The sequence below is a fragment of the Ranitomeya imitator genome, chromosome 3 (assembly GCF_032444005.1).
Source record: "Ranitomeya imitator isolate aRanImi1 chromosome 3, aRanImi1.pri, whole genome shotgun sequence".
Classification (NCBI taxonomy): domain Eukaryota; kingdom Metazoa; phylum Chordata; class Amphibia; order Anura; family Dendrobatidae; genus Ranitomeya; species Ranitomeya imitator.
Genome location: NC_091284.1, coordinates 695,834,710 through 695,906,798, shown reverse-complemented (window position 1 = coordinate 695,906,798; position 72,089 = coordinate 695,834,710). Strand labels below are relative to the sequence as shown.

At 44.4% G+C, this 72,089-nt stretch overlaps 1 protein-coding gene across 1 annotated transcript; it reads right to left on the bottom strand.

Annotated features, from left to right (window-relative positions):
• Positions 1-31,531: 31,531 nt before the first annotated feature.
• On the bottom strand, positions 31,532-54,161 carry LOC138672276 (inhibin beta C chain-like). Its single transcript, XM_069760237.1, has 3 exons — positions 54,093-54,161; positions 53,253-53,606; positions 31,532-32,457 (listed from the first exon to the last, which is right to left on the bottom strand). The coding sequence occupies exons 2-3, from the start codon at positions 53,596-53,598 to the stop codon at positions 31,721-31,723; spliced, it is 1,083 nt and encodes a 360-aa protein (XP_069616338.1). The 5' UTR covers positions 53,599-53,606; positions 54,093-54,161; the 3' UTR covers positions 31,532-31,720.
• Positions 54,162-72,089: the final 17,928 nt, after the last annotated feature.

The following is a 72,089-nucleotide window of genomic DNA, read 5'->3' as shown; positions in this document are numbered from 1 at the left end:
AAGGTGGATGATTGCTATCTAGTGCCCGACTTAGCTATCAGCACGTGACACACAAAACAGCGTCAAATTGCTGTGACCGCCACACAGCTTTCACAGCGCTTTCTGTTGTGAATTTTGCTCTTGGGCTCCCTCCGGTGGTTATGAGTGGTAGTGCTGCTGTCTTTGGATCGCAGCATTTATCAGGTGTGTTCACTTATTGCAATTTGGACATGTTTTGTCTTGTCCAGCTTTGTCTGTGTGTGGATTTTTTTGCAGCCAAGTTGTATCTCTGGAGATGCAGATACAGTGGGGCAAAAAAGTATTTAGTCAGTCAGCAATAGTGCAAGTTCCACCACTTAAAAAGAAGAGAGGCGCCTGTAATTTACATCATAGGTAGACCTCAACTATGGGAGACAAACTGAGAAAAAAAAATCCAGAAAATCACATTGTCTGTTTTTTTAACATTTTATTTGCATATTATGGTGGAAAATAAGTATTTGGTCAGAAACAAAATTTCATCTCAATACTTTGTAATATATCCTTTGTTGGCAATGACAGAGGTCAAACGTTTTCTGTAAGTCTTCACAAGGTTGCCACACACTGTTGTTGGTATGTTGGCCCATTCCTCCATGCAGATCTCCTCTAGAGCAGTGATGTTTTTGGCTTTTCGCTTGGCAACACGGACTTTCAACTCCCTCCAAAGGTTTTCTATAGGGTTGAGATCTGGAGACTGGCTAGGCCACTCCAGGACCTTGAAATGCTTCTTACGAAGCCACTCCTTCGTTGCCCTGGCGATGTGCTTTGGATCATTGTCATGTTGAAAGACCCAGCCACGTTTCATCTTCAATGCCCTTGCTGATGGAAGGAGGTTTGCACTCAAAATCTCACGATACATGGCCCCATTCATTCTTTCATGTACCCGGATCAGTCGTCCTGGCCCCTTTGCAGAGAAACAGCCCCAAAGCATGATGTTTCCACCACCATGCTTTACAGTACGTATGGTGTTTGATGGATGCAACTCAATATTTTTTTTCCTCCAAACACGACAAGTTGTGTTTCTACCAAACAGTTCCAGTTTGGTTTCATCAGACCATAGGACATTCTCCCAAAACTCCTCTGGATCATCCAAATGCTCTCTAGCAAACTTCAGACGGGCCCGGACATGTACTGGCTTAAGCAGTGGGACACGTCTGGCACTGCAGGATCTGAGTCCATGGTGGCGTAGTGTGTTACTTATGGTAGGCCTTGTTACATTGGTCCCAGCTCTCTGCAGTTCATTCACTAGGTCCCCCCGCGTGGTTCTGGGATTTTTGCTCACCGTTCTTGTGATCATTCTGACCCCACGGGGTGGGATTTTGCGTGGAGCCCCAGATCGAGGGAGATTATCAGTGGTCTTTGCTCTCACTGTTGATTTCTTCACTCCAAGCTGGTTGGCTATTGCAGATTCAGTCTTCCCAGCCTGGTGCAGGGCTACAATTTTGTTTCTGGTGTCCTTTGACAGCTCTTTGGTCTTCACCATAATGGAGTTTGGAGTCAGACTGTTTGAGGGTGTGCACAGGTGTCTTTTTATACTGATAACAAGTTTAAACAGGTGCCATTACTACAGGTAATGAGTGGAGGAAAAAGGAGACTCTCAAAGAAGAAGTTACAGGTCTGTGAGAGCCAGAAATCTTGATTGTTTGTTTCTGACCAAATACTTATTTTCCACCATAATATGCAAATAAAATGTTAAAAAAACAGACAATGTGATTTTCTGGATTTTTTTTTCTCAGTTTGTCTCCGATAGTTGAGGTCTACCTATGATGTAAATTACAGACGCCTCTCTTCTTTTTAAGTGGTGGAACTTGCACTATTGCTAACTGACTAAATACTTTTTTGCCCCACTGTATACCCTCCATGTCTTTAGTCAGATGTGGAGATTTGTATTTTCTGTGGTGGATATTTTCTAGTGTTTTAATACTGACCGCATAGTACTCTGTCCTATTCTTTCCTTTTAGCTAGTAAGGCCTCCTTTGCTAAATCCTGATTTCAGTCTGCGTATGTCATTTCCCTCTCCTCTCACAGTCAATATTTGTGGGGGGCTGTCTATCCTTTGGGGATTTTCTCTGAGGCAAGATAGTTTTCCTGTTTCTATCTTTAGGGGAAGTTAGTCCTTAGGCTGTGTCGAGGTGTCTAGGGAGTGTTAGGTACATCCCACGGCTATTTCTAGTTGTGGTGCTAGTTCAGGGTCTGCGGTCAGTACAGGTACCACCTTCTCCAGAGTACGTCACATGCTGCTCCTAGGCCACCAGATCATAACAGCTTTCCTTACCCAAGCCTGGGTGGTTAGTGGTGTCCGCCAGAGCGGCACCACACGCACTCTCGTGCATCTAAATAATTATTATTATTTCATTCACTCTGACACCCCAGTTGCAGTGTCAAGCACAAGAGGTCTAGATAAACGCTAATCCAGAGTCTTGGAATTGAGTTCTGTGACTCCTTGCTTGCACTATTTTGTGCGGTACCGCGGCCCTGTAACACAACAGGGTTCGCTTTTTTCATACAGGGTGAAGTTAACCCGTGTGAATACATTTTGTACCGCCATATAGTCAGTCGTTACTCTGCAGCAGGTTCCATCTCTGCACAGTGGACCCCGGTCTGCGAACGCACCTTGTTCTATCTATCTTATTATTTGGTGCATTCCGCTAGCCCTAACAGAAGGTGCTCTGGTCAGATGAAACCAAAATCGAACTTTTTGGCAACAATGCCAAGCGATATGTTTGGCGCAAAGGCAACACAGCTCATCACCCTGAACACACCATCCCCACTGTCAAACATGGTGGAGGCAGCATCATGGTTTGGGCCTGCTTTTCTTTAGCAGGGACAGGGAAGATGGTTAAAATTGATGGGAAGATGGATTGAGTCAAATACAGGACCATTGTTGAAGAAAACCTGTTGGAGTCTTTAAAAGACCTGAGACTGGGATGGAGATTTGTCTTCCAAAAAGACAATGATCCCAAACATAAAGCAAAATCTACAATGGAATGGTTCACAAATAAACGTATCCAGGTGTTAGAATGGCCAAGTCAAAGTCCAGACCTCAATCCAATCGAGAATCTGTGGAAATAGCTGAAAACTGCTGTTCACAAACGATCTCCATCAAACCTCACTGAGCTCGAGCTGTTTACCAAAGAAGAATGGGCAAGAATTTCAGTCTCTCGATGTACAAAACTGATAGAGACATACCCCAAGTGACTTGCAGCTGTAATCAAAGCAAAAGGTGGTGCAACAAAGTATTAAGTTAAAGGAGCCGAATAATATTGCACGCCCCACTTCTCAGTTTTTGAATTTCCAAAAAAATTTTAAATAACCAATACATTTCATTCAACTTCGCAATTGTGTTCCACTTGTTGTTGATTCTTCACCAAAAATTTACATTTGGTAACTTTATGTTTGAAGCATGATATGTGGTAAAAGGTTGAAAAGTTCCATGGGGCCAAACACTAAGGCACTGTAAATGCGCTATGCTGTAACCTCATTGTGGCACCAGCTCCAGGGCACTGACTTCCAGTGCACAGCCCTGTCATGCTGTAGGCCATAGGTCTATAGCAAACTACAGTGTAAAAATGCAACTATTAGAGTAGGGGAGCCATGGCTCTCCTGTACCACAAGGTTTATCTGTATCTGTGCATAATAATACAGTTAAAGGGAGTCTGTCACCCCCAAAATGCACTTTAAGAGGCTATACAGTTTGTATGGGACTTATACACTTCATTAATACATCCGGAAGTGCAGCAAGCGGCATCAGAAAAAAGAAGACAGGGAGGAGATTGATCACGGGATCACTGCATATGCACCCGGTCAAGCACATTCCAGCAGTATTCAGACAATGAATAAATAAATAAATCCGCGCAGAAAACCATATAGAAAACCCAAAAGCTTTTACTTAGACAAATATGTACAAATATCTACCACACATAAATATTACACTTCCCCTATTTTTTTTACAATAAATGTAAACACAATACACTGTATCTCTATGCGATGGAACCTAAGTAAGAAACAGGCTATTGTACTTATAATCAAGACTACGTATATGTTGCAGTTCAAATGGCCATATGATATATAGTCTGAAGTCTTAGTGGGCCAAACCAGGAGATGCCCCGTCACAATGTAAAAAAGGAGACAATGAGTCTATAGTAGAATATTTAAAATATAGAGAGATCTCTCATCTACAAGTGGAACACAGCGAGCAGAAAAAACCTTTAAGGAAACGAAATCCTTGAGAAAACAAAAAGAACAAAAAGAATGAATCACTGTAACACCGCCCCGGCCGGTGGCGGGTGTTTCGAAGGATAAAAGCAGCAGCGTGGGACAGACGGGTTAACCGGGTCGGAAACCCGCTGTACAAGCCTACTGTTACCTCAGATGGAGCTCATATACTGACGTTATACTGGCGTTATATTGACGAAATCTTCGGTATACCTGCGCTGTAGACAATATTCGATCCTGGGCAGGTGATGTGGTCGCGGCTTACAGGCGTTCACTGCTTCCTCGCGTCTGCGATCTTCGGAGCAGGACCTGCCGTGACGTAAGCAGTCACGTGGAGAGCGGAGTAACTTGGAGACTTGGAGACTGAACGTTCAGTAGGTACGGGTCGCCTCGTAGACCAAAGTCCTACGCGTTTCGGAAAGAACGCTTTCCTTCATCAGGGATGCCCAGTATTCAGACAATGCTTGCTCTGGGAAGCAAGTACTGTCATTCATTTGCCTTTTCATTTGCATATGAATTAAAAGTAGGCACTAGGGTTGAGCGACCTTGACTTTTTTAGGGTCGAGTCGGGTTTTGCGAAACCCGACTATCTCATGGCGAAAAGTCGAGGATCGACCGAAACACGAAACCCAATGCAAAGTCAATGGGAATGTTTTTTTTCTCTCTCTCTCTCTCTCGATAGGCGTCCACGCCCCTAAGACCTATGTCATCACTCTGCCCACGCTCCTTCATTGGCTGAAAAAAAATGGCGCCAAGCGCGTCGTACGAAACGCAACTTTGGCGCGAAAGTCGCGTACCGCATGGCCGACCCCACACAGGGATCGGGTCGGGTTTCATGAAACCCGACTTTGCCAAAAGTCGGCGACTTTTGAAAATGAACGATCCGTTTCGCTCAACCCTAGTAGGCACTGTACCAGGAAGAGATTCAGTGCTAGTATGGTTCCTATGAGAGCTAAGCGCCTCAACACTGTACAGTCCATTTAAAATGATTTGGGCTTGGCCTGATGCCATACTGAGAGGACGCGTTGCTGAGGAGCTCCCGCCGGGCACTGCACAATTGCAGCCAAAGCACCCTGCACCAGCACTTTGCCTACTTACCAAATGCGATCCAGAAAGAACAGGAGCTTTGTGCAGTCGGGGGAGACGTCCGCGCGTCCGGCGATGGCCCTGGACGTCTTCCTTCTCTGGGATCAGAGTGCTGTGGAAGTCCGGATGCCATCTTGCCACGTGGAGGATGTTGGCCGGGAGCATGTGAGCAGTGCTGGAGAGGGGGATGAGCGGCGCGGTGAGGGGCCTACAGCCTAAGGGATCTTCCCCCTTTCCATGAGACATTATTTGCTGCTTATATGATTTTGAAATTAAAGAACAGATCATAAAAAAGGCCAGGTCCATGAAGGAGATTTTGTATCAAGACATCGCCGTCCAATTGTTCCCTGACCTCTCTCGTATTACGCTGCAAAAGAGGAGACTCCTTCTGCCCTTGTTGTCTATTTTTAAGGACCTCAACATCCCCTACAGGTGGGGGTTCCCCTTCACCTTGACTCAGTAGCGTAGCTACCGGGGGGGCAGAGGGTGCGGGTCTGCCTATAGGGGTGCTGCCTTATTACAGGGTCTGCCTATGGGGGTGCTGCCTTATTACAGGGACTGCCTATGGAGGTGCTCCGTTATTACAGGGTCTGACTAAGGGGGCTGCCTTATTACAGGGTCTAACTATAGGGGTGCTGCCTCATTACAGGGTCTGACTATGGGGGTGCTGCCTTATTACAGGGTCTGACTATGGGGTGCTGCCTTATTACAGGGTCTGACTATGGGGGCTGCCCTATTACAGGGTCTGACAATGGGGGTGCTGCATTATTACAGGGTCCACCTATAGGGGTGCTGCCTTATTACAAGGTCTGACTATGGGGGTGCTGCCCTATTACAGGGTCCACCTATAGGGGTGCTGCCTTATTACAGGGTCTGACTATGGGGGTGCTGCCTTATTACAGGGTCTCACTATGGGGTGCTGCCTTATTACAGGGTCTGACTATAGGGGTGCTGCCTCATTACAGGGTCTGACTATGGGGGCTGCCTTATTACAGGGTCTGACTATGGGGGCTGTCTCATTACAGTGTCTGACTATGGGGGCTGAATATTACAGGGTCTGACTATGGGGGTGCTGCCTTATTACAGGGTCTGCCGCCTTATTACAGAGTCTGCCTATAGGGGTGCTGCCTTATTGCAGGGTCTGACTATGGGGGTGCTGCCTTATTACAGGGTCTGCCTATGGGGGTGCTGCCTTATTACACTGTCTGCCTGTGGGGGCTGCCTTATTACAGTGTCTGCCTATGGGGGCTGCCATATGCTAAAGAGTCTGCCTATGGGGAGTGCATTATACTATATTGTGGACTATTTTGTGCATTATGCTACTGTATATGGAGGCTATCTAGGGGGCCATCATACAGTATAGAGATTACAGTGTGACGGTCATTGTACATTGTTGGAGCCATCAAACAGTTTGGGGGCTACTAAGGGGTGAGTATACTGTGTGGGTGGTACTATACAGTGAGGGGCATTATACTGTGTATAAGAGAGCATCATACTGTGTATAGGGGAGCTGTACAGGGGAAGACTCGGGACATTATTAAATGTAAAGTGGGCACTTATTGTTATAGGGCAACTCAGTTTACTGTGGCTATCAAAGGGGCACAAAGGGCATTATTACTTTCTAGGGACAAAATATGGGCACTGTTTTCTAGGGCACTTGCACCTGGCATTACTATATTGTAGAGAGTTGCTTTAGAATTTAGAGAGCACAGAGAACCACACAGCAGGTGCAGTAATAGGGACACATACAGCAGCAGCGGCTCAGTATTGGGGTGTCAGGGGCAGTAATAGGGACACATACGGCAGCAGCGGCTCAGTTTTGGGGTATCAGGTGCAGTAATAGGGACACATACGGCAGCAGCGGCTCAGTGTTGGGGTATCAAGTGCAGTAAAAGGGACACATACGGCAGCAGCGGCTCAGTTTTGGGGTATCAGGTGCAGTAATAGGGACACATACGGCAGCAGCGGCTCAGTATTGGGGTAGTAGGTGCAGTAATAGGGACACATACGGCAGCAGCGGCTCAGTATTGGGGTAGCAGGTGCAGTAATAGAGACACATACGGCAGCAGCGGCTCAGTATTGGGGTATCAGGGGCAGTAATAGGGACACAAACGGCAGCAGCGGCTCAGTATTGGGGTATCAGGGGCAGTAATAGGGACACATACGGCAGCAGCGGCTCAGTGTTGGGGTATCAAGTGCAGTAAAAGGGACACATACGGCAGCAGCGGCTCAGTTTTGGGGTATCAGGTGCAGTAATAGGGACACATATGGCAGCAGCGGCTCAGTATTGGGGTAGTAGGTGCAGTAATAGGGACACATACGGCAGCAGCGGCTCAGTATTGGGGTAGCAGGTGCAGTAATAGGGACACATACGGCAGCAGCGGCTCAGTATTGGGGTAGCAGGTGCAGTAATAGGGACACATACGGCAGCAGCGGCTCAGTATTCGGGTAGCAGGTGCAGTAATAGGGACACATACGGCAGCAGCGGCTCAGTATTGGGGTATCAAGTGCAGTAATAGGGACACATACGGCAGCAGTGGCTCAGTATTGGGGTATCAGGTGCAGTAATAGGGACACATACGGCAGCAGCGGCTCAGTATTGGCGTAGCAGGTGCAATAATAGGGACACATATGGCAGCAGCGTCTCTGTATTGGGGTAGCAGGTGCAGTAATAGGGACACATACGACAGCAGTGGCTCAGTATTGTGGTATCAGCTGCATTAATAGGGACACATACGGCAGCAGCGGCTCAGTATTGGGGTATCAGGGGCAGTAATAGGGACACCTGTGGCAGCAGCGTCTCTGTATTGGGGTATCAGGTGCAGTAATGGGGACACTTACAGCAGCAGCGGCTCAGTATTGGGGTAGCAGGTGCAGTAATAGGGACACATACAGCAGCAGCGGCTCAGTATTGGGGTAGCAGGTGCAGTAATAGGGACACATACGGCAGCAGCGGCTCAGTATTGGGGTAGCAGGGGCAGTAATAGGGACACATATGGCAGCAGCGTCTCTGTATTGGGGTATCAGGTGCAGTAATAGGGACACATACGGCTGCAGCGGCTCAGTATTGGGGTAGCAGGTGCAGTAATAGAGACACATACGGCAGCAGCGGCTCAGTATTGGGGAATCAGGTGCAGTAATAGGGACACATATGGCAGCAGCAGCTCAGTATTGGGGTATCAGGTGCAGTAATAGGTACACATATGGCAGCAGCGCCTCAGTATTGGGGTATCAGGGGCAGTAATAGGGACACATACAGCAGCAGCGGCTCAGTATTGGGGTATCAGGAGCAGTAATAGGGACACATACGGCAGCAGCGGCTCAGTATTGGGGTAGCAGGTGCAGTAAAAAGGACACATACGGCAGCAGCGGCTCAGTATTGGGGTAGCAGGTGCAGTAATAGGGACACACATGGCAGCAGCGGCTCAGTATTGGGGTAGCAGGTGCAGTAATAGGGACACATACGGCAGCAGCGGCTCAGTATTGGGGTATCCGGGGCAATAATAGGAACACATACGGCAGCAGTGGCTCAGGATTGGGGTATCAGGGGCAGTAATAGGGACACATACGGCAGCAGCGGCTCAGTATTGGGGTATCAGGGGCAGAAATAGGGACACATACGGCAGCAGCGGCTCAGTATTGGGGTATCAGGGGCAGAAATAGGGACACATACGGCAGCAGCTGCTCAGTATTGGCGTATCAGGGGCAGTAATAGGGACACATACGGCAGCAGCTGCTCAGTATTGGGATATCAGGGGCAGTAATAGGGACACATACGGCAGCAGCGACTCAGGATTGGGGTATCAGGGGCAGTAATAGGGACACATACGGCAGCAGCGGCTCAGTATTGGCGTATCATGTGCAGTAGTAGGGACACATACGGCTGCAGCTGCTCAGTATTGGGATATCAGGGGCAGTAATAGGGACACATACGGCAGCAGCAGCTCAGTATCAGGGTATCAGGTGCAGTAATAGGGACCCATACGGCAGCAGCGGCTCAGTATTGGGGTATCAGGGGCAGTAATAGAGACACATATGGCAGCAGCGGCTCAGTATTGGGGTATCAGGTGCAGTAATAGGGACACATACAGCAGCAGCGGCTCAGTATTGGGGTATCAGGAGCAGTAATAGGGACACATACGGCAGCAGCGGCTCAGTATTGGGGTATCAGGAGCAGTAATAAGGACACATACGGCAGCAGCGGCTCAGTATTGAGGTATGAGGGGCAGTAATAGAGACACATATGGCAACAGCAGCTCAGTATTAGGGTATCAGGTTCAGTAATAAGGACACATACGGCAGCAGTGGCTCAGTATTGGGGTATCAAGTGCAGTAATAGGGACACATACGGCAGCAGCGGCTCAGTATTGGGGTATCAGGTGCAGTAATAGGGACACATACGGCAGCAGCGGCTCAGTATTGGGGTATCAGCAGGATGAGGAGTTTGTGCAGGTTGGGAATAGATGGTGATGGGGCTGGAATGTGTTAAGTGAAACGTGTCTTTGTTGTATTCTCTGCAGGTGAGTCGCTGCTGGAAGAAGTTGTCATGTTGGTCTGGGCCAGATGGAAAAGACGGGAAAAATGAACTATTCTATCAGAATGAACGTCAGCGGTAAGTCACCATCTTTAACTGTGCAGTGATCTGTTATATGTTCAGTAGGGCTGGTATCTACCACTGACCATATGGTGGTAATATCCATATTGGTCTTTATATAGAGATTATCTTCAGTAACAGCGCGGTCATTTGTTGAGGTTCTCCAGTATTAGGGTGTGTCACCGAGTTGTAATCAACGCTACCTTGTGAAGGGCCCACTCAGAAGCTTCGCCTTCCCTGGACCAAAACCCTAGCTACGACTCTGCCTTGACTGCCCGGAGAGAGAGAGTGTCTGCGACTCTGCGTTCCCTTGCTGATTTGCCTTCTTTTTGTGAGAATCTGGATCTCTGTATCCCCAAGACTCCTGATTGGGACACCCGGACCCGCCAGGAACCCCAGTCTGGACCCAGAAGAGCAAGAAGAGCCGACAGAGAAGCGGTGGTGAGGAGAGGGGAATATCGGGCCTCCACTGACTTTGTGGACAAAACTCTTTTCTTTTTCTGCCCCTCCTTGCATAAAAGGGGAAAGTGGCAGAACATGTGTTCAGATTAGTGATTATGACTATTTAGTTGCATTTGTCGGTGCAGGCTCATATCTGTATTATCCTATAATAGCCATTTCTCATTTTACCACTTTTATAAGGGGGTCGTGTATTTAATGTTTTGTGTCTGGGGGAGATTCGATTGAATTTGCTCTCTCCTTTTGGTAGTTTTTTGGAGGTGGGATACGACTCCCTGACTATTTTTATTGTGGCTGCTGGGGGTTATCAATCTTGTGGGTTTGTTTTCTTTTTTCGACAGGGCCAGCTACAGTTCAGGTTGTTTTCTAGCTCCTGGGAAAAATGATGTTATAGTTTCTTCACTTGCTTGTTTTTTCTTTCTGTGCACGACCATGCACTAGTATAAATCAGTTATTGTGTGTGTGTGTATGCATGCTTGTTCTAGTGAAAGCTCCGAATCATTCCCATCCCTAGTGTTGATGAATGCTCGTGAATGTTGGAGCTGTCTAGCACCAGTTAGTGCCATCGAGCACCAGGCACAATCTATAGCGTCTAACAGCAACGTTAGCCAGTGCGGCACCGTGTGCAACCAGTCCGCTTACCTGTCCCTAGTTAGGGCGGTTAGTGGTGTTTGCCAGAGCGGCGCTGCGTGTACCCAGTGTGCTAAATCTATTTTAAGTTTAGTTTACTCCTGACACCACTGTAGCGGTGTGAAGCGCAAGAGGTCTCGAGGGACTCTGACCCTGAGTCTTGGGGCAGAGTTCTGTGACTCCTTGCTTGCGCTCTCTGTGTGGTATCGCGGCCCTGTGATGCAAAAGAGTTCGCTTCCTTCATACCGGGAGAAGCTAATCCGCGTGTTTCTTCTCTTAATACCGTCATATAGTCCTCCATTACCGAGCAGCAGGTGTCTTCTCTGCACAGTGGGCCCCAGACTACGAGCGCATCTTATATTGTCTCTTATTTATATTTGGTGCGTTCCGCCAGTCCTAACATCTGTTGTTTCTGTCTTCCCCATTCTTTTCTGTTTTTCTCCTTCCCAATCAGTTGTCGTAAAGTACCTGTTCCTGAACATGGTTTTTGGCTCATTCTGGAGGAGAGGAGAGGGCCGGGTTCTGCCTCTTGAGAAAGGTAAATATGGCTCAGGTTTTAACTGATCATTGGCACGAGTTTCATTTCTTTCCCAAAATGGTACGCTTATTATCTTTGAATGTCAAGGGACTTCACTCCCCTAGAAAGAGGGTACTTGCCCTATGGGAGTTGAGATCCCAAAAAGCAGATATTGCCTTTCTTCAGGAAACACATTTTGACAGTATGGGTTCCTTTAGATTCACTTCTGGGTCCTTTCCTGTGTCATACTCTGCATTCTCAAATAATAAGAGAGGAGGAGTAGTGATTTTGATCTCTTCGAGTTGCCTTCTGCAGGAACATAAGGCACATTTAGACCCCGGGGGTAGATACATCATTTTGGAGGCCTCATTAAGAGGTAACCCCATCATCTTGTGCAATCTCTATGCTCCAAATTTGGGACAGATTACATTTTTGAGAAAAGTCCTTTCCCTAATCCAAAAACTTCTACCAGCTGCTTTGTTGATCAGGGGAGACTTTAATGTCCCCTTCACGGAACAATTTGACAGATTCTCTATAAATGGTAAATCTCCTTCACAAAATTTGATCAATTTAGTGAGAGAATTCAGAAAGCTAATCAGGACTATTTCTCTGTTTGACTTATGGAGAATAGACCACTCCAGAAAAAGAACCTTCTGTTTTTACTCTCCCCCCCCCTTCCCCATTGCACCCACTCCAGAATAGATTATTTCTTGCGAATACGTCGGTACGTCGATCCTCAGGATGATGACGAAGGCAGAGATGGGTCACATTACCTGGGCCGATCATGCTTTTGTGATTTTGGATCTTAACTTTTAAGTCTTCCTGTCCGATTTCCAGGAAATGTCACTGGCGGTTGAATGAGTTTCTAATTAAGGACCTGACTATTCAGAGGACCCTGTAGAACAATCTCTCTGACTTTTTCCATCTGAATGAGGGTTCAGTTTCTTCCCCGGCAGTATTGTGGGAAACTCATAAGGCTGTCATGAAGGGGTACTGCATAAAGGAAGGTTCTAGTTTAAAAAGAAATGTTAGAGCGGAATATGCTAAATTGACCTCTCATTTGGCAGCTGAGGAGCGTATGTTGGTAGCCTCGCCATCAGTAGGTGCCTTGAATAGAGTTGTGGCGCTTGGAGATAAATTGAAAGATATAACATCATGTAGGATCGAAAAACTCCTCCTCTACGCTAAACAAAAGTATTATGAAAAGGGTAACAAAGCCCACACTCTTCTGGCCAGGATGTTAAAAGATAGGGCCCTAAATTCACATCCTCAGGACTTGAGGGGTTCTGATGATACGATCCACTATGACCCTGCCGTAATCTCGAATTTGTTCTTTAATTTCTATAGCAATTATACAGTTTACAAGATACTATATACCCAAACAAATCTGATAGAAGGAGATTGCTGCATCAATTAACTCTTAACCGGAGTGTGACGTAGGAGGAGATCCTCTACATTCTAGCTGACCTCCCCTCGGACAAGTCTCCCGATCCTGACGGACTGACATAATTGTACTACAAAACCTTTGCAGAGGAGCTTTCCCCTATGTGGTCAATCTCTTTAACTCTTTCTTGGAGGGCTCCCCCATGCCAGAAGCAATGGCTCATTCCTACTTGGTCCTTGTCCCAAAGGCGGGGAAGGATCCTCTGGAATGTTCGAACTACCGTCCAATAGCGCTGATGAACTCTGATTTTAAGGTATTTACTCGCTTGTTGGCTAGTAGGTTGAACTATTGGTTCACTCAGCTTATCAACAAGGATCAGATGGGTTTTGTCCTTAACCGGCAGGGGGAAGACAACACTAGAAGGGTGATAGACTTAATTGATGTAGCTAACAAAAATAAACTACAGTCTCTGATATTGAGTCTAGATGTGGAAAAGGCATTTGATCGCCTTAATTGGTCCTTCATGTTGGAAACCTAAAAGGCCTTTTGTTTTTCGGGTCCCTTTCTAGCAGCTATAAAAGTACTGTACAATGCTCCCACTGCCTCAATCAAGCTCCCCTTCCATTCATCTTTCCCATTTAAAATATCTAATGGGACCCATCAGTGTTTCCCACTATCACCCCTATTATATGCCTTATGCATTGAGCTGTTAACGGCTATGATAAGGCAAAACCCGAACATTTCGGGGATAGAGGTTCGGGATAAGGTGTTTAACCCTTTTACCCCAAGGGTGGTTTGCACATTAATGACCAGGCCAATTTTTACAATTCTGACCACTGTCCTTTTATGAGGTTATAACTCTGGAACGCTTCAACGGATCCCAGTGATTCTGACAATGTTTTCTCGTGACATATTGTACTTCATGACAGTGGTAAAATTTCTTTGATATTAGCTGCGTTTATTTGTGAAAAAAATGGAAATTTGGCAAAAATTTTGAAAATTTTGCAATTTTCCAACTTTAAATTTTTATGCAATTAAATCACAGAGATATGTCACACAAAATACTTAATAAGTAACATTTCCCACATGTCTACTTTACATCAGCACAATTTTGGAACCAAAATTTTTGTTAGGGAGTTATAAGGGTTAAAAGTTGACCAGCAATTTCTCATTTTTCCAACACCATTTTTTTTTAGGGACCACATCACATTTGAAGTCATTTTGAGGGGTCCGTATGATAGAAAATACCCAAATGTGACACTATTCTAAAAACTGCACCTCTCAAGGTGCTCAAAACCACATTCAAGAAGTTTATTAACCCTTCAGGTGTTTCACAGGAATTTTTGAAATGTTTAAATAAAAATGAACATTTAACTTTTTTCACAAAAAATTTACTTCAGCTCCAATTTGTTTTATTTTACCAAGGGTAACAGGAGAAAATGGACCCCAAAAGTTGTTGTACAATTTGTCCTGAGTACGCCGATACCCCATATGTGGGGGTAAACCACTGTTTGGGCACATGACAGAGCTCGGAAGCGAAGGAGCGCCATTTGACTTTTCAATGCAAAATTGACAGGAATTGAGATGGGACACCATGTTGCGTTTGAGAGCCACTGATGTGCCTAAACATTGAAACCCCCCACAAGTGACACCATTTTAGAAAGTAGACCCCTAAGGAACTTATCTAGAGGTGTGGTGAGCACTTTGACCCACCAAGTGCTTCACAGAAGTTTATAATGCAGAACCGTAAAAATAAAAAATCATATTTTTTCACAAAAATTATCTTTTCTCCCCCAATTTTTTATTTTCCCACAGGTGAGAGAAGAAATTGGACACCAAAAGTTGTTGTACAATTTGTCCTGAGTATGCTGATACCCCATATGTGGGGGTAAACTACTGTTTGGGCGCATGGGAGAGCTCGGAAGGGAAGGAGCGCCGTTTGACTTTTCAATGCAAAATTGACAGGAATTGAGATGGGACGCCATGTTGCATTTGGAGAGCCACTGATGTGCCTAAACATTGAAACCCCCCACAAGTGACACCATTTTGGAAAGTAGACCCCCTAAGGAACTTATCTAGATGTGTGGTGAGCACTTTGACCCACCAAGGGCTTCACAGAAGTTTATAAAATAAAACAAAAAAACCGTTTGGGTGCATGGGAGGGCTCGGAAGGGAAGGAGCGCCATTTGGAATGCAGACTTAGATGGAATGGTCTGCAGGCATCACATTGCGTTTGCAGAGCCCCTAATGTACCTAAACAGTAGAAACCTCCACAAGTGACCCCATATTGGAAACTAGACCCCCCAAGGAACTTATCTAGATGTGTTGTGAGAACTTTGAAACCCCAAGTGTTTCACTACAGTTTATAACGCAGAGCCGTGAAAATTAAAAAAAAAAAATTTCCCACAAAAATTATTTTTTAGCCCCCAGTTTTGTATTTTCCCAAGGGTAACAGGGGAAATTGGACCGCAAAAGTTGTTGTCCAATTTGTCCTGAGTACGCTGATACCCCATATGTTGGGGTAAAACCCTGTTTGGGCACACGGGAGAGCTTGGAAGGGAAGGAGCACTGTTTTACTTTTTCAATGCAGAATTGGCTGGAATTGAGATCGGACGCCATGTCGCGTTTGGAGAGCCCCTGATGTGCCTAAACAGTGGAAACCCCCCAATTATAACTGAAACCCTAATCAAAACACACCCTTAACCCTAATCCCAACGGTAACCCTAACCACACATCTAACCCAGACACACTCCTAGCCCCAACCCTAATCCCAACCGTAAATGTAATCCAAACCCTAACCCTAACTTTAGCTCCAACCCTAACTTTAGCCCCAACCCTAACTGTAGCCTTAACCCTAGCCCTAACCCTAGCCCTATCCCTAACCCTAGCCCTAACCCTAACCCTAGCACTAGCCCTAAGTCTAACCCTAGCCCTAACCCTAGCCCTAACCCTAATGGGAAAATGGAAATAAATAAATTTTTTTAATTTTTTAATTTTTCCCTAAGGGGGTGATGAAGGGGGGTTTGATTTACTTTTATAGCGGGTTATTTAGTGGATTTTTGTGATTGGCAGCCGTCACACACTGAAAGATGCTTTTTATTGCAAAAAATATTTTTTGCGTTACCACATTTTGAGAGCTATAATTTTTCCATATTTGAGTCCACAGAGTCATGTGAGGTCTTGTTTTTTGCGGGACAAGTTGATGTTTTTATTGGTAACATTTTCAGGCATGTGACTTTTTTGATCGCTTTTTATTCCGATTTTTGTGAGGCAGAATGACCAAAAACCAGCTATTCATGACAATAAAGCGTTGTTTTTGCCTCCTTTTTATTTATTTTTTCTTACGGTGTTTACTGAAGGGGTTAATTAGTGGGACAGTTTTATAGGTTGGGTCGTTACGGACGCGGCAATATTAAATATGTGTACTTTTATTGTTTGTTTTTTTATTTAGATAAAGAAATGTATTTATGGGAATAATATATTTTTTTTTCTTAATTTAGGAATTTTTTTTTTTTTTTACACATGTGGAAATTTTTTTTTAAACTTTTTTACTTTGTCCCGGGGGGACATCACAGATCGCTGATCTGACAGTTTGCACAGCACTCTGTCAGATCAGCGATCTGACTTACAGCGCTGCAGGCTTACCAAGCGCCTGCTCTGAGCAGTCCCTTGGTAAGCCACCTCCCTCCCTGCAGGACCCGGATGCCACGGCCATTTTGGATCCGGGCCTTGCTGCAGGGAGGAATGTAAGAGACCCTCGCAGCAACGCGATCACATCGCGTTGCTGCAGGGGTCTCAGGGAAGCCCGTAGGGAGCCCCCTCCCTGCGCGATGCTTCCCTATACCGCCGACACACCGCAATCATGATTGATCGCAGTGTGCCGGGGGTTAATGTGCTGGGACGGTCCGTGACCGCTCCTGGCACATAGTGCCGGATGTCAACTGCGATAGGCAGCTGACACCCGGTCGCGATTGGCCGCGCTCCCCCCGTGAGCGCGGGGCTGATCGCGTATGACGTACTATCCCGTCGGTGGGCATACGGGCCCACCCCACCTCGACGGGATAGTACGTCATATGTCAGAAAGGGGTTAAGATCTCCCTATTTGCTGACGATGTTCTTTTTGACTCTTACTAATCTCCATGTTATGTTGCCTAATTTGCTGGATGATCTTAAAAAATATGGCGATTTGTCAGGGTATAAGTTGAGCACGTCAAAAACTGAGGCCTTCCCATTGAACATCCCCCCAGATATTGGATCATCTGAAGTTGAATTTGAAATTCAGTTGGAAAGTTGAGAATATTCAATACTTGGGGGTCTAACTTTCCTCCTCTTATGACAGCCTATATAGTTCCAATTTTCTGCCACTCCTGTCCAGAGTTGAAGAGATTGTTAGACAAATGGACGCTGCTCCCGCTATTATTTTTGGGTAGAATTTCCTCACTGAAGATGTCCCTCCTCCCAAACTACTCTATTACTTTGAGACCTTGCCGGTTAAGGTTTCTATGAGTAAGCTCAAGTCCCTTCAGGCGCCTATGATGAGGTTCTTTAGGAAAGATGGTCATCATTGGATCTCAAAGCGTGTTCTCGACCCCCCTAAGTCACAGGGAAGACTATCGATTCCAGACATAATTAAATATTATGTGGTGGATGGGGACACACTTGAGCTGCTTTCACTTGATGAAGTTAAATCTAAATTCTCCATTACTAATAAAGAATTTTACCAAGTTTACAAATCAAGCATTTTGCCTCCTCCCTCTTTGGCTCCTCGGGAATCTCTCTGCCAACTGATTTTGAGAGGATCTACAAGAGGGGGATGACGACTAAAGGTCTGATTTCAGAAATCTATAAAATTCTCTGTTTCCCTCAGGATGGTTGTCAACCAAAGCATCCTTACATGAGCAGATAGGAATTCATTCTGGGAGAGAAACTCTCGCCCCAAAAATGGCACATCATTTGGGAAAAGGCGGCTAAATCATCTACAGTATGTGTACCCTCTATAAAGAGAATCAGTATAAAATATTAATGTTTTGGTACCATACTTCTAATCTGAACAGACTGAACCCTGCGATTCCAAATGTGTTTGTTGGCGTTGCGGCCTAGATATGGGTACACTGTATCATATCTTCTGGATGTGTTCAGAGATTCAGAATTTTTGGAGGGAAGTTGGTTCATTGATTTCCAAGGTGCTTTATGCTGAAGTTGGACTAGATCCGACTATATATCTGCTGAATCTTACCCCTAGGGATATGGGGAAAAATGCGGCAAAACTGTTACGTCACATTTTTACTGCGGCAAAATGCTTGATTGCTCTTAATTGAAGGCAGGTTTCTTCGCTGTCTTTCTTCCATCTACTCTACAGAATTAACGACCTTAAACGAATGGAGTATATGACCACGACACTCAATGCAAGGATGGTGTGCTTTGACTCAGTCTGGCTCCTTGGGACTACTTTTGGGCACAAAGATCAGAATAGATCAAGATTTGACCATTGTCCTCCCCTCCTTCAGGTGCTTACTTTTCCCCCTTCCTTTCCCTTCCCTCTCCTCCCCAATGGCGTGTCTCTTGTCTTTTTGTCTGTTCATATTAAGGTTACAATTTTGACAAACTGCTTTAGCCTTTTTTTTAATTTTTTTTTATTTTTCTTCTTTTCTTGATGTGTTGGATGAATGCAAAAGAAGTTTGTGACTGTTCTATATTTGTTAATAACTGATGTATCATCAATAAAAAATTACAGTTATAAAAAAAAAATGCTTTGGGCGAGCCCTACCATGTGAATGTGCCTAAGGCATCTGCCCATCTGCCTTCCAGCAGCTGTGCCTATCACCTGGTTACCTAAGCTCTATTTCTGCTCAAACATCATAATATATATACTGTTCTAATGATACAGTTCCTTGAAAAAAATATTCATACCCCGTGAACATTTGCACATTTTTTTACATTACGCCCACAACCTTAAATGTATTTTATTGGGATTTTATTAATATTATAAATCTGAAAATTGTGACATGCATTTGTATTCAGCCCCCCCGAGTCAACACTTTCAATAAGTCTTTTGGGTTATGTCTTTACCAGCTTTGGACATCTAGAGAATGAAAACTGTATTTTTTGCAAGTTAGCTCTCATTAAGATTGGATAGAGAACATCAGTGAGCAGCGATTTTCAAGTTTTGCTGTGAGGTGATGAGGAATATACTGCTGAACGTCACCTACCATTAACCATTTGCATGAAATTTGCAGCTGCTGTTCTGTTTTCTTAGTAATACAGAATTGACAATATTATTGCCTGCAGTACTAATCACCAGCCACAGGAGGCCACTGTTTCACCTGCAACTGATTGACGACTATGGTTTAAACTGGTTTGTGTAGGATTTTTATTCTGAGGCCGTGACCTCAGAACTGGTCTGTGAGGAGAAAAAAAACAGTGATTCTGTTGGCAGAGAGTGGTGTTAAATGGACTCTGTTCTGCTGGTTTGAACTACAGTTTGGACAGAGCCCCAGGCCAGGGGGGAGTACATGCAATTGGGAAGAAGTGCCTGACAGGAAGGAGTTGGTTCGGTGGCCATCTTGAGATACCTTGGTGCAATCTGGAAGGAGAAGGACGTGTGATGTCTTCAGAGAGCATCATCGCGGAGCTAAAGTCCCCAGGATCCGACATCTATGTGACACACCCGTAAGGCCCTCCAGCAAGTCAGCTGTGGTACCACACACCAGTGAGAAACACGTCATTCCTTGTTCAAACAGCCATTGTCCAGGTGGGCTCATCTCTACAATAACAGAATGACTAGGCAAAGGTCGGGAAATCCTGAGCTAAGGCCCACCACAAGGATTACGGTGGGAGTGTGCACGCACAGTTAGTTTGGCGCCAAACTCAGACAGGCAGATACAGGCACTTGAAAGGGTTTAGAATGATCTTATTAAGTTTGTAAGCTGCTGTTCTGCATCACCACTAGGCCTTCCCTGGAATTAATTTGATTGTTCCAGTTTTCCAGGTAAATGCTTGGAAGCCACACCAGGCAGCTGCACAACTAGGTAAGTTATAGTATCGTACTCAACATTTCTGTGCCTACTGAGTGTTGCAGCACAGTGGTCCCAGTCAGCTCTGACACCGTGTGTGAATTAACCTCTCACATTTTGTTGATCGGTAGAAGTGTAACAAGGTGGCACGGGGTGGTAGTCATAGACAAGTTCACTAAGTCACAGTCAGTGAGCACCCCAGCACCTTGCACATGAAAAGACAAGTGAAGTCCCAGTCCTGCGGTACAGTCAGTTACCTACACATTCACTTCGGTTGCAGCTCTGTTCCAACGGTAAAACTTTACTGAGCACGGTGCAAACAAGACAAAGTTTCCTGTACTTTCCCTGCAGCCTCTGTTTGTTGTATGACACCAACTCCTATCATGGTCCCAGACCCCATATTTCTCCTGGGGGCGATGCCGCAGAGCCAGTGTCCATCCACATGGCCCGACAAGGTAGGGCAGCTTTTATCCCCACAACCGGGGAATCCTCTGTCCTCGCTGTGGCACAGGTCTTGCCCTGGGCAAGCCTGCCCGGGCTCTGCTCTAAGAGCAGGAAGCGCCTTCCCTAAGTCCCTGAGGCTTTGCACCATCCCTCTTTTAACTCCTCCCAATGGTTTAACCCTTCTATACCCCATTCTGTCCCTGAGCTTAAGCACATAGGTACAAATACATTTACATTTTGGTAATAAGACATTAAGAGAACATAACATTATTAAACCGCACATTACATTAATAAAATGTTAGGAAGCACCACGTAACACTTGTGCTTGGTGTTCAGGAGAGGGAAGGTAATTGAGGTTCCCCGCCACCTCCTTACAGAAGCATAACCAGTCAGCGTGTAACAGCAAAAGTTAATTTAACAAATTTATTGTTTACTGCTTTCATTATTCATGGCTTCTATATATCCTGGGGAGCCCACCCCAGTTCACGGCTTACATTGCCACAGATTCTCAATGGGGTTTAGGTCTGAATATAAGTGTATTGCTTGAGTCTGGAAACAGTCTAGCTAGGCTCTGGCCAGGAGCACGCATATGGCATATTTGCAGTCACATGACCACCATTCCCAGAGCTGATGCCAGTGAATCTTCACAGCCCGCAGTGCGTAGAGTGACTGCAGGCTTGTCATTTTAGACCGGGCACCCCCTTTTACGTGCACTGGGGTTGCAAGTGAAATGTCTGTGTCATAAATCAGTGTGAGGTTAGTGCCACCCCTAATACAGTGACTGTTGGAAACACTTATGCAGAATTCTTTATCACTTGTTCCTCATGATGCAGAGGAACATACAAAGAATAAGTTTAGGAGCAGCATCTCTCCTCTGCTGCAGCACTACCTAACGCTAAGTTCACATGTCCAGTAATCATCCATTTGAAATGCAGCCAGCAATAATCAATGCAGACATAACTTTTTTGCACGGCTAAAAAGTCAGATTGCAGCTGGATCTGTTGTTTTAACATTGAAGTATATTATTATTATATATTATTATTATTTATTATTATAGCGCCATTTATTTTATGGTGCTTTACATGAAGTCTATGGAAAACAGATCCGTTAAATAGCCATCAGTTTTTCTTCAATCTGAAACTGATTTGCTTTTCCTGGATCAGTTTCAAATGGATGATTATTTGAAAGTTCACATGACCATTAGCTTTACAGGCTAAAGCATGCATCTGTGTGGCAGCACAAGAAATAACTGTGACGTTGTTCTTTCACTTTACAGTTTGCTTGGGTTATTATTCCAACTGAGCGGTTGAGTTCAGAAGCTGTATGACTTTTGATTATATGGCCATTCAGCTTATAGAGAACACAACAGATACAGTTAGGGCCAGAAATATTTGGACAGTGACACAATTTTCGCGAGTTGGGCTCTGCATGCCACCACATTGGATTTGAAATGAAACCTCTACAACAGAATTCAAGTGCAGATTGTAACGTTTAATTTGAAGGGTTGAACAAAAATATCTGATAGAAAATGTAGGAATTGTACACATTTCTTTACAAACACTCCACATTTTAGGAGGTCAAAAGTAATTGGACAAATAAACATAACCCAAACAAAATATTTTTATTTTCAATATTTTGTTGCAAATCCTTTGGAGGCAATCACTGCCTTAAGTCTGGAACCCATGGACATCACCAAACGCTGGGTTTCCTCCTTCTTAATGCTTTGCCAGGCCTTTACAGCCGCAGCCTTCAGGTCTTGCTTGTTTGTGGGTCTTTCCGTCTTAAGTCTGGATTTGAGCAAGTGAAATGCATGCTCAATTGGGTTTAGATCTGGAGATTGACTTGGCCATTGCAGAATGTTCCACTTTTTGGCACTCATGAACTCCTGGGTAGCTTTGGCTGTATGCTTGGGGTCATTGTCCATCTGTACTATGAAGCGCCGTCCAATCAACTTTGCAGCATTTGGCTGAATCTGGGCTAAAAGTATATCCCGGTACACTTCAGAATTCATCCGGCTACTCTTGTCTGCTCTTATGTCATCAATAAACACAAGTGACCCAGTGCCATTGAAAGCCATGCATGCCCATGCCATCACGTTGCCTCCACCATGTTTTACAGAGGATGTGGTGTGCCTTGGATCATGTGCCGTTCCCTTTCTTCTCCAAACTTTTTTCTTCCCATCATTCTGGTACAGGTTGATCTTTGTCTCATCTGTCCATAGAATACTTTTCCAGAACTGAGCTGGCTTCTTGAGGTGTTTTTCTGCAAATTTAACTCTGGCCTGTCTATTTTTGGTATTGATGAATGGTTTGCATCTAGATGTGAACCCTTTGTATTTACTGTCATGGAGTCTTCTCTTTACTGTTGACTTAGAAACAGATACACCTACTTCACTGAGAGTGTTCTGGACTTCAGTTGATGTTGTAAACGGGTTCTTCTTCACCAAATTAAGTATGCGGCGATCATCCACCACTGTTGTCATCCGTGGACGCCCAGGTCTTTTTGAGTTCCCAAGCTCACCAGTCAATTCCTTTTTTCTCAGAATGTACCCAACTGTTGATTTTGCTACTCCAAGCATGTCTGCTATCTCTCTGATGGATTTTTTCTTTTTTTTCAGCCTCAGGATGTTCTGCTTCACCTCAATTGAGAGTTCCTTTGACCGCATGTTGTCTGCTCACAGCAACAGCTTCCAAATGCAAAACCACACACCTGGAATCCACCCCTGACCTTTTAACTACTTCATTGATTACAGGTTAACGAGGGAGACGCCTTCAGAGTTAATTGCAGCCCTTAGAGTCTATTGTCCAATTACTTTTGGTCCCTTGAAAAAGAGGACGCTATGCATTACAGAGCTATGATTCCTAAACCCTTTCTCCGATTTGGATGTGGAAACTATCATATTGCAGCTGGGAGTGTGCACTTTCAGCCCATATTATATATATAATTGTATTTCTGAACATGTTTTTGTAAACAGCTAAAATAACAAAACTTGTGTCACTGTCCAAATATTTCTGGCCCTAACTGTAGGTGCCAAATGTATAATCACTTTGGACCACACCTTTGGAGCCCCTACCAAACACTATGACCTTGATTCAAAGCTCCCATTCCAGTGGGGGTTGAATGGATCTAAGGTCATGTATGCACTCTACAGCTTCTTATAATGTTTATGAAACTAAGGGCAGAGACAGACTGCCATATAACATGTGCGAGGATCGCATCATAAACCTCGTACTGGCTGTCTGCTTTCTTGACCTGAGCTGCATAGAAATACATCACGCTGTCATGCTCAGGTCAAGAGAGGTGCAGGGCCAGTCCGTGCAATGCAATTCGATCATTGCACGAGTTGTACAGCAGTCTGTCTCTGAGCAAAGGCTGCATTCACACATCCGTGAGGCACTCTGTCTTTTTCTTGGACTGTACACTGAATCGTAGAGTTTCTTTGATGCATACACAGATTCATTTTAAAAATGGATCCATGTTTCCAGTTGGTGAGCCTTGTATTTTCATTCATTTAGTTTTTTAAGGTTGATGGTAGACATAAGTATCGAGTTCAACCTATATCCTAACATGTTGTTCCAAAGGAAGTCAAAAACCCTATGTAGGCAGTTGCTAATTGCCCCACATTAGGGGTGATATTCCTTCCTGACTACACATTCGTCAATCAGACTGGATGAACGTCCAATCACAGAATGATAACCTGTAATTTTCTGTTTTTAAGAAAGGCATCCAGATCTCCTTGTACTTTTGAAGTGATTCGACCATTACTACATCATGTAGCAGATAGATTTATAATCTTATTCCTCTAATGGTAAAGAATCTGTTTCTGTGATTATAATTAAACCTTTTTCCTTTAGACACAGAGGACGCCCCTATATTACCGTTGTAGGCTTAGGTATAAAGGAAGAAAGATCTCTGTAATGTCCCCTCATATATTTATTCATTGTAATATGATTGCCCATAAGCCTTCATTTTTCAAAACTGAGTCATCCCAAGTTCAATAACCTGTCTCGGTATTGTAGTTACCCCATTCCCTTAATAAGCTTGTGTGATGGTGTGATATGCTATGTGGGTATCATTTTTGTGTATATTTCTATTTTACTTATTTTCATGGTGTTCTCTTGTAGAAGGAGTTATTTGCAAATCGATGAATGGCTGTTGTTGCCATCTGATATCAGCCCCCACAGTACTGTATTGTTTGCTAATATGCTAATGACATGTTGACCTAGCTTGTTGAAACAATGAGCCCCTGAGACCTTCCCCCTCCTGACCTGTGAATGAGGAGGGAGATGTTTAAAATACCAGGGAGGTGTGTTGTGAATTCTGTGGCCACGCTCCCTCCTGTGGTCGTGAGTGGTACTTCGGCTGGTTCTGTCTATGAGCTTCCTTTGGTGGATGAGAGTGGTACTGCAGCTTCTGAGTTTCCTTCCTCAGGTGATGAGGTTAAGTCGTTAGGTGCTGCTCTATTTAACTCCACCTAGTTCTTTGATCCTGGCCTCCAGTCAATGTTCTAGTATTGGTCTTGCTTTCTCCTGGATCGTTCCTGTGGCCTGCCTATCCTGCATAAGCTAAGTTTTGCTTGTGTTATTTTTGTTTGCTATTTTTTCTGTCCAGCTTGCTATATTGGTTTTTCTTGCTTGCTGGAAGCTCTGGGACGCAGAGGGAGCACCTCCGTACCGTTAGTCGGTGCGGAGGGTCTTTTTGCCCCTTCTGCGTGGTTGTTTGTAGGGTTTTGTGTTGACCGCAAAGCAATCTTTCCTATCTTCGGTCTGTTCAGTAAGTTGGGCCTCACTTTGCTAAATCTATTTCATCTCTGCGTTTGTATTTTCATCTCAACTCACAGTCATTATATGTGGGGGGCTGCCTTTTCCTTTGGGGTATTTCTCTAAGGCAAGCTAGGCTTATTTTTCTTTCTTAGGGCTAGCTAGTTTCTCAGGCTGTGCTCGAGGCGCATAGGACTGGTCAGGAGCGCTCCACGGCTACCTCTAGTGTGGTTGGATAGAATTAGGGATTGCGGTCAGCAGAGTTCCCACGTCTCAGAGCTCGTCCTATGTTTTTGGTAATTGTCAGGTCACTTTGTGTGCTCTGAACTTCAAGGTCCATTGTGGTTCTGAATTACCTGTTCATAACAGTGGTGAGACACAGATCAGTCCTGTGTGGAATGATGATGTGTTCACAGCACCTCAGAGAGAAAGAAGAGTATATGGACTATGCTATCCTCTGTCTGCTGGATTGTTGGACTTTTATCCTGTTACTGAACTGCATTCGTGTTCTGGACTATTTTATCCTTTGTGTGGTGGATCGTATATGGACCTTTCCTATTTTTGCCTAAATAAAGGTCTTGGGATTGTTCACTCTTCCCTGGCTCTGTTGATTGTGTGGTACCGGAGAAGGACCCCATGACACCTTGGTTGCACTTCTCTGCACCAAATCTAGTTCAGCTATGCCCGTCTTTTACACCGGAGACCAAAATTGTATGGCTGCACTAGTGACTTGTATAGAGGCAAAACTCGGTTCTGGTCATAAGCATCTATGCTTCTTTTAATACACCCCATCAATTTAATTCCAGTGGCAGCAGCTGCCTGACACTGATCACTAACATGGAGTTTGCCATGCACATATTCAGCCAAGTCTTTTTCAATTATAGTTTTACCCAGTGTTTGACTTTCTTCTGCCCAAGTGTGTGACCTTATATTTATTGACATTAATCTTCAACTGTCATTTCTCAGCCCAAGCCTCCAGCTTATATAAATCCTTCTATAATATTAAATTATCCTCATCTGTGTTAAATACCTTTCAAAGTTTAGTATCATCTGCAAATCGGTCGGAAGACACACTGAAGACAAACTGTGTTCTTCAGAGTTCCTTCCAAGTTTCAATTTATACATTGCTAAGAGTAAATGGATAAATAAGAGTTCAGTCTACCTGCTTCAGTGAAAAAAAAAACAGAAGCAAAAAAAAAAAACAGATGCAAGTAAAATGAGAAAAAAAGGTCCGTCTCTCAGTTGGTAAGACTCACACGAAAGTGTGAATGGAGCTTAACAGAGACTGTGAAGGACAGCACTCAGTTATCATCATCAGTCCTACAGACATGGAACGGGAACAGTAGTGCGCATGTGTGGCTTTGCTTAATTCAAACTCAGACAGGAGCTAGGAAACAAGGAGATTCCGATGGTGGGGCCTCCAGCAATCATCTATACATTGTCTCACAAAAGATGTACGCTGACTACTTTATATTGTATCAAAGTGTCATATTTTCAGTGTTTTCCCATGAAAAGATAAAATAATATATTTAGAAAAATGTGAGGGGTGTACTTACTTTTGTGAGACACTGTGTATAGATAGTGATTACAGGTGATAGTTTTCATGGGTTAACTACTTTAACCCCTTAGTGACAGAGCCAATTTGGTACTTAATGACCAGGCCAATTTTTGCAATTCCGACCACTGTCACTTTATGAGGTTATAACTCTGGAACGCTTCAACGGATCCCGCTGATTCTGAGATTGTTTTTTCGTGACATATTGTACTTCATGTTAGTGGTAACATTTCTTCGATATTACTTGCGATTATTTATGAAAAAAACGGAAATATGGCGAAAATTTTTTAAATTTTGCAATTTTCAAATTTTGTATTTTTATGCCCTTAAATCAGAGAGATATGTCACGAAAAATAGTTAATAAATAACATTTCCCACATGTCTACTTTACATCAGCACAATTTTGGAAACAAAATTTTTTTTTGTTAGGGAGTTATAAGGGTTAAAAGTTGACCAGCAATTTCTCATTTTTACAACACCATTTTTTTTAGGGACCACATCACATTTGAAGTCATTTTGAGGGGTCTATATGATAGAAAATAATGAAGTGTGACACCATTCTAAAAACTACACCCCTCAAGGTTCTCAAAACCACATTCAAGAAGTTTATTAACCCTTTACGTGCTTCACAGGAACTGAAACAATGTGGAAGGAAAAAATGAACATTTAACTTTTTTTTGCAAACATCTTAATTCAGAACCATTTTTTTTATTTTCACAAGTGTAAAAACAGAAATGTAACCATGAATTTTGTTATGCAATTTCTCCTGAATACGCCAATACCCCATATGTGGGGGTAAGCCACTTTTTGGGCGCACCGCAGAACTTAGAAGTGAAGGAGCGCCGTTTGACTTTTTCAATGCAGAATTGGCTGGAATTGAGATTGGACGCCATGTCACGTTTAGAGAGCCCCTGATGTGCCTAAACAGTGGAAACTCCCCACAAGTGACATCATTTTGGAAACTAGACCCCTTAAGGAACTTATCTAGATGTGTGGTGAGCCCTTTGAACCCCCAAGATCTTCACAGAAGTTTATAACGTAGAGCCGTGAAAATAAAAAATCGCTTTTGTTTACACAAAAATGATCTTTTCGCCCACAAATTCTTATTTTCACAAGGGTAACAGGAGAAATTAGACCACAAAAGTTGTTGTGCGATTTCTCCTGAATACGTCGAGACCCCATATGTGAGGGTAAACCACTGTTTGGGCGCACCGCAGAGCTTGGAAGTGAAGGAGCGCCGTTTTACTTTTTCAATGTAGAATTGGTTGGAATTGAGATTGGACGCCATGTCGCGTTTGGAGAGCCTCTGATGTGCCTAAACAGTGGAAACCCCCCACAAGTGACCCCATTTTGGAAACTAGACCCCTTAAGGAACATATCTAGATGTGTGGTGAGCACTTTGAACCCCCATGTGCTTCACAGAAGTTTATAATGTAGAGCCGTGAAAAAAAAAAAAAAATCGCATTTTTTTCTACAAAAATGATCTTTTTGCCCACAAATTTTTATTTTCACAAGGGTAACAGGAGAAAATAGACCAAAAAAGTTGTTGTGCAATTTCTCCTGAGTACGCTGATACCCAATATGTGGGGGTAAACCACTGTTAGGGCGCACCGCAGAGCTTGGAAGAGAAGGAGTGCCGTTTTACTTTTTCAATGTAGAATTGGCTGGAATTGAGATTGGACGCCATGTCGCGTTTGGAGAGCCCCTGATGTGCCTAAACAGTGGAAACCCCCCACAAGTGACACCATTTTGGAAACTAGACCCCTTAAGGAACTTATCTAGATGTGTGGCGAGCACTTTGAACCCCCATGTGCTTCACAGAAGTTTATAACGTAGAGCCGTGAAAAAAAAAATTGCATTTTTTCTACAAAAATGATCTTTTTGCCCACAAATTTTTATTTTCACAAGGGTAACAGGAGAAATTACACCACTAAAGTTGTTGTGCAATTTCTCCTGAGTACGTCGATACCCAATATGTGGGGGTAAACCACTGTTTGGGCGCACGGCAGAGCTCGGAAGGAAGGAGCGCCCTTTTGGAATGCAGACTTTGATAGAATGGTCTGCGGGTATTATGTTGCGTTTGCAGAGCCCCTGATGTACTTAACCAGTAGAAACCCTCCACAAATGACCCCATTTTGGAAACTAGACCCCCCAAGGAACTTATCTAGATGTGTGGTGAGAACTTTGAATGCCCAAGTGCTTCACAGAAGTTTAGAATGCAGAGTCGTGAAAATAAAAAAATATTTTTTTTTCCACAAAAAAGATATTGTAGCCCCCAAGTTTTTATTTTGACAAGGGTATCAGGAGAAATTGGACTGCAATAGTTGTTGTCCAATTTATCCCGAGTACGCTGATGTGCCATATGTGGGGGTAAACCACTGTTTGGGCGCACGGCAGAGCTCGGAAGGGAAGGAGCGCCTTTTTGGAATGCAGACTTTGATAGAATGGTCTGTGGGCATTATGTTGCGATTGCAGAGCCCCTGATGTACCTAACCAGTAGAAACCCTCCACAAGTGACCCCATTTTGGAAACTAGACCCCCCAAGGAACTTATCTAGATATGTGGTAAGAACTTTGAATGCCCAAGTGCTTCACAGAAGTTTAGAATGCAAAGTCGTGAAAATAAAAAATATTTTTTTTTTCCACAAAAAAGATATTGTAGCCCCCAAGTTTTTATTTTCACAAGGGTAACAAGAGAAATTGGACTGCAATAGTTGTTGTCCAATTTATCCCGAGTACGCTGATGCACCATATGTGGGGGTAAACCACTGTTTGGGCGCACGGCAGAGCTCAGAAGGGAGGGAGCACCATTTGACTTTTTGAGCGCAAAATTGGCTGTCGTGTTTGGAGACCCCCTGATGTACCTAAACAGTGGAAACCCCCCAATTCTAGCTCCAACCCTAACCCCAACACACCCCTAACCCTAATCCCAACCTGATCCATAATCCTTATCACCAACCCTAACCATAATCACAACCCTTACCCCAAAACAACCCTAATGTCAACCCTAACCATAACCCTAATCAAAACCCTAAATCCAACACACCCCTAATCCTAATCTCAACCCTAACCTCAAACCTAACCCTAATCCCAATACACCCCTAATCACAACCCTAACCTTAACCCTAATCCCAAACCTAACCCTAATCCCAAGCATAACCCTAATGCCAACCCTAACCCTAATACCAACCCTAATCCAAACCCTAACCCTAATCCCAGCTCTAACCCTAACTTTAGCCCCAACCCTAGCCCTAACTTTAGCCCCAACCCTAACCCTAGCCCTAAGGCTACTTTCACACTTGCGTCGTTTGGCATTCCGTCGCAATCCGTCGTTTTGGACAAGAAACGGATCCTGCAAATGTGCCCACAGGATGCGTTTTTTGCCCGTAGACTTGTATTGCCGACGGATCGTGACGGATGGCCACACGTCACGTCCGTCGTGCACTGGATCAGTTGTGTTTTGGCGGAGCGTCGGCACAAAAAAACGTTCAATGAAACTTTTTTTGTACGTCGCATCCGCCATTTCTGACCGCGCATGCGTGGCCGTAACTCCGCCCCCTCCTCCCCAGGACATAGATTGGGCAGCGGATGCGTTGAAAACTACAGCTGCTGCCCACGTTGTGCACAATTTTCACAACGTGCGTCGCTATGTCGGGCCGACGCATTGCGACGGCCCCGTACCGACGTAAGTGTGAAAGAAGCCTAACCCTAAATTTAGCCCCAACCCTAACCCTAAATTTAGCCCCAACCCTAACCCTAAATTTAGCCCCAACCCTAGCCCTAACCCTAGCCCTAACCCTAACCCTAACCCTACCCCTAACCCTACCCCTAACCTAACCCTACCCCTAACCCTACCCCTAACCCTACTCCTACCCCTAACCCTACCCCTAACCCTACCCCTAACCCTAATTTTAGCCCCAACTGCTGTTCTCCTGCCGGCCGGCAGATGGAGACAGATGGCGGGCGCACTGGGCATGCGCCCGCCATTTTCTTCTGCCAGCGACCAGGAGGAGCAGCAAGAGGATCCAGGGACACAGGTGAGTATTGTAGGGTCCCCGAATCCCCCTATTTCTCTGTCCTCTGATGTGCGATCACATCAGAGGACAGAGAATTACACTTTACTTTTTTTTTTTTTTTTTGCGGTCGCCGGTAAACAGTTAATTACCGGCGATCGCAAAACAGGGGTCGGTAAAACCGACCCCGATCATGCTCTTTGGGGTCTCGGCTACCCCCGGCAGCCGAGACCCCAAAGATTCTCCCGGTGCCGGCCGGCGGGCGCACTGCGCATGCGCCTGCCATTTTGAAGATGGCGGCGCCCACCGGGAGACACGAGGAGCATCGGGGGAGCTAGGTGAGTATTGGGGGGCCACCTGGAACCCCTTTTCTCTGTCCTCCGATGTGCGATCACATCGGAGGACAGAGAAATTAAAAAGAGATCGCGTTTTTTTGTTTTTGTTTTTTTTTTGCGATCGCCGGTAAACGGTTAATTACCGGCGATCGCAAATGCGGGGTGGGTTAAAAACCCCCCGAATCATGTTCTCTGGGGTCTCGGCTACCCCCGGCAGCCGAGACCCCGGAGAAAATCGGCCTCTGGGGGGCGCTATTTACTTTTTCCACAGCGCCGTTAATTAACGGCGCTGTGGTTTAAGTACCCTTAGCGGCCGCCGTTAAAAGGCGTATCGGCGGTCGCTAAGGGGTTAATACATGGCTAACACACGGGCTTTGTTCGCAGTCTGTAACCATAGACACAAACCCTTTCATATAATAACATGTTCCCCTCATTGGCAGCTCATAACATTGTGAAGAATTTCAACCACTGAATTTTCCTGGTTGCAATGACACCTAAAAGATCATTGTTTTCCTGCTGTTTGCAGTTTTATTTATGAATTACTTCTCTGGTATCAGCTTTTTGTATTGCTGCTCTACACGAACAGGAGGGAACAGAGACTATATAAGCATTTAAATAATTTAGAAAAAGTTTATGAGACGAGTTCACATGAGTAACACAAGTGACAAAGCTAAAGAGGAGGTGAATGTACTGTACACAGACTAAGTGCAACCACAGCTTTCCACAATCATATCGGGAATGTCAGACTTGACAATGGTATTGTTGATGTCAAAGTAAAGAAAGGAGAGAGGCCTTCGTTTTGTTGGAACACAACACAGACTCAGGTTAGAATATGCGTTGTTTGCTTTGATAAGGCTTAAGATAGCCGTATGACTGGATGATGAAATTCCTGGAGACCTGGCCAGGTGAACCGGACATATCCCTTCACAGAGATTCATAAAATAACCCTTTGGGCTAATTATCCAGTTATTCCAGCCAATATCTTTAAAAGCAATGTAAAATTTCTTCAGACAACATACTTGCATGTCACCAGTGCACTCTATGATATGTCTCCGAATTCGCGCATCCTCCTGTTTGTTGTGAACTTTTAATGCCAGAAACGGACGATGGACATGGCTAATATTATCCATTTTCAGCGGCTTGTGACAGTCCAGGCACATCAGCTCTATGTACATATTTTCTGTTCCCTCGTTTAGGGCTTTTCCAGAGAACATCTGTAAAGGAATCATATACCAGCCACCGCTTACAGCTGTAGCCTGGGCTGTGCCTTCTATTGAATAGTCTTTAGGCATAAATTTACCAGTCACTGATAGGGTTATCTTGTTGCGGCATGTAGTTTTGAGGTACAACCACAGATGTGCCTGATGGATCTCCTCTCGCTTTTCTTTGTCGGTAGATAGATGAAAGTGAAGAACACTTCTCGCGCCATTTGAGTTTTCTGTGTATAAAATAATAGGCAAACAGTGGTAAGGCAATGTTAATGAAGGACGTGGTGCACATTTGCACTGCACATTTGTTCCTTTTCTTTCTGCAGATATACAAAACATATATACAAAACATCTATATTATATATTTAGTAAAGTTTTCCTTTGCATACTGACACGTACTAAAGTTGAATGTACTAATGTTTGTATCACTTTTTCTGTACTTATCTGACTGTAAGACTTAGTTCATGGAGCGCCCCCAAGGGCAGTCGGGTACTCGGTACCGGGTCCTTCAGTTCTCAAGGGGGATGTCACGGTGGCTGACCCGGTCCGTGGCCCTAGGGACGTCCGTGTAAAAGGGAAAGGTCTTTAAAGGGATAGAGTTTGTGTTCGTGACGCCACCTGTGGTATTTGGTCAGGGTGACCGACGCTGCTTTAAGGGGTCCACTTGGTTTATGTTATGGCAGCTAGATGGTATACCTTCCCACAGGTGAAGTGTGTCCCCAGGGCTTCCCAGTGTGTGGATGCTGTGAGGTGCAGTGAAGAACGAGGACACAAGGATGCAGTCTCTTTACCTTTTACTGAAGGCTTCAGCATCCACAGTCCAGAGCACAGATCACAGGGCAGGCAGAGTCCGTCCGGTTTGGAGGCAAATCCAGAGTCCCCTTATTCAGGTGGATATCAGTAGCCTTCCTCCAGCGCCTGTGTGTTGTAGTACCTTATTGCTAAGCCTCCCATAAGGTCCTCACAGATGTTGTAGATGTTATCGATGTTGTCTCTCTCTCTCTGTCCCCCAGATGGATAGGACAAACCCGTATGACCGGTGGCTTGAGGCTTTTTACAGGGACTCTATCATGCCCCGGCCTCTTATGGGTGCCACCTTGCCTCCTGGGTATAGGGAGGATCAGTAACTTGCAATTAGCTGTCCTGCTGGTCTCTGGAGCAAGGCATAAAGGACTGTTGCTCCCTTGGATCCAGCACCTCAGAAGGAGGCAGCCTGTGCAGGGCAGAACTCCTTCTGGTTTCCACTCCTTTTGCTATGACTTCTTTCTCACCCTCTCTACAATACAATTCTCTTTCGTGTCCTTTCTTAGGAACTGCCGCACGTGGGGCAGGCGCAGCTCTGTGACCTTCTGTCTAGGCCTCTGACAGGCTCCCACCCCTGTCAGGGACCAACTACCTGAGCCGAAGCTCAGCCAGCAACTGCCTAACTTCCTCTCCAGGCCACCAGTTTTACCTAAGTGTGAAGAGTGCCCTAATAAATAGGAACATAGCTCCCCCTGGTGGACTGGAGTATGAAATGTGTTGTATGTTTGTGGTACCTGGTAAAGAGATCTCCTTTATTGCCTCCAAACATAACATCACTCCCCCCTGGAGGAAAATGATATTACTGCAACGACCAGGACCCTGGGCCGCTGCATTCACATACAGCGTTTTGCTGTGTCTTTCTCTGCAGTCAAAACCAGATCTCTTGGCTGCAAAAATGCTGCTTTCATATTGTCGCTTTTTTTGCAACTTTTTTTGTTTCAGATTACATGTGTGCTTTGTCCACAATACATTTAATAAAGTTCAATTATTTATTTATAATTTAAAAAATTTATTTCAGTTTAGTGAAGTATATCTGTGAATTCAAGATACCATCAATCAAATGTAGCTCCCCAACACCAGTAGCACTACTGGTGTTGGGAGCTACAGTTTATTGATAGTATCATGAAATCACAGCTGTACTGCTCCATGATGGAGAAGATGCTCCCATCACTCTGTGTCCTTGGTAGGCATGCACTTTTCCAACATGACAATGACCCAAAACAAAACACACATCTCTTGCATTTCTGAAGAAGAAAAGGGTACAAGTGATTCAATTTGAGCATCACATCCAGCATCCAGGCTCTAAAAGAGGTCCTTCATGAAGAATGGAAAAAGATAGATATTTCAATACACCTCCAACTTGTTCATTCCATGCCTAAAAGACTTGATTATGTCCTTAGAAATCATGGAGGTCATACAAAATACTACTACATTTCTACTCTACAGCCCCTACCCACAGTATTATACTTTTCCACTGGTGTCTTCACCTTTTACCAGCACCGAAGCGCTCCATGTTGTGACCGCAACTTCTCGCTGGCTGGAAGTCAGAAGTTACATCATAAGCTTTCAATAAGATTATAAGAGTCAAAATGAGGCTCTCGTAGACTTGCATTGAAAAATTATTTCCAGCTCCCTCCAGCAAACACTTGATCGATCTGGCAGGTCAAAACTCATGGAGGCCAACAGGAGCAGTGGTGATAAAAGGTGAAGATAGGGGCAGGTAAGTATGAGAGCAGGGGCAGGGACTTTAGTTTAAAAGCACCAATCCAGTGGTAAAAAAAAAAAAAACGTGTAGTGGTGCTTTAGCCTTACTTTCATGTTAGGCGTTAAAAAAGTATTCTGTGAAACTCAATTTTGTCCAAATTTCAGAAAATGTTCTTAATTAGTGAGACATTGATTAAAATCTTACTTTTCAAAGGGGGTGTACCCATTAATCGTGAGCCCTGTATAGATATGCATAGAAGTTGGACATGCAAAACAGTGTTTTTGATATATATATAACATGTATTTGGTCAATAAAAAATACAGTTGCAAAGATGTCAGCTTCTAACGACATCTAGTTAAATGGACCTTAGCATGGGATTCACTCAGCATGAATCAGGGCTGGCTGCATGATTGTGTAAGGAGGTGGCAGAGACCCTCAAGTGCCTCCTCTCCCCTGGTCACTGTTCACAGATTACATGCGGCACCCCATGGTGTATTAATGAGAAATGTAATGTTTATACATGTTTACTGATGTTGGTATACTGTAATGAGATGCATTTGTTATTTATTGAGTATAAGCTTATAGACAGTAAAGGACCGTAGAGGGATTAGAATAGAGGGGGCATCATAGAAATAGGATAGTATAGAATAGATAGAAGTGTTAGTAAGGTACAGGCAGCATGGGAGTTGGTTAGTTGGGAGGAATTAGAACAGAGCAGGGCAGAGCCACAGGGATATAGAAGTACTTCCTAAATAGGCAGCAGAGCCCTGGCAGCCTTGCCCAGGGTGAGATGTGAGGAGGAGTGACACAGATGTCAGACAGCCGTAGGAATAAAGCTGTGACAGCAGTAAGGGGCCCCAGGTGAAGAATAGTGCAGTCAGGCACTGGCTCAAAAGGAACATCCCCAAGAAGGATTTGGGGTATAAGACTGGGGAGGGAGCAGCTGAGAAGGCGTTCCTGGCACCTTTTCCTAATGGAACTGGATGAGGGACTGACAGGGAGCTGGTGACACTGAAGATACTGAAGGGACTTGGACTGTCCAGACATACGGCAGGGAATGCCAGGAAAAGGGAGACAGAGCTGAAGGAGAAGATAGAAGCTGTCCGGACGGCAGGGAAACATAAAAATATGCCTCTGTGTTTAACCTGTGCTGCTTATGTGATGAATGCGCTGTTGTCCAGTAAAAATAATCTGCTAGAAAAAGACCTAGACTATGAAGTGATTGTTGGGGCTCATGGATGAGGAGCCGATGCGATAGCAGCCGAGGGAAACCTGACATTGACTGTGAGTGTTCTGTTGTACATGCTGCATATGCAGAAAAAGGGACACTGTATTTTATCTGTGAGGTGCCAGGGTGTGGTAACAGAACAGTCTGTTGCCATGCCTACCACCTTGGCCGCCTTACAGAATTGGCGTAGTCGGCAGGATTGCGATGCCTTGTGTACAGAGAGCGGAGGAGCCTTGAAAATGGCAAAGATGACAGCCATTAGAGAGTTAAAGATAGCCCCGAACACTGACATGAAGATGGCGGTCAGTAGCATGAAAGTTGGAAATGGTGCCGCCCCACCGTGGGCATGCTAAGAAGCAAAGAGTGTGAAGATGGAAGAAGCAGTGGCCTGAGCCATGGCCTCGTCCCATAGTGACTGATGCCCGCCCGAGATGGGTGCAGCAAAAGAAGTCCTGACCCATACAGCAGAGTTTTGTGGAATGGGTGGGGCAGCCGGAAGTAACTCCACCCACAAATGGGTGGAGCCCAGAAGAACAAGACGGTGTGCTCAGAAGAGAGATGCTATTACCTGATCAGACGCAGCAAAGAAGCATGTCCGGTGGGGGCATCGGTCATCAACACAGGGAGCAGTCCGTGGCACAGACAAAGTCGAGCTCGTGTTGATGAGGCTGGTGGATGGAAGAGATGGAGAAGTGGCTCCCCTTCAGTTGGCCGGAGAAGAAAATTGCTGAGAGCAGAGACACCGTGGATGTGGAGGAAGAAACAATAGAGAAGCCAGAAGTCGTGGAGAGAGGGACTGTCGCAGCCGTGATTCCAAGTTCACGTGGCCACAGTGGAGGGTCATCACAGCCGGCTGCAGCTTCGGTGAGTGAAAGACCTGCACTCACCTCAGTTCCCACACTGACTCCTGCCTCATCACCTCCACCTGACCCTGCATCCTCTTGCGACATCTATCCAGACAAATCCCTGGCTCCTGCAGCAAAAGAGGCCTGGTGGTGGATCTTCAGGCCACACATTTATTTTGATTTGGGGCCGAGGCGCGGCCCACTATTCCGATTGCAAAGAGTGAAGGCGGCCCCTTTAAGGAGGGAAGAGTTGTGGCAGTTGCACTCAGAAAGACACTGTTCCACATTTCTGGAAGGGCAGTAAGTCCTAAATGGCACCAAGACTGGGTCACGAGTAAAGGACTATTGTTTGTTTCTCCTCATCCAAGTTTTATTTGCGCACATTTGTGCATTCCCTGCTGGATTACGGGACTGAAGCCCTATAAGGGTTAGTCACCTTTGCTCATAAGGATGGACTGTGTGCGTGGATGCTTTAAGTAGTGGACTGTTTTAACCCTGAATTTTTTACTGTTTTAACCCTGAACTGTCCCCTGAGAGTATGAAAGCAGCTCACTTGTTTTAAAGAGCCCGTACTCTACTAAAGGAGGGAAGGGGAAGCACCTGAACAGGTGGACACAAGGAGTGAGCCGAGTCAGGACTACGAGGACAATTGCTGAGTTGGCCACTGGGCGATGGCAGGAAAGGACTGGCCCATAGGCCTGAACTGTTGTTATTTAACACCATATGTATGGGTCCCAGGAGCAAGAGGACTGGGGTCGGTTGGACCCACACTGAAAGAACTTGGCTCCAAAAAGTGGAGTCGGGGTCATGGTTGACCCACCAGAAGTGTCAGATAAAGACTCTACTAATTGTAAATATATTTAAAAAAAAACATTTCTAACAGTTTTAAATGTACAGCTGCCGCCATGGATATTCTAGGAGTGATGAGTGTAAGAAGGTGGCAGAGACCCTCACATGCCTCCTCTCCCCTGGTCACTGTTCACCGATTTCATGCGGCACCCCATGGTGTATTTATGAGAAATGTAACATTTATACATATTTACTGATGTTCGTATGCTGTAATGTGATGCAGGTGTTATGTATTGTGTATAAGCTTAGGGACAATATAGGACCATAGGGGGATTAGAATAGAGGGGGCATCATAGAAATAGGATAGTATAGAATAGATAGAAGTGTTAGTAAGGTACAGGCAGTATGGGAGATGGTTAATGGGGAGGAGTTAGAACAGAGCAGGGCAGAGCCACAGGGACAGGGAGAAGTACTTCCTGGATAGGCAGCAGAGTCCGGGCAGCCTTGCCCAGGGAGAGATGTAAGGAAAAGGGACACAGAAGTCAGACAGCCATAGGGATAAAGCTGCAATGGCAGTAAGGGGCCCCAGGCGGAGAATAGTGCAGTCGGGCACCAGCTCAAAAGGACCGTCCCCAAGAAGTACAGGGTCTAAGACAGGGGCGGGAGCAGCTGAGATGCCATTCCCAGCACCTTTCCCTAAGGAAACAGACGAGGGGCTGACAGGGAGCAGGAGGAGAAGATAGGAGCTGCCCAGACGGCAGGGAAAGATAAGAAGATGCCTCTGTGTTTAACTTGTGCTGCTTATGTGATGAATGCGCTGCTGTCCAGTAAAGTTAATATGTTGGAAAAAAACTCCATTCCAAAGTGATTTTTGGGGCTCATGCATGCGGAACCGGAGCAACAGCAGCCGAGGGAAATCTGACAGTGACTGTTCTGTTGCACATGCTGTATATGCAGGAAAAGAGGCACTGTATTTTTTCTGTGAGGTGCCAGGGTGTGGGAACTGTTGGCAGATATGCAACAGATACAGACTTGTGTGCAGGAGGAGTTTACACTTTTCTGACAGTAGATGGCGACGTTGTGACTGTTATATGCTTAGTTGAATGTAATGCATATACTTGTTGTACAGTACTTTGGTTTCACTTTCTCTCTTGTTAAAAGGTCCTTCAGACTTCCTGTTATGCTGTATTAAGAAGCTGATGCATGTACCTCATGTTCTGTGAAGATAAAAGTTGAATTACCAAATATAATCTACTCTCACAAGTTTTTTCTGTGACCAAACTATGCAACAGGTTATGGGGCCAGCATAGAAGACAACAAGGACTTGGTGAATGCAAATGAATACTTCAGAGCAATTCTCTCCAAAGTAAGACAAATAAGTAAAAGATGAGCAGAAGTTCAGAGCTAAACAGCTAAGCTGAACAATGAGAACTATCAGTTATGGAAGTTCAGAGTGGAGATATTATTGTCTAAATATGAGATCAGTTGGTGAAGTCATTAAGGAAAGCTATATAGTGGCAACATTATTGTGCAGTTTCCCAGATTCATACACTGCTCCGATAAATGCACTAGAGACAAGACCTGAAGCAGACATTACACTAGAGTTTGTAAAGACCAGACTTAAAGATGAATATCATAGAAGGAAAAAGCAAACAAATGATTCCAATGAAAGGGATAGTGAAAATGCTTAAAGTGACAGACAAGAAGCCCCATAATACAGAGACAAGAGAATGTTTCAGATGTAAGAAAAAGGGACATTTAAAGAAAGACTGTACTATATGGAAAGCAGAACAACAGAAATTACACCAAAAAGGAGAATAAACAGAAAGCAAAAAGCACAATTTCTAACCCACATGCAGATCACTGGAATGGTACATTTTTAAGTAATTGATAAAGAGTCATCGTCAGGCTGGTTTATTGACTCAGGAGCAACAAGTCACATGACTAGTGAAAAAAGCTTCTTTACTGAACTTGATAAAAATAAGAAGGAAGCAATTTATCTTGCAGACGGGAGTAAAATAATCACAGAAAGTATTGGACAAGGAATGCTAATCTGTCCTGATAGATTTGGGCATAATTCAAAATTACTAGTAAAGGATGTGTTATATGTTCCAAGACGAGAAGGAGGATTGTTATCCGTAAAGCGTCTGACAGCCAAAGGACTTACAGTAAAATTCAAAGATGATACTTGTACAATCCTAGCTGGAGATAAGGTAATAATTAATGTCTAAGCAGGTGAACAATTATATCGTCTAGACACATTAAAGGAACAGATGAAGTTATGTACACATGATCACAAGAATTGTATTCACATGTGGCATAGACGTCTAGGACACAGTCATCCTGAGAGTATAATGACGTTACAAAAGAAGAATTTGACAAAAGACCTATTGATATGTGAATGCTCAATTACCATAAAATGTGAATATTGTATAAAATCTAAAGCTACAAGAGTATCTATACCTAAAGAGAGTGAGACAGAAAACACAAGACCACTTGACTTGGTACACACTGTTGTATGTGGACCCATGAAAGTGACCACATCAGGAGGTAATAGATATATGGTGACCTTCATAGATGACTACTCAAGATACACAGTCATGTACTTGATAAAGAACAAAAGTGAAGTTTTTGAAAAATTGGAAGTCTATGTGACAAAGTCAAATAACAAGTTTCAGAGGAAGTCAATCATCATCAGAAGTGATAATGGAGGTGAATTTACAGGACACCAAATAGAAAACTACTTAAGACAGAATGAAATGGAGTATTTAAAGACTGTTCCATACACACCTGAACAGATCGGGGTAGCAGAAAGAAAAAACAGAACTGAAATGATAAGATGTATGCTAAGATGTATGCTAACAGATTCCAAACAACCAGAGAAATTCTGGGGTGAAGCAGCAATGACAGCTACTTATTTGCAAAACAGACTTTTTTCAAGAAAACTGAAAAAAAAAACATATGAACTGAGGCAAGGTAAGAAACCAAGTGTGAATCATTTAAGAGTTTTTGGTTGCAAAGGTTTTGTGTTTATTCCAGAAGAAAAACGCTCCAAACTTAAAAACAGAGCCATTGAAGGAATATTTGTCGGATATAACGACAATTGCAAAGGATACAGAATCCTAGATCCCAAGACAGAATCACAGTGAGTAACAGTGTAACATTCACTGAAGATCTAAATGATAACATAATTATATCACTGGAAAACAAAAATTAGAGGAACAACAGTGATATAACTGCAGGAACACTTGATGAGAAAGAAGTTACAGCTCCAAACATACACAGAACCAAGATGCTCAATAAGAGAAAACAAGGAAGACTACCTCAACGTCTTTCATACAAGGCAAGTACAAATAAAATTTATGAACCTACATCTTGGGAGGACATATCTCAACTTTCAGAAGAAGAGGCCAACAAATGGATAAAGGCTGCAGAAACAGAAATAAAATCCATGCATGATTCAAAGACAGGGACACTGACAGAACTACCAAAAGAAAGATATAGGATGTAAATGGGTTTTTAAATTAAAATACCAAGCAGATGGCTCAGCTGATCAATACCGAGCAAGACTCGTAGCTAAAGGCTATTCTCAGAAATATGGAGAAGACTATGATGAGACATTTTCTCAAGTTGTCAAACACACCACAATCAGAATTTTGCTTGCAGTTGTATCAACGAAACAAATGCAATTGAAACATCTGGATGTAAAGGCAGCATTTCTGAAAGGAGACTTAACAGAAGACATTTACATAGAACAACCCCCAGGATTCAAGGATAAAAGGAAACCAAACATAGTTTGTAAGCTACAGAAAAGTATATATGGTTTAAAACAAGCCGGTAAAGCGTGAAATGATAAAATCAAAGAAGTACACAGAAATGAACATTTTCAAAGAAGCAAAGCAGATCCTTGTCTATATACAAAGAGACTGACAGACAGGTGGATCTCTGTGTTGATATATGTGGACGATATTTTAGTTTGTTTTGAAAAAGAAAGGGATGAAGCAGAGATAATGAAAACTTTGGATCAACACTTTGAGATCAAAGATCTGGGAAATGTGAAACAGTACCTAAGAATACAGATAGAAAGAGAAGAAGATGGGAGTTTCCTTCTTAATCAAAATCACATAATTCAAGACATAAGAGAAACATTTGGATTCAAAGATGCAAAACCAGTAAAGTCTCAAATGGAAACCAACTGAAAGAAAGAAATAGTGAACAGAATCTGTTACCACATAATGAACAATACAGAAAGGCAATGGGAAAATAATTATATCTTGCAACTGTTACAAGGCCAGACATTGCAGCAGCAGTGGGAATTTTGAGCAGGAAGGTATCAAAGCCAAACAAAATGGATTGGAATGCAGTGAAGAGAGTAATCCATTATTTGAAAGGGACAAGCAGTGTTCAACTGAAACTACCTGCAAGTGAGAAATGCATTTTAACTGGATATGTTCATACAGATTGTACTGTGTTAGGGCTAGTGGAATGCACCAAATAATATAAAGGGTGCGTGCAGAGATGGAACCTGCTGTTGAGTAATGACGGATGGACGCTTGCTCACACGTGGGTTTAGCCCTCACCCAGTGTGAATGGAAGCGAACTCTGTTGCTTCACAGAGTCACCAATATACTCTGCACCCTGTTAGCAGTCACAGGGTGCAGCTGAAAGATGCTAGTGGGATCCCTATGAATCACCCCCACCAAACTGGTGATTGGACTCGCTCTGACCCTCGGTGGCTTTTGAGCCCGCATCTGAGGACTTTCGGAGTCAGATGCTGAGTCCAAGCAGGAATTTCCACCCTACACTGACCGGTTGTCAGGACAGGATTAACTAAAACATTTACCGCACTGAGTGCGTACAGTGCCGCTCTGCGGACGCCACTAACCACCCTAACTACAAAGAAATACATAGAGAAAAGACATGTTGTTCAGGAGATCAACAGGACAAATATAAGTAATTATCAAGAAATATTTATTAATGAACAGTCTAGTAAGCACACAATACAATTAAAAACAATTAAAAAACACAGAGGTGCCCGTAATCCTATCAGTCAGGATGCCAGTCAGATTGTCCTAAAAAGTGTCCATGGGGCTAAGTTGCCCCATGGACACTTTTTAGGACAATCTGACTGGCATCCTGACTGATAGGACGGACTGGACCGGTAACTTTGACTTGTCATCCACCTGCTATCCACCCGCCATTGCCCCGTACGGGTCTTGCATTCTGATTACTTTTTTGGTATGTCCACTCACTACACCTCACCTTTAGATTATTTTTCTAAGTGGGATTACCATATCTATCATGCGGGTATAATGCTATTTGGACCATTATAGGTCTTTAGTTAGGTGTGTTATTTGCCTACATGGTCAGTCTGCTCTTCAGGAGTGAGGAGTGTGTTCCAGGGTTACTTTATTCTATAATTTATTCATTTTACTGGGATATGTCACATGTATCCTCATGATAATTCTTTTTCTGGAAACGCTCTATTATATATTTCAGCTCTCTCAGGTGCCATTATATTTAGTATTGTTGTCTGTGGGCTAAGGTTTTCTGTGGTTCCCGGTATTACGGGCACCTCTGTGTTTTTTAATTGTTTTTAATTGTATTGTGTGCTTACTAGACTGTTCATTAATAAATATTTCTTGATAATTACTTATATTTGTCCTGTTGATCTCCTGAACAACATGTCTTTTCTCTATGTATTTCTTTGTGTTTATTTACTTGTTGAGGGGGATTCAGGACTCCTTGATTTGTGATTCACATTTAAGGTGGTGCCCTCCATTCATATAGTAACCACCCTAACTAGGGTCAGGAAAGCGCACTGATTGCGCATGGCGCCACACTGGAGGTTGCTACTAATAGATGCTGTAGCTGGTGCCTAGTGCTGGATGGCACAGTCTGGCGCTAGGTAGCTCAATCACCCAAGTACTTTTAACAACACTAGGGATGGGAATGATTAATGAGTAGTGATGAGCGAATATACTCGTTACCCGTGGGCATGCTCAGTAGAAGAAAAGCAGGACTTAGTCCCTGGAATGTCTGCTCACCACTGATCAATGCTGGTTACAAAGTCTGAGCCTGGAAAGGCAGCTGTAACCAAACGCACAGTATGTGCTTGAGCCAGAGCGGACTCCACTGCGGCTGGAGGAGAATGGCAGACTGCAGCGGACATGGTTTGAGATTCCCCCTGTGCAGCGGTGGGAACTCCACACCTAACAGACTGGAGATCCAATTGACAGGAAATCTGCCAGCGGCTATCTTTTCTTGCTCTCAAGCAGACCAATTAGCTGGACTAGTAAGAAACAATTTATAGTAACACTGAGGTCGACAGAAGCAAAATATGTCGGCGCAGCACATGCCAGTCAAGAAGTTCTATGATTAAAGGGACACTGTCACCTGAATTTGGAGGGAACAATCTTCAGCCATGGAGGCGGGGTTTTCGGGTGTTTGATTCACCCTTTCCTTACCCGCTGGCTGCATGCTGGCTGCAATATTGGATTGAAGTTCATTCTCTGTCCTCCATAGTACATGCCTGCACAAGGCAATCTTGCCTTGCGCAGGCGTGTACTATGGAGGACAGAGAATGAACTTCAATCCAATATTGCAGCCAGCATGCAGCCAGCGGGTAAGGAAAGGGTGAATCAAAAACACAAAAACCCCGCCTCCATGGCTGAAGATTGTTCCCTCCAAATTCAGGTGACAGTGTCCCTTTAAGACAACTGCTAACAGACTTAGGACAACAACAACTGGGACCAACAAAGAAGTATAAGGACAAGCAAGGATGTCTAGTTCTTGCTCAGATGGAAAGAGTTACTCCAAGAACTAAACACATTGATGTGAAGTTTCACTTCTTGAGAGATCACCAGGAACAAGGAATCCTAAATTTAGACTACTCCCAACTAAAGATATGACAGCAGGTATTTTCACAAAGGCATTGAATGCTGAAAGACATCAGAGACTGATGAAGAAATTAGGCATAACTGAATAAGTCCTTACTGTTGAGAAAGGGTGTGTTAGGGGTCGAGTTCCCGCTTCTGCACAGGGGGAATCTCGGGCCGCTTCTGCTGCGGTCTCCCATTCCTCTCCTGCCGCAGGTAAACCTGCTCAGCAGAGACGACGGTCCTTGCGTCTGGCTCAGTCTCACTCGTTGCTTAGGCTTGCTGTTGCTTCTCCAGCTTTTGCCATTAAAGCCAGTGCTGGGCAGCAGCGAGCGGGCTTCTCTGGGACCAAGTCCTTATTTGCACACACTGAGCATGCCCAGGGCAAGATCTCCCGTTGGAGATCGAGGGTCACATGCTCAGGCACTGCAGCACATCCCATTAGTCCTCTTAGCAGGTCCTGAAAGGGCAAAACTTCTGTAGCTACTTCCTGTGCTGCAACTATATAAACTGCGCATGACCGCACGGCCATGCGCTAGTGTACAATTGAATACGTGTGTTTGTTGTGAGTGCAAGTCGTTCATTAAATACCCCTACCCTATTGTATGACTGTTCGCGTATGGAGTATGGCTGCTATCTAGCGCCCGACTAACCACTCAACGTGTCACACACGTATCAGCGTCTATTGCTGTGTCCGCCAGTGCTGCACCACGCGCCAGTAGTGCGCTTCCTGACCCACGTCTGGGTGCTTAGTGGTGTTTGCCAGCACGGCACAGTTCGCACTTCGGTGCTCTAATAATAATAGTTACCTAACACACCCAGTTGCGTTGTTGTGTCAGCAAGTGTTCTAATCGGACTTCAATCCTGAGTCTTGGGGTTGTGTCCGCTGACTCCTTGCTTGCACTCTTTAGTGCGGTATTGCGGACCTGTGGCTTTACCGGGTTCGCTTCCACCGCCATATTACGCTGCCATTTACTAGCAGCAGGTTTTCACCTGCACGGTGGACCCCGGACTGCGAACGCATCTATTACATCTTTCTTGGTGTGTTCCGCCAGTCCTAACAGGGTGTTGGCAGATATACAACAGATACAGACTTATTTGTGTGCAGGATCCTTCAGACTTCCTGTTATGCTGTATTAAGAAGCTGATGCATGTACCACATGTTCTGTGAAAATAAATGTTGAATTACCCCATATAATCTACTCTCACAAGTTTCTTCTGTGACCAAACTATGCAACAGGAACAGAACAGCCTGTTGCCAGGACTATTACCTTGGCCACCTTACAATTGCAGCTGGTTATGTATTTGCCCATAATGCTGTGGGGTTTCAGAGAAAACATATTTTGAAAGTCCGGCAGTAGACTCTAGGGACAGACCAGTCTCATCTGGTGCTACTCTCAGCCAGCTACTTCTTGCTGCACTTGATTGACCAGCCTCTCCAGATGGAGATACATGGGAGACACCTGTCAATCAACTAGAGTAGACACAGGGAGAATCTGGTAGGGGGCTGCACAGGGCTAGTAAGGACATTCCCTAAGCCCTCATTCATATGTCCCTATAAAACTATAAAACTTGTACATGAAAAAATTGTTCTGACGTCAGTCAGTGTTTTGGATCATTTTGGTATCATTGTTTTTCATGAATGGATAAAGAAATAAATAAATTACAAAGCTTCAGATATAGCTCATATTGTGTCCCAAACACAGGGACACAACCTTGATATAGGTTGAAGGGATATCACAATTGTAAGATTACTATTTTTTCTTCTTTTTTTTCTTTTTACTCTTATTGATGACAATAGACACTTAAAATTCTTAAGTATGTCTAGAGTCTACAAAGAATGGAGAGGTCTGTAATTTTTATCATAGGTACACTTCAACTGTGACAGAATCTAAACATTTTTAAAAATCACATTGTATGATTGTTACATTATTAATTTGCATTTTATTGCATGAACCAAGTATTTGGTACAATAGAAAAACAGACCTTAATATTTGGTACAGAAAACATTGTTTGCAATTACAGAGGTCAAATGTTTCCTGTAGCTCTTGACCAAGTTTTCACACAATGCAGCAGGGTGTCATGACTCTGTTGTTGGGTGTCCTGGGGCCAGGGGCTCCTTCACTGTCCCTAACGCTAGTGGCACCCTAGCTCATCCTGTTCCTCAGATTACTCCTGATTGGGAAGATTCCGGGGCCACGTTCCTTGCCTCAGCTCCTGAATCTGACCTCAGTCTGTTCCCTTCCCCCACCCAGGGAAGAGGGGAGTAGTAGTGTACCATAATACACCAACCAGACTAACAAGGTAATACAAACAGGGTTAAAGGAAAATACCAATCATACAAAGATACATAAATAACAGAGGTAAACACCTGGGAGTGGAGCATGTGATAAAACCAAAGTAGGAGAAGGAGGAGAATAAGCACACACCCAAAACTTAGCAACAGTATCAGATAAATCCACGAAATGCCTTCTCAAACAACCGGAAACCACCATCTCCTAGTCATGCAGCATAAGCTATCTGGCAGTGAGTGCTTGTCAGGGCTCAGATTATATAGGAGAAAGGAGTTTCTAACAGTGAACAGCTGAAACCCTTAATGCAGGAAAGTTTCCAAGAGCTCTCAACTGAACAGATTAAACCCTGCACTGTTAAAATAATCCTTCACTGTTTAATATGAACATGAAGTGCTTCTAAACATTGCAGGAATAGGAGAAATCAAATTATGTAGTCTTCTGGCTCCTCTCTGTTGCGATAAACCAGTGACAGTACCCCCCTTTCTACAAGGGACCATCAGAACCTCAGAACCGGGTTTATCAAGGTGTGCCACATGAAAAGACAAGATCAACCTGGCCGCTTGGATGTCAGATGTGGTACCTACATCTTTTCTTCTGGACTGTATCCTTTCCAGTGTACCAGATACTGAAGTGACCTACGAACTAAGCAAGAATCAACAATCTTAGCTATTTGAAATTCCAAATATCCATTCACAATGACTGGACATCGGATTGATGATGGTCACAATCTTATAATGACTGATGAACCTGGGACCCAGTTTCCACGAGGGAACCCTCAACTTAATGTTCTTTGAGGTCAATCACACCAAATCACCAACACACACAGGTCCGGACCCACCAAACATCTCCAATAAACAATACTTTTATATTTGGTCCCCATCTTACTCAAATTATCAAGAACGCCTTCCCACAACAAAACAAAATTGATTATGAAAACTGTTCTTCTTCAGGTATTCCACAAGAACAATTCCTAATAAATGAGCTGAAATGAGAATAAATCTCCTATGCCCCAAGAACGAGGACTTACCAGTAGACTCATGACAACGATTATTTACTGTAAATTCAGCTAGAAGTTGGAAAGTAACTCAATCCTCCTGATTCTCAGACACAAAACTCCTAAGATAAGTCTCAATATCCTGGTTAACCCATTCAGTCTGCCCATTAGACTGCAGTTGAAATGCTGAATAGAAAAAGAGATGGATCCCCAAACGAGTGCAAAGCGGCCTCCAAAATTTGGAAATAAACTACACCCCCAATCAGAAATAATATCGGTAGAGATTCCAAGTAATTTCTCTAATGAAAATCTGTGCTGAGGTCTTGGAGTTAGGGAAAGCGGTAGCACAATGAAATGTAAGATTTTACTGAATCTGTCCATCACCACCAAAATTGCAATATTACCTGCCAACATGGGTAGATCAGTGATAAATTTGACTGATAACTGAGTCCAAGGTCTACTGGGAATTGCCAATGGATGGAGAGACCCAGACAGATGAGTATGAGAGGTTTTAGAACGCGCACAGACACTGCAGGTGGCTACATACTCCTGAACATGATGATCTGGCCATGAGCGCCAAAAATCCAAAAATGGCGTGTAAGAAGATCTGAAGTAGCTTTATTACCGGGATGTCCATCCAAGACTGAATCATAATGTTCACTAAGAACTCCCAAACTGAGATTAACAAGTACAACCAGTTTCCCTAACGGACAGGCAGAAGGGCATCCCCTTGAGCCGGTGGACAATAAAACATATCCTAGAAAAAGGATTTCATCAACCGAGAACATACATTTATCTAATTTGACAAATAATTTATTGTCTCTGAGTATCTGTAAGACATGCCTGACATGTACCTAATGTGACTCAAGGTCAAGTGAATAAATTAATATGTCATCAAGATAGACTCCAACAAATCTATGTACCAGGTGCCTTAAGATGTCATTTACAAAGTGCTGAAAGATTTCAGTAGCATTAGTCAACCCAAATGGCATCACAAGGTCATCATAGTGTCCCTCAGGCGTATTGAAAGATATTTTCCACTCATCCGCCTCTTTAATATCAGATTATATGCCCCCTGAGATCCAGCTTAGAAAACCATTTTACCACCTCCCGAGTCTGCCCATCTACCACAGAGTTGTGCAGAGTGAGAAAAGGTAGTCCAAAAAACACAGGTGAGGGCAGACCCTCTAATACATAGCACTCAATACCTTCTGAGTGCATAGCGCCTACCATGGAAATGTAAACCTCGGACGACTTTAAAAAAAATACCCCTGTCTCAATGGTGTGGAGTCAATGGCTACTATGGGTATAGGTCTGGACAGTGTATGTTGTTTGAGGCCCAGCATCTAGCTTCTATCAAATTAAACCACACTGCACTGTCCAGAAAGGCAGAAATAACCACCTTATCTTTGCGCAGATGGATTTCAGCAGGTAGTAAAAATTGTGTCCTGCCCACAGAGAAGATATGTACACCAGGATTGTTAACCTTCTCTTCCCTTCTCCTTAGTTTTCCGGCGTCTGTTTACAATGAGGTAGGGAAGGACATGCACCCATGAAATGGTTCTTTTTCCTACAGTAAAAACACACTGCCCCTTTGTGCCGACCTACAGTTTGATTCTCAGAATGTGTTGCCCCACCTAACTAAGCCATGGGTTCCTCAGATCACTCAAACCAGGTTTCCATTGGCTCTGGATCACCCACACATTGGGGTGTCTCTTTATGTCTCTGGCAAAGATGGTGATCCACCTGGATAGCCAAAGACATGGCGATATCAAGGGAAACCGGAGTCTTGCACCCTTACTCATAGCTCTAGACAGAAATGGCTACAGAACGAGGGGTGATTCCACTTAGTGTAAGTGGACAACCTCCGAAACTTGGAGCAATACTCCTCTGCCATCTGTTCTCCCTCCTGAAACTGAGAAGTTTAGACTCAGCCAGGTAGACATGGTTGGGTTCATGGTGTATATGACCCAGCACCAGAAAAAATTCTTCCACCGTCCGGAGCAACTGGGAGTCCGATGGTAAAGAGAATGTCCATGTTTAGGGGGGGTCACCCTGATGGAGAGAGATTGTTATCCCCACCTGTTGCTCCTTGGTTCCTGAGGAGCATGCATGTAACCTGATGTATAGCTTACAGGCCTCCCTGAAAACAACAAACCTGTCACACCCCCCAGAGAACCTGTCAGACAAAGCGATCTGGGGTTCCACTAAGGGTTGTCTGGAAGTCATGGTCCTCAAACATGATGTGTTAAGGTGCTGTAAAACAACAGTACCTATATCTGGCACCTCCAGGCTGAGTTGCTGCAATTGCCCTGTGAAAGCAGAGAGAGGATCCAGATGAATCAAAAAATGTTTTCTGCCAGAGCTAATGTTACAACTCTGTTATCGGGTGTTCCGGAACCAGGGACTCCTTCCCTGTCCCTAACACTAAGGGCACTCTAGCTCGCCCTGTTTCCCAGATTACTTCTGATGGTGAAGTCGCCGGGACCACGTACCTTGACTTAGCTAATGGATCCGCCCTCAGTCTGTACCCATCCCCCACTGAGGGAAGAGGGGAGTAGTAGTGTAACGTAATATCCCAACCAGACTAACATTGTAATACAAACAGGATTAAAAAAATAGTAATCATACAAATATACTCACGCAAACAACAGAGGTGCACACCAGGGTGTAGAGGGTGGGGTAAATCTAACGTAGGAGACACAACCAAAATCACCAAACACATAAATCCACCAAACGCCTTCTCAAACAACAACAAACCACTATCTCCTAACCATGCAGCATAAGCTAACTCTGTCAATGAGTTCTTGCCAGGACCCAGATTATATAGGAGATGGAAGTGGCTAACAGTTAACAGCTAAAAGCCTTAAAGGGAACCTGTCATCCCCAAAATCGAAGGTGAGCTTAGCCCACAGGCATCAGGGGCTTATCCACAGAATTATTTAATGCTGTAGATAAGCCCCCAATGTATCATCAAAGATGAGAAAAAGAGGTTAGATTATACTCACCCAGGGGCGTTCCCGCTGCGGTCCAGTCCGATGGGCGTTGCGGTCCGGTCCAGCGCCTCCCATCTTCTTACGATGACGTCCTCTTCTTGTCTTCACGCTGTGGCTCCGGCGCAGGCGTACTTTGTCTGCCTTGTTGAGGGCAGAGCAAAGTACTGCAGTGCGCAGGTGCCGGGAAAGGTCAGAGAGGCCCGGCGCCTGCGCACTGCAGTACTTTGCACTGCCCTCAACAGGGCAGACAAAGTACGCCTGCGCCGGAGCCACAGTGTGAAGACAAGAAGAGGACGTCATCGTAACAAGATTGGAGGCCCTGGACCGCGACGCCATCGGATCGGACCGCCCACCCAGGTGAGTATAATCTAACCTCTTTTTCTCATCTTTCAGGTTACATCGGGGGCTTATCTACAGCATTCCAGAATGCTGTAGATAAGCCCTTGATGCCAGTGGGCTTAGCTCACCTTCAATTTTGGAAGTGACAGGTTCCCTTTAATGCAGAAAAGCTTCCAAGAGCTCTCAAATGTGCAAATTAACCCCTGCACTGCTAAATTAAACCTCCACCATTTAATATGAAGGTGAAGTGCTTCTAAACAGTGCAGGAGTAGGAGAATAGGAGAAATCAGACAATGGGGTCTTCTGGCTCCTCTCTGCTGCAAAAAAACCATGACAAGGGGATTTTGGCCCACTCCTCCATACAGATCTTCTCCAGATATTTCAGGTTTTGGGGCTGTTGCTGAGCAACATTGAGTTTCAGCTCCATCCAAAGATTTTCTATTGGATTCAGGTCAGGAGACTGACTAAGTGACTCCAGGACCTTGAAATGCTTTTTACAGAGCCACTCATAAGCTTCCTTGGCTGAGTGTTTCAGGTCATTGCCATGCTAGAAGACCCATCTCCAAAGTATAATATTTGCCCCACACTGTTTCACGGTTGGGACAGTGTTCTTGGGGTTGTACTCATCCTTCTTTTTACGCCATACACAGCAAGTGGAGTTGATGCTAAAAAGTTATATTTTGGTCTCAGATGACCTTTCTCGCATGACGCCTCTGAATCATCCAGGTGGTGATTGTTGAACTTAAAATGAGCTTGGACATGTGCTGGCATAAGCAAGGGGACCTGCAGGATTTAAATCCATGACGCCGTAATGTTTTACTAATGGTAATGTTTGAGACTGTGGTCCTAGCTTTCTTCAGGTCATTGACCAGGTCCTCCAGTTTAGTTCTGGGCTGATTCCTGACCTTTCTCAGAATCATCCTTACCCCACAAGGCGAGATCTTGCATGGATCCCCATACTGAGGAAAATTGACAGGTCCTTCCATTTTCTAATAATTGTACCAACAGCTGTTGCATTCTCACCAAGATGCTTGCCAATTGTCCTGTAGCCCATCCCAGACTTGTGCAGGACTACAATTTTGTCCCTAGTGTTCTCAGTCAGCTCTTTGTTCTTGGCCAAGGTGAAGAGGTTGGAGTGTGAGTGATTGAGTGTGTGGACAGGTATCTATTATATAAGTAACAAGTTCAAACAGGTGCAATTAACACAGGTAATGAGTGCAGAGTTAGTTGTTCTTAAAGAACAACTAACAAGCCAGAATTCTTATTGAGAGGTAGATGATCAAACACTTATTTCAAACAATAAAATGCAATTTAATTATTTAAATGCATGAAATATCAGTGAGGATTGTGCAAATAAGCTTGAATGAAACTGCAAATATGAGACATCTGTAGAAGGCAAAGTCTTTGTTGATTTCAGAGAACAGGGTTTGAGTCATTACATACTAGATAATGTACTGTTAGTGGAAAACTAGTCGAATTTCTTCAATCTTCACATATGTCACTGACATGTAACATCAAAGCTAAAAGGTAGGTGATCAAATATGGCACATTATAGAACATCATCTTAGCAGTCACTGATCCCTGCTTACAGACCTCAATGTCTCATGGATATGACAGTAGATAAAAAATACAGTTGCCATCTTAAGAAAATGATTCTAAGTCTTTATGTCTCTCTCTGCTGATTAAAAAATATCAATGTTACATTCTGGGGCTGTAAACACAATACAATGTATAGTAAGGTCACTGCATTTCCTACAAGAAATTCTCTATAAAAAAGCATAATGAATATGAGCCTCAAATTATTGTGGCGCCTACAATTGCCAGAAGGAGCAAGTATATCCCCAGGTCTCTCTTTGTTCTCCTTTGTCCACAAGGTCTTGGCCAGAAGGAGCTGAACGAATAGTCTGAGATCTACTAGTACTGACCTAGGTCTTAGGGCAAGGGAGAAGAAGTGAAAATTATGGACATAAGTCCACCATTCTGGTGATTAATGACCCTAGCAGTGGGAATTATACCCATCAAACAATTAGCACTCATTCTGTAATTAAGAGATAATTGTTTGAAACTACTATAAATGTCAGGGCTGTACAGAAACATGATGTTCTACAGCTAAATGCTAATCATTTATACACAATATACATTGTATACTGCACCTATTTCAGCAAAGCTGATGACTTCATAGGTTTGACCAATATCCATTTCCTTGTCTCCTTTACTATTCTTTGTTGGCAAGTCTTGTGATTGGTCCTCATCCAACTCAATGTTCAGTTGTTGCAGAGCCTGTGCCAGATTTTCCCGGGACACCGCCTGTGAAATGTTTGGCCGCTGGTGCAAGTGAAGTTTGCTCAAAATGTTCTGCTTGGCCACTTCCAGAAGTATTGCTTTTTCAGCTTCAGCCTCCATAGGTTGGTTGAAAATACTGCAAGACGAGCAGGAAAAATTTGCCAGTGATGCCTGCATAATAACCAGCAATAGAGGTAAAGCAACATGGACGTTCATGATGTTATCTGCGGAGAAGGACACAACAGTTCAACAAACTCCAAACATAATGATCAACTAAAAGCACAGTCCTGTCTGGTTATTGCAGAAAAAGGAATCTAGGAAGCATGCCAAACTTAATTGAAGAGTCTGCATACTGTATATACTGTATATATACATATATATATATATATATATATATATATATATATATATATATATATATATATGTTATATATACATACATACACACTGTAAATACAGTATATATATAACAGCTATTTTGGTCAAGCAACCTTTACACCCTGATATCATGAAAATGCATAAATACTGTATATACATATATTTATATATAGATAAATATTGTATTTTCGTAACAGCAGGATGTAAAAATTGCTTAACCAGTGATTATTCGACTCTATAAACAGGAGATAAGCTAGCTAAAAAAAAGCACAAAAACATAATCTTCTGCTCTGCAGTTCATAATACAAAGATAGTGATCACTAAGGAGAAACCTGGTTACAAGGATTCTTTGCTTGGAGATCTGGAGCTGAATGCTTCGCTCTTCCTTCTGTTCTGACTCTGGCGTCCTTTCAAATTGGGAGGAAACTAAACCCAAAAGTGCAAAGTTTTCTATAATTTTAACTTTGTGGGTTTTTTTTACCAAACGAGAAGTAAACCAAAGCTGTATGAGTACAGCAAATATACACAATGGGTGACCTCAGGAGAGCCAGCAGAGCACAGTTAACCCTTTCTGAAATATTCCATGTTATAACTGGTCAATATATATTCTAGTGGAACTTTGAGAAAAACAAACTACAACACTATCTACTGACTAACTATACACTGTTATGATATTTGGCATGATAAATAAATATATATATACATATATATAGATACACATACTATATATATATATATATATATATATATATATATATACATATATATATATATATATATATATATATATATATACAGTTAGGTCCATATATATTTGGACAGAGACAACATTTTTCTAATTTTGGTTATAGACATTACCACAATGAATTTTAAACAAAACAATTCAGATGCAGTTGAAGTTCAGACTTTCAGCTTTCATTTGAGGGTATCCACATTAAAATTGGATGAAGGGTTTAGGAGTTTCAGCTCCTTTACATGTGCCACCCTGTTTTTAAAGGGACCAAAAGTAATTGGACAATTGACTCCAAGGCTATTTCATGGACAGGTTTGGGCAATCCCTTTGTTATGCCATTCTCAATTAAACAGATAAAAGGCCTGGAGTTGATTTGAGGTGTGGTGCTTGCATTTGGAAGGTTTTGCTGTGAAGTAAACATGTGGTCAAAGGAGCTCTCTATGCAGGTGAAAAAAGCCATCCTTATGCTGTGAAAACAGAAAAAACCCATCCGAGAAATTGCTGCAATATTAGGAGTGGCAAAATCTACAGTTTGGTACATCCTGAGAAAGAAAGAAAGCTCTGGTGAACTCATCAATGCAAAAAGACCTGGGTGCCCACGGAAGACAACAGTGGTGGATGATCGCAGAATAATCTCCATGGTGAAGAGAAACCCCTTCACAGCAGCCAAACAAGTGAACAACACTCTCCAGGAGGTCGGCGCATCAATATCCAAATCTACCATAAAGAGAAGACTGCATGAAAGTAAATACAGAGGGTTCACTGCACGATGCAGCCACTCATAAGCATCAAGAATAAGAAGGCTAGACTGGACTTTGTTAAAAAAAACATCTAAAAAAGCCAGCACAGTTCTGGAAGAACATTCTTTGGACAGATGAAACCAAGATCAACCTCTACCAGAATGATGGAAAGAGAAAAGTATGGCGAAGGCGTGGTACAGCTCATGATCCAAAGCATACCACATCATCTGTAAAACACGGCGGAGGCAGTGTGATGGCTTGGGCATGCATGGCTGCCAGTGACACTGGGTCACTAGTGTTTATTGATAATGTGACACAGGACAGAAGCAGCCGAATGAATTCTGAGGTATTCAGAGACATACTGTGTGCTCAGATCCAGCCAAATGCAGCAAAACTGATTGGTCATCGTTTCATACTACAGATGGACAATGACCCAAAACATAAAGCAAAAGCAACCCAGGAGTTTATTAAAGCAAAGAAGTGGAATATTCTTGAATGGCCAAGTCAGTCACCTGATCTCAACCCAATTGAGCATGCATTTCACTTGCTAAAGACTGAACTTCAGACAGAAAGGCCCACAAACAAACAGCAACTGAAAACTACCGCAGTGAAGGTCTGGCAGAGCATCAAAAAGGAGGAAACACAGCGTCTGGTGATGTCCATGAGTTCAACACTTCAGGCAGTCATTGCCAACAAAGGGTTTTCAACCCAAGTACTAAAAATGAACATTTTATTTAAAATTATTGAATCTGTCCAATAACTTTTGGTCCCTTTAAAAACAGGGTGGCACATGTTAAGGAGCTGAAACTCCTAAACCCTTCATCCAATTTTAATGTGGATACCCTCAAATGAAAGCTGAAAGTCTGAACTTCAAATGCATCTGAATTGTTTTGTTTAAAACTCAGTGTGGTAATGTCTATAACCAAAATTAGAAAAATGTCTCTGTCCAAATATATATGGACCTAACTGTATATATATATATATATATATATTAACGTTTGGGGAATACTCGCTTATCAATGGGATTCAAGGTACACAGGAACACTTTTTGCACATAACAGTCTATGAGGTTTATTAAAGAGTCACAAACTGTACCACGAACAGTCCATTACACACTGTATCAGGACATGACATTAGGCTTCCCAACATTGGTTTGCGGCAACTAAACACACTGGTCCTCCTCTGACCAGTTGCCGTGTGACCGCACAGTTCATAGAACATAATAAGCACCAACAGTCTGTGGAGGTACCTTACGGGAGTGCCTGCTCCACCTGCTGACTCCTTGTCAGTCCTCTCTCCCTGGGAAAGCTGCCTTAGGGGGATCACCATCTTGCCTGACAGGCATACACCAGTCGGTTCCAGACCCACTGAAGGATAGTAGCTTCCTCAACACAGTAGCCGTCACCAGCTCTGCAGGTCCTTGGCCTCAACTCGTGCTCTTCAGGGATCCGGTCCACACCCTGGACCTCCCAACACCCAGACCACTCAGGACCACGGCATCACCAGGTTCTCTTCATGGATCCAGTCCACACTCTGGACCTCCCATCACCCAAGCCACTCAGGATCACAGCCTCACCAGGTTCTCTTCATGGATCCGGTCCACATTCTGGACCTCCCAACACTCAGGCCTTTCCTCTCACAGGACCTTCCAGCCAAACCATTTAGGTCCATACACAGGAACCATGTGCCCACTCCCTGGTCACATTATCAAGCTGTAACCACTCCCATAGGTGGGAGGTGTGTGTGTGGCTAGTTTGACCTGCCCAGCTCTCAAACTAGCCCTGCCAGCCTCCCTCTAAAACAACACAATTACTTGTGGGACTACAGGTCCCAGAACAACCTTACTTCAGGCTTACAGCGCAGCCTATCTTCCTCTGCGACACACATACTGGCCATTCACAATAATGCCGGACTTTGTCTCATCACCATAGTTATGCCTACATATTATATGTGGTTTTCGTTTTAGGGTTTTTTGTAGACTGCATAGTTCTCTTTGCTATCCTCGCTCTGTCTAGAATATCGGGCCTCACTTTGCTGAATCTATTTCATTCCTACGTTTGTCTTTTCATCTTGCTAACAGTCATTATATGTGGGGGGCTGCCTGTTCCTTTGGGGTATTGCTCTGAGGTAAGTCAGGCATGTATTTCTATCTTCAGGCTAGTCAGCTCCTCAGGCAGTGCCGAGTTGCATAGGTAGTGATAGGCGCAATCCACTGCTGCTTATAGTTGTGTGAGGATAGATCAGGTACTGCAGTCTACAGAGATTCCACGTCTCAGAGCTCGTCCTATTGTTTTTGGTTATTGCCAGATCTCTGTATGTGCGCTGATTACTGCACGCTGTGTTGCCTGATTGCCAGCCATAACAGTACAAGGAGCCTCACCAATGATTCCTAATAGAGGGAAAAAAGAAATCCTGACATCATTTTTTTTTCTTAGCTCTGTCTTCAGTCTTTTTTTTCCCCTAGACATTAGAGTGCTTCAGGACACAGCTGTGGACATGGATATTCAGGCTCTGTGCTCCTCAATGGATAATCTCGTTGTAAATGTACAAAAGATTCAAGATACTATTGATCAGAAATCGATGCTAGAACCAAGAATTCCGATTCCTGATTTGTTTTTTGGTGACAGGACTAAGTTCCTGAGCTTCAGAAATAATTGTAAGCTATTTTTGGCCTTGAAACCTCATTCTTCTGGTAATCCTATTCAACAGGTTTTGATTATTATTTCTTTTTTGCGCGGCGACCCACAGGACTGGGCGTTTTCTCTTGCACCAGGAGATTCTGCATTGAGTAATGTTGATGCATTTTTCCAGGCGCTGGGATTGCTTTACGATGAGCCTAATTCAGTGGATCAGGCTGAGAAAAATCTGCTGGCTTTATGCCAGGGTCAGGATGATGTAGAAGTATATTGTCAGAAATTTAGGAAGTGGTCAGTACTCACTCTGTGGAATGAATCTGCACTAGCGGCTTTGTTCAGAAAGGGTCTCTCTGAAGCTCTTAAGGATGTAATGGTGGGATTTCCTATGCCTGCTGGTTTGAATGAGTCTATGTCCTTGGCCATTCAGATCGGTCGTCGCTTGCGCGAGCGTAAATCTGTGCACCATCTGGCGGTATTGTCTGAGAGTAAACCTGAGTCTATGCAGTGTGACAGGACTATGACTAAAGTAGAACGGCAAGAACACAGACGTCTGAACAGACTGTGTTTCTATTGTGGTGATTCTACTCATGCTATTTCTAATTGTCCTAAACGCACTAGGCGGTTCGATAGCTCTGCCGTTATTGGTACTGTACAGTCCAAATTCCTTTTGTCCATTACCTTAATGTGCTCTTTGTCATCGTATTCTGTCATGGCGTTTGTGGATTCAGGCGCTGCCCTGAATCTGATGGATTTGGATTATGCTAAACGTTGTGGATTTTTCTTGGAGCCTTTGCGGTGTCCTATTCCGTTGAGAGGAATTGATGCTACACCTTTGGCCAAGAATAAGCCTCAGTACTGGGCCCAGCTGACCATGTGCATGGCTCCTGCACATCAGGAAGTTATTCGCTTTCTGGTACTGCATAATTTGCATGATGTGGTCGTGTTGGGGTTGCCATGGCTACAAACCCATAATCCAGTATTGGATTGGAACTCTATGTCGGTAACCAGCTGGGGTTGTCAGGGAGTACATGGTGATGTTCCATTTTTGTCTATTTCGTCATCCATTCCTTCTGACATCCCAGAGTTCTTGTCGGACTTTCAGGATGTATTTGAAGAGTCCAAGTCTGATGCCCTACCTCCGCATAGGAATTGTGATTGTGCTATCGATTTGATTCCTGGTAGTAAATTCCCTAAGGGTCGTTTATTTAATTTGTCCGTACCTGAACACACCGCTATGCGCAGTTATGTGAAGGAGTCCCTGGAGAAGGGACATATTCGCCCATCGTCGTCACCATTGGGAGCAGGGTTCTTTTTTGTAGCCAAGAAGGATGGTTCGCTAAGACCGTGTATTGATTACCGCCTTCTTAATAAGATCACTGTTAAGTTTCAGTATCCCTTGCCATTGATTTCTGACTTGTTTGCTCGGATTAAGGGGGCTAGTTGGTTTACTAAGATTGATCTTCGTGGTGCGTATAATCTGGTGAGAATCAGGCAGGTAGATGAATGGAAAACGGCATTTAATACGCCCGAGGGTCATTTTGAGTATCTGGTGATGCCGTTTGGACTTGCCAATGCTCCATCTGCTTTTCAGTCTTTTATGCATGACATTTTCCGTGAGTATCTGGATAAATTCTTGATTGTTTACTTGGATGACATTTTGATCTTCTCAGATGATAGGGAGTCTCATGTGAAGCAAGTCAGAATGGTTTTCCAGGTACTGCGTGCTAATTCCTTGTTCGTGAAGGGATCAAAGTGTCTCTTCGGTGTGCAGAAAGTTTCATTTTTGGGGTTCATCTTTTCCCCTTCTACTATCGAGATGGATCCGGTTAAGGTTCAGGCCATCCAGGATTGGACTCAGCCGACATCTCTAAAAAGTCTGCAGAAATTCCTGGGCTTTGCTAATTTTTATCGTCGCTTCATCTGTAATTTTTCTAGCATTGCCAGACCATTGACCGATTTGACCAAGAAGGGTGCTGATTTGGTTAATTGGTCTTCTGCTGCCGTGGAAGCTTTTCAGGAGTTGAAGCGTCGTTTTTGCTGTGCCCCTGTGTTGTGTCAACCTGATGTTTCTCTTCCGTTCCAGGTCGAGGTTGATGCTTCTGAGATTGGTGCAGGGGCGGTTTTGTCACAGAGAGGTTCTGGTTGCTCAGTGTTCAAACCATGTGCTTTCTTTTCCAGGAAATTTTCTGCTGCTGAGCGTAATTATGATGTGGGCAACCGAGAGTTGCTGGCCATGAAGTGGGCATTCGAGGAGTGGCGTCATTGGCTTGAGGGTGCTAAGCATCGCGTGGTGGTTTTGACTGATCATAAGAACCTTACTTATCTTGAGTCTGCCAAGCGCTTGAATCCTAGACAGGCCCGTTGGTCGTTATTTTTTGCTCGTTTTGATTTTGTGATTTCATACCTTCCGGGCTCTAAAAATGTGAAGGCGGATGCTCTGTCTAGGAGTTTTGTGCCCGACTCTCCGGGGTTATCTGAGCCGGCGAGTATCCTCAAGGAAGGAGTCATTGTGTCTGCCATCTCCCCTGATTTGCGGAGAGTGTTGCAGAAATTTCAGGCTAATAAACCTGATCGTTGTCCGGCCGAGAAACTGTTCGTCCCTGATAGGTGGACTAGTAAAGTTATCTCTGAACTTCATTGTTCGGTGCTGGCCGGTCATCCAGGAATCTTTGGTACCAGGGAGTTGGTTGCTAGATCCTTCTGGTGGCCGTCTCTGTCACGGGATGTGCGTGCTTTTGTGCAGTCCTGTGGAATTTGTGCTAGAGCTAAGCCCTGCTGTTCACGTGCCAGTGGGTTGCTTTTGCCCTTGCCGGTCCCGAAGAGGCCTTGGACACATATTTCGATGGATTTCATTTCTGACCTTCCCGTTTCTCAAAAAATGTCGGTCATTTGGGTGGTCTGTGATCGCTTTTCTAAAATGGTCCATCTGGTGCCCTTGGTTAAATTGCCTTCCTCCTCTGATTTGGTGCCTTTGTTCTTCCAGCATGTGGTTCGTTTACATGGCATTCCTGAGAATATTGTTTCTGACAGAGGTTCCCAGTTTGTCTCGAGGTTCTGGCGAGCCTTTTGTGGTAGGATGGGCATTGACCTATCTTTCTCCTCGGCCTTCCATCCTCAGACTAATGGCCAGACCGAACGAACCAATCAGACCTTGGAAACATATCTGAGATGTTTTGTTTCCGCTGACCAGGATGATTGGGTGTCATTTTTGCCGTTGGCTGAGTTCGCCCTTAATAATCGGGCCAGCTCGGCTACCTTGGTCTCTCCATTTTTCTGCAATTCTGGGTTCCATCCTCGTTTCTCTTCAGGACAGGTTGAGTCTTCGGACTGTCCTGGTGTGGATTCTGTGGTGGACAGGTTGCAGCAGATCTGGACTCAGGTAGTGGACAATTTGACCTTGTCCCAGGAGAAGGCTCAGCTTTTCGCTAATCGCAGACGCCGTGTGGGACCCCGACTTCGTGTTGGGGATCTGGTTTGGTTATCTTCTCGTCATATTCCTATGAAGGTTTCTCCTAAATTTAAACCTCGTTTTATTGGTCCGTATAGGATTTCTGAGATTCTCAATCCGGTGTCTTTTCGTCTGACCCTCCCAGACTCCTTTTCCATACATAATGTATTCCATAGGTCGTTGTTGAGGAGATACGTGGCACCTATGGTTCCATCTGTGGAGCCTCCTGCCCCTGTTTTGGTGGAGGGGGAATTGGAGTATATTGTGGAGAAGATTTTGGATTCTCGTGTCTCTAGACGGAAACTCCAGTATCTGGTCAAATGGAAGGGTTATGCTCAGGAAGATAATTCCTGGGTTTTTGCCTCTGATGTCCATGCCCCAGATCTTGTTCGTGCCTTTCATGTGGCTCATCCTGGTCGGCCTGGGGGTTCTGGTGAGGGTTCGGTGACCCCTCCTCAAGGGGGGGGTACTGTTGTGAATTCTGTGGCTGAGTTCACTTCTGTGGTCACAAGTGGTATTGCAGTCTCTGGGCTGCCTCCCTCAGGTGTTTTGGTGAGCTCGTTGGCTGCCTTGCTATTTAGCTCCACCTGAGTCTGTCTTCCTTGCTCCTTGTCAATGTTCCAGTGTTGGATCTGAGCTACTGCATCTTTCCTTGGGCCTGCTGCTCTGCTAGATAAGTGCTTCTAGTTTGTTTTCTGTTTTTTCTGTCCAGCTTGCTATTATCTTTTGCTGGAAGCTCTGAGAGGCAAGGGGTGCACCGCCGTGCTGTTAGTTCGGCACGGTGGGTCTTTTTGCCCCTTTGCGTGGTTTTCGTTTTAGGGTTCTTTGTAGACTGCATAGTTCTCTTTGCTATCCTCGCTCTGTCTAGAATATCGGGCCTCACTTTGCTGAATCTATTTCATTCCTACGTTTGTCTTTTCATCTTGCTAACAGTCATTATATGTGGGGGGCTGCCTGTTCCTTTGGGGTATTTCTCTGAGGTAAGTCAGGCTTGTATTTCTATCTTCAGGCTAGTCAGCTCCTCAGGCAGTGCCGAGTTGCATAGGTAGTGATAGGCGCAATCCACTGCTGCTTATAGTTGTGTGAGGATAGATCAGGTACTGCAGTCTACAGAGATTCCACGTCTCAGAGCTCGTCCTATTGTTTTTGGTTATTGCCAGATCTCTGTATGTGCGCTGATTACTGCACGCTGTGTTGCCTGATTGCCAGCCATAACAGTACAAGGAGCCTCACCAATGATTCCTAATAGAGGGAAAAAAGAAATCCTGACATCATTTTTTTTTCTTAGCTCTGTCTTCAGTCTTTTTTTTCCCCTAGACATTAGAGTGCTTCAGGACACAGCTGTGGACATGGATATTCAGGCTCTGTGCTCCTCAATGGATAATCTCGTTGTAAATGTACAAAAGATTCAAGATACTATTGATCAGAAATCGATGCTAGAACCAAGAATTCCGATTCCTGATTTGTTTTTTGGTGACAGGACTAAGTTCCTGAGCTTCAGAAATAATTGTAAGCTATTTTTGGCCTTGAAACCTCATTCTTCTGGTAATCCTATTCAACAGGTTTTGATTATTATTTCTTTTTTGCGCGGCGACCCACAGGACTGGGCGTTTTCTCTTGCACCAGGAGATTCTGCATTGAGTAATGTTGATGCATTTTTCCAGGCGCTGGGATTGCTTTACGATGAGCCTAATTCAGTGGATCAGGCTGAGAAAAATCTGCTGGCTTTATGCCAGGGTCAGGATGATGTAGAAGTATATTGTCAGAAATTTAGGAAGTGGTCAGTACTCACTCTGTGGAATGAATCTGCACTAGCGGCTTTGTTCAGAAAGGGTCTCTCTGAAGCTCTTAAGGATGTAATGGTGGGATTTCCTATGCCTGCTGGTTTGAATGAGTCTATGTCCTTGGCCATTCAGATCGGTCGTCGCTTGCGCGAGCGTAAATCTGTGCACCATCTGGCGGTATTGTCTGAGAGTAAACCTGAGTCTATGCAGTGCGACAGGACTATGACTAAAGTAGAACGGCAAGAACACAGACGTCTGAACAGACTGTGTTTCTATTGTGGTGATTCTACTCATGCTATTTCTAATTGTCCTAAACGCACTAGGCGGTTCGATAGCTCTGCCGTTATTGGTACTGTACAGTCCAAATTCCTTTTGTCCATTACCTTAATGTGCTCTTTGTCATCGTATTCTGTCATGGCGTTTGTGGATTCAGGCGCTGCCCTGAATCTGATGGATTTGGATTATGCTAAACGTTGTGGATTTTTCTTGGAGCCTTTGCGGTGTCCTATTCCGTTGAGAGAAATTGATGCTACACCTTTGGCCAAGAATAAGCCTCAGTACTGGGCCCAGCTGACCATGTGCATGGCTCCTGCACATCAGGAAGTTATTCGCTTTCTGGTACTGCATAATTTGCATGATGTGGTCGTGTTGGGGTTGCCATGGCTACAAACCCATAATCCAGTATTGGATTGGAACTCTGTCGGTAACCAGCTGGGGTTGTCAGGGAGTACATGGTGATGTTCCATTTTTGTCTATTTCGTCATCCATTCCTTCTGACATCCCAGAGTTCTTGTCGGACTTTCAGGATGTATTTGAAGAGTCCAAGTCTGATGCCCTACCTCCGCATAGGAATTGTGATTGTGCTATCGATTTGATTCCTGGTAGTAAATTCCCTAAGGGTCGTTTATTTAATTTGTCCGTACCTGAACACACCGCTATGCGCAGTTATGTGAAGGAGTCCCTGGAGAAGGGACATATTCGCCCATCGTCGTCACCATTGGGAGCAGGGTTCTTTTTTGTAGCCAAGAAGGATGGTTCGCTAAGACCGTGTATTGATTACCGCCTTCTTAATAAGATCACTGTTAAGTTTCAGTATCCCTTGCCATTGATTTCTGACTTGTTTGCTCGGATTAAGGGGGCTAGTTGGTTTACTAAGATTGATCTTCGTGGTGCGTATAATCTGGTGAGAATCAGGCAGGTAGATGAATGGAAAACGGCATTTAATACGCCCGAGGGTCATTTTGAGTATCTGGTGATGCCGTTTGGACTTGCCAATGCTCCATCTGCTTTTCAGTCTTTTATGCATGACATTTTCCGTGAGTATCTGGATAAATTCTTGATTGTTTACTTGGATGACATTTTGATCTTCTCAGATGATAGGGAGTCTCATGTGAAGCAAGTCAGAATGGTTTTCCAGGTACTGCGTGCTAATTCCTTGTTCGTGAAGGGATCAAAGTGTCTCTTCGGTGTGCAGAAAGTTTCATTTTTGGGGTTCATCTTTTCCCCTTCTACTATCGAGATGGATCCGGTTAAGGTTCAGGCCATCCAGGATTGGACTCAGCCGACATCTCTAAAAAGTCTGCAGAAATTCCTGGGCTTTGCTAATTTTTATCGTCGCTTCATCTGTAATTTTTCTAGCATTGCCAGACCATTGACCGATTTGACCAAGAAGGGTGCTGATTTGGTTAATTGGTCTTCTGCTGCCGTGGAAGCTTTTCAGGAGTTGAAGCGTCGTTTTTGCTGTGCCCCTGTGTTGTGTCAACCTGATGTTTCTCTTCCGTTCCAGGTCGAGGTTGATGCTTCTGAGATTGGTGCAGGGGCGGTTTTGTCACAGAGAGGTTCTGGTTGCTCAGTGTTCAAACCATGTGCTTTCTTTTCCAGGAAATTTTCTGCTGCTGAGCGTAATTATGATGTGGGCAACCGAGAGTTGCTGGCCATGAAGTGGGCATTCGAGGAGTGGCGTCATTGGCTTGAGGGTGCTAAGCATCGCGTGGTGGTTTTGACTGATCATAAGAACCTTACTTATCTTGAGTCTGCCAAGCGCTTGAATCCTAGACAGGCCCGTTGGTCGTTATTTTTTGCTCGTTTTGATTTTGTGATTTCATACCTTCCGGGCTCTAAAAATGTGAAGGCGGATGCTCTGTCTAGGAGTTTTGTGCCCGACTCTCCGGGGTTATCTGAGCCGGCGAGTATCCTCAAGGAAGGAGTCATTGTGTCTGCCATCTCCCCTGATTTGCGGAGAGTGTTGCAGAAATTTCAGGCTAATAAACCTGATCGTTGTCCGGCCGAGAAACTGTTCGTCCCTGATAGGTGGACTAGTAAAGTTATCTCTGAACTTCATTGTTCGGTGCTGGCCGGTCATCCAGGAATCTTTGGTACCAGGGAGTTGGTTGCTAGATCCTTCTGGTGGCCGTCTCTGTCACGGGATGTGCGTGCTTTTGTGCAGTCCTGTGGAATTTGTGCTAGAGCTAAGCCCTGCTGTTCACGTGCCAGTGGGTTGCTTTTGCCCTTGCCGGTCCCGAAGAGGCCTTGGACACATATTTCGATGGATTTCATTTCTGACCTTCCCGTTTCTCAAAAAATGTCGGTCATTTGGGTGGTCTGTGATCGCTTTTCTAAAATGGTCCATCTGGTGCCCTTGGTTAAATTGCCTTCCTCCTCTGATTTGGTGCCTTTGTTCTTCCAGCATGTGGTTCGTTTACATGGCATTCCTGAGAATATTGTTTCTGACAGAGGTTCCCAGTTTGTCTCGAGGTTCTGGCGAGCCTTTTGTGGTAGGATGGGCATTGACCTATCTTTCTCCTCGGCCTTCCATCCTCAGACTAATGGCCAGACCGAACGAACCAATCAGACCTTGGAAACATATCTGAGATGTTTTGTTTCCGCTGACCAGGATGATTGGGTGTCATTTTTGCCGTTGGCTGAGTTCGCCCTTAATAATCGGGCCAGCTCGGCTACCTTGGTCTCTCCATTTTTCTGCAATTCTGGGTTCCATCCTCGTTTCTCTTCAGGACAGGTTGAGTCTTCGGACTGTCCTGGTGTGGATTCTGTGGTGGACAGGTTGCAGCAGATCTGGACTCAGGTAGTGGACAATTTGACCTTGTCCCAGGAGAAGGCTCAGCTTTTCGCTAATCGCAGACGCCGTGTGGGACCCCGACTTCGTGTTGGGGATCTGGTTTGGTTATCTTCTCGTCATATTCCTATGAAGGTTTCTCCTAAATTTAAACCTCGTTTTATTGGTCCGTATAGGATTTCTGAGATTCTCAATCCGGTGTCTTTTCGTCTGACCCTCCCAGACTCCTTTTCCATACATAATGTATTCCATAGGTCGTTGTTGAGGAGATACGTGGCACCTATGGTTCCATCTGTGGAGCCTCCTGCCCCTGTTTTGGTGGAGGGGGAATTGGAGTATATTGTGGAGAAGATTTTGGATTCTCGTGTCTCTAGACGGAAACTCCAGTATCTGGTCAAATGGAAGGGTTATGCTCAGGAAGATAATTCCTGGGTTTTTGCCTCTGATGTCCATGCCCCAGATCTTGTTCGTGCCTTTCATGTGGCTCATCCTGGTCGGCCTGGGGGTTCTGGTGAGGGTTCGGTGACCCCTCCTCAAGGGGGGGGTACTGTTGTGAATTCTGTGGCTGAGTTCACTTCTGTGGTCACAAGTGGTATTGCAGTCTCTGGGCTGCCTCCCTCAGGTGTTTTGGTGAGCTCGTTGGCTGCCTTGCTATTTAGCTCCACCTGAGTCTGTCTTCCTTGCTCCTTGTCAATGTTCCAGTGTTGGATCTGAGCTACTGCATCTTTCCTTGGGCCTGCTGCTCTGCTAGATAAGTGCTTCTAGTTTGTTTTCTGTTTTTTCTGTCCAGCTTGCTATTATCTTTTGCTGGAAGCTCTGAGAGGCAAGGGGTGCACCGCCGTGCTGTTAGTTCGGCACGGTGGGTCTTTTTGCCCCTTTGCGTGGTTTTCGTTTTAGGGTTCTTTGTAGACTGCATAGTTCTCTTTGCTATCCTCGCTCTGTCTAGAATATCGGGCCTCACTTTGCTGAATCTATTTCATTCCTACGTTTGTCTTTTCATCTTGCTAACAGTCATTATATGTGGGGGGCTGCCTGTTCCTTTGGGGTATTTCTCTGAGGTAAGTCAGGCTTGTATTTCTATCTTCAGGCTAGTCAGCTCCTCAGGCAGTGCCGAGTTGCATAGGTAGTGATAGGCGCAATCCACTGCTGCTTATAGTTGTGTGAGGATAGATCAGGTACTGCAGTCTACAGAGATTCCACGTCTCAGAGCTCGTCCTATTGTTTTTGGTTATTGCCAGATCTCTGTATGTGCGCTGATTACTGCACGCTGTGTTGCCTGATTGCCAGCCATAACAGTACAAGGAGCCTCACCAATGATTCCTAATAGAGGGAAAAAAGAAATCCTGACATCATTTTTTTTTCTTAGCTCTGTCTTCAGTCTTTTTTTTCCCCTAGACATTAGAGTGCTTCAGGACACAGCTGTGGACATGGATATTCAGGCTCTGTGCTCCTCAATGGATAATCTCGTTGTAAATGTACAAAAGATTCAAGATACTATTGATCAGAAATCGATGCTAGAACCAAGAATTCCGATTCCTGATTTGTTTTTTGGTGACAGGACTAAGTTCCTGAGCTTCAGAAATAATTGTAAGCTATTTTTGGCCTTGAAACCTCATTCTTCTGGTAATCCTATTCAACAGGTTTTGATTATTATTTCTTTTTTGCGCGGCGACCCACAGGACTGGGCGTTTTCTCTTGCACCAGGAGATTCTGCATTGAGTAATGTTGATGCATTTTTCCAGGCGCTGGGATTGCTTTACGATGAGCCTAATTCAGTGGATCAGGCTGAGAAAAATCTGCTGGCTTTATGCCAGGGTCAGGATGATGTAGAAGTATATTGTCAGAAATTTAGGAAGTGGTCAGTACTCACTCTGTGGAATGAATCTGCACTAGCGGCTTTGTTCAGAAAGGGTCTCTCTGAAGCTCTTAAGGATGTAATGGTGGGATTTCCTATGCCTGCTGGTTTGAATGAGTCTATGTCCTTGGCCATTCAGATCGGTCGTCGCTTGCGCGAGCGTAAATCTGTGCACCATCTGGCGGTATTGTCTGAGAGTAAACCTGAGTCTATGCAGTGCGACAGGACTATGACTAAAGTAGAACGGCAAGAACACAGACGTCTGAACAGACTGTGTTTCTATTGTGGTGATTCTACTCATGCTATTTCTAATTGTCCTAAACGCACTAGGCGGTTCGATAGCTCTGCCGTTATTGGTACTGTACAGTCCAAATTCCTTTTGTCCATTACCTTAATGTGCTCTTTGTCATCGTATTCTGTCATGGCGTTTGTGGATTCAGGCGCTGCCCTGAATCTGATGGATTTGGATTATGCTAAACGTTGTGGATTTTTCTTGGAGCCTTTGCGGTGTCCTATTCCGTTGAGAGAAATTGATGCTACACCTTTGGCCAAGAATAAGCCTCAGTACTGGGCCCAGCTGACCATGTGCATGGCTCCTGCACATCAGGAAGTTATTCGCTTTCTGGTACTGCATAATTTGCATGATGTGGTCGTGTTGGGGTTGCCATGGCTACAAACCCATAATCCAGTATTGGATTGGAACTCTGTCGGTAACCAGCTGGGGTTGTCAGGGAGTACATGGTGATGTTCCATTTTTGTCTATTTCGTCATCCATTCCTTCTGACATCCCAGAGTTCTTGTCGGACTTTCAGGATGTATTTGAAGAGTCCAAGTCTGATGCCCTACCTCCGCATAGGAATTGTGATTGTGCTATCGATTTGATTCCTGGTAGTAAATTCCCTAAGGGTCGTTTATTTAATTTGTCCGTACCTGAACACACCGCTATGCGCAGTTATGTGAAGGAGTCCCTGGAGAAGGGACATATTCGCCCATCGTCGTCACCATTGGGAGCAGGGTTCTTTTTTGTAGCCAAGAAGGATGGTTCGCTAAGACCGTGTATTGATTACCGCCTTCTTAATAAGATCACTGTTAAGTTTCAGTATCCCTTGCCATTGATTTCTGACTTGTTTGCTCGGATTAAGGGGGCTAGTTGGTTTACTAAGATTGATCTTCGTGGTGCGTATAATCTGGTGAGAATCAGGCAGGTAGATGAATGGAAAACGGCATTTAATACGCCCGAGGGTCATTTTGAGTATCTGGTGATGCCGTTTGGACTTGCCAATGCTCCATCTGCTTTTCAGTCTTTTATGCATGACATTTTCCGTGAGTATCTGGATAAATTCTTGATTGTTTACTTGGATGACATTTTGATCTTCTCAGATGATAGGGAGTCTCATGTGAAGCAAGTCAGAATGGTTTTCCAGGTACTGCGTGCTAATTCCTTGTTCGTGAAGGGATCAAAGTGTCTCTTCGGTGTGCAGAAAGTTTCATTTTTGGGGTTCATCTTTTCCCCTTCTACTATCGAGATGGATCCGGTTAAGGTTCAGGCCATCCAGGATTGGACTCAGCCGACATCTCTAAAAAGTCTGCAGAAATTCCTGGGCTTTGCTAATTTTTATCGTCGCTTCATCTGTAATTTTTCTAGCATTGCCAGACCATTGACCGATTTGACCAAGAAGGGTGCTGATTTGGTTAATTGGTCTTCTGCTGCCGTGGAAGCTTTTCAGGAGTTGAAGCGTCGTTTTTGCTGTGCCCCTGTGTTGTGTCAACCTGATGTTTCTCTTCCGTTCCAGGTCGAGGTTGATGCTTCTGAGATTGGTGCAGGGGCGGTTTTGTCACAGAGAGGTTCTGGTTGCTCAGTGTTCAAACCATGTGCTTTCTTTTCCAGGAAATTTTCTGCTGCTGAGCGTAATTATGATGTGGGCAACCGAGAGTTGCTGGCCATGAAGTGGGCATTCGAGGAGTGGCGTCATTGGCTTGAGGGTGCTAAGCATCGCGTGGTGGTTTTGACTGATCATAAGAACCTTACTTATCTTGAGTCTGCCAAGCGCTTGAATCCTAGACAGGCCCGTTGGTCGTTATTTTTTGCTCGTTTTGATTTTGTGATTTCATACCTTCCGGGCTCTAAAAATGTGAAGGCGGATGCTCTGTCTAGGAGTTTTGTGCCCGACTCTCCGGGGTTATCTGAGCCGGCGAGTATCCTCAAGGAAGGAGTCATTGTGTCTGCCATCTCCCCTGATTTGCGGAGAGTGTTGCAGAAATTTCAGGCTAATAAACCTGATCGTTGTCCGGCCGAGAAACTGTTCGTCCCTGATAGGTGGACTAGTAAAGTTATCTCTGAACTTCATTGTTCGGTGCTGGCCGGTCATCCAGGAATCTTTGGTACCAGGGAGTTGGTTGCTAGATCCTTCTGGTGGCCGTCTCTGTCACGGGATGTGCGTGCTTTTGTGCAGTCCTGTGGAATTTGTGCTAGAGCTAAGCCCTGCTGTTCACGTGCCAGTGGGTTGCTTTTGCCCTTGCCGGTCCCGAAGAGGCCTTGGACACATATTTCGATGGATTTCATTTCTGACCTTCCCGTTTCTCAAAAAATGTCGGTCATTTGGGTGGTCTGTGATCGCTTTTCTAAAATGGTCCATCTGGTGCCCTTGGTTAAATTGCCTTCCTCCTCTGATTTGGTGCCTTTGTTCTTCCAGCATGTGGTTCGTTTACATGGCATTCTTGAGAATATTGTTTCTGACAGAGGTTCCCAGTTTGTCTCGAGGTTCTGGCGAGCCTTTTGTGGTAGGATGGGCATTGACCTATCTTTCTCCTCGGCCTTCCATCCTCAGACTAATGGCCAGACCGAACGAACCAATCAGACCTTGGAAACATATCTGAGATGTTTTGTTTCCGCTGACCAGGATGATTGGGTGTCATTTTTGCCGTTGGCTGAGTTCGCCCTTAATAATCGGGCCAGCTCGGCTACCTTGGTCTCTCCATTTTTCTGCAATTCTGGGTTCCATCCTCGTTTCTCTTCAGGACAGGTTGAGTCTTCGGACTGTCCTGGTGTGGATTCTGTGGTGGACAGGTTGCAGCAGATCTGGACTCAGGTAGTGGACAATTTGACCTTGTCCCAGGAGAAGGCTCAGCTTTTCGCTAATCGCAGACGCCGTGTGGGACCCCGACTTCGTGTTGGGGATCTGGTTTGGTTATCTTCTCGTCATATTCCTATGAAGGTTCCCTCTCCTAAATTTAAACCTCGTTTTATTGGTCCGTATAGGATTTCTGAGATTCTCAATCCGGTGTCTTTTCGTCTGACCCTCCCAGACTCCTTTTCCATACATAATGTATTCCATAGGTCGTTGTTGAGGAGATACGTGGCACCTATGGTTCCATCTGTGGAGCCTCCTGCCCCTGTTTTGGTGGAGGGGGAATTGGAGTATATTGTGGAGAAGATTTTGGATTCTCGTGTCTCTAGACGGAAACTCCAGTATCTGGTCAAATGGAAGGGTTATGCTCAGGAAGATAATTCCTGGGTTTTTGCCTCTGATGTCCATGCCCCAGATCTTGTTCGTGCCTTTCATGTGGCTCATCCTGGTCGGCCTGGGGGTTCTGGTGAGGGTTCGGTGACCCCTCCTCAAGGGGGGGGTACTGTTGTGAATTCTGTGGCTGAGTTCACTTCTGTGGTCACAAGTGGTATTGCAGTCTCTGGGCTGCCTCCCTCAGGTGTTTTGGTGAGCTCGTTGGCTGCCTTGCTATTTAGCTCCACCTGAGTCTGTCTTCCTTGCTCCTTGTCAATGTTCCAGTGTTGGATCTGAGCTACTGCATCTTTCCTTGGGCCTGCTGCTCTGCTAGATAAGTGCTTCTAGTTTGTTTTCTGTTTTTTCTGTCCAGCTTGCTATTATCTTTTGCTGGAAGCTCTGAGAGGCAAGGGGTGCACCGCCGTGCTGTTAGTTCGGCACGGTGGGTCTTTTTGCCCCTTTGCGTGGTTTTCGTTTTAGGGTTTTTTGTAGACTGCATAGTTCTCTTTGCTATCCTCGCTCTGTCTAGAATATCGGGCCTCACTTTGCTGAATCTATTT

Coding starts and splice junctions, on each gene's coding strand:
- LOC138672276 (XM_069760237.1), bottom strand. CDS start 53,598: ATGAACGTCCATGTTGCTTTACCTCTATTGCTGGTTATTATGCAGGCA. Junction 32,458..53,252: donor CATCAGCTTTGCTGAAATAG/GTGCAGTATACA, acceptor TTTTATACACAG/AAAACTCAAATGGCGCGAGA.